Here is a 72,089-nt window from a genome sequence, read left to right as displayed (position 1 = left end):
ACATTAAGTGTCCATTGTCAGGAAGTGGGTGTATTATAGTATAGCCCTTAGGCAGGGCAGCCAAAAATTGGGAGGCTCCACGTTGTCCCTGGGTAGAGACGTGCATGAGGGCCTCAAAACATTAAGTGTCCATTGTCAGGAAGTGGGTGTATTATAGTATAGCCCTTAGGCAGGGCAGCCAAAAATTGGGAGGCTCCACGTTGTCCCTGGGTGGAGACGTGCATGAGGGCCTCAAAACATTAAGTGTCCATTGTCAGGAAGTGGGTGTATTATAGTATAGCCCTTAGGCAGGGCAGCCAAAAATTGGGAGGCTCCACGTTGTCCCTGGGTAGAGACGTGCATGAGGGCCTCAAAACATTGTTCCCATTGCAAAGGAGCGGGTCTCCTGTCGTTGTAATGTCCATTCTGCAAAGAATGGACAAAAAAATTTACCACTGGGGGTATACCTGAAACAAAGGCCTAAGTATTGCAATTTGTAATGGTCATCATGATGGTGGCGCATGAGGAGAAGGAGGAGCAGTCCAGCGATTATCAAAAGTCCAGAAGTGTGTACCCATGGGTGAGTGGAGGTACATGGCAAACTTTAAATTCCGCTCTCATTTGCTGGTGGTGTGGTGAAGTCTGGCCCAATCCAACCCTTGTTCATCTTGATCAGAGTCAGCCTGTCAGCATTTTCAGTTGACAGGCGGGTGCGTTTATCTGTAATGATTCCACCTGCGGCACTAAAAACACGCTCTGACAAAACGCTAGCAGCAGGGCAGGCCAGGACTTCCAAGGCGTAGAGAGCCAATTCATGCCACGTGTCCAGCTTGGATACCCAATAATTGTAAGGCACAGAGGAATGTCGGAGTACAGTTGTTCGATCTGCAAGGTACTCCTTCAGCATCTGGGCAAACTTAGGATTTCTTGTGGCACTACCCCGCACCTCAGGGGCTGTAGTACGTGAGGGGCTGAGAAAACTGTCCCACATCTTAAAGACTGTTCCCCTACCTCTGGCGGATTGGACTTGTGCCTCTCTCGGCTGTACGCCTCGGTTGTCCACTGATTCATGACCTATGCCGCTAGCGTTTTGTGAGGGGAATGCTTTGCCTACTTCCGTGACTATGGCCTTCCGGAACTGCTGCATTTTGGTTGACCTCTCCTCCACGGGAATAAGAGACAAAAAGTTCTCCTTGTAGCGTGGGTCTAACAGTGTTACCAACCAGTAATGATTGTCGGCCAAGATGTTCTTAACGCGAGGGTCACGAGACAGGCAGCTTACCATAAAGTCAGCCATGTGCGCCAGACTCTTAACAGCCAGGACTTCAGTAGCCTGACCAACAAGATGACTGAACATGCTGTCCTCCTCCTCCTCCTCCTCCTCATCTACCCTGTCCTCTGGCCAGCCACGCTGAACCGAGGATATGACTGGTGTGCATGTCATATCCTCAATTTGGCCGGAGAGTTGCTCCATGTCTTCATCCTCCGCCTCGTCATAGTCCTCCACTGCACGTTGTGATGAGACGAGGCTGGGCTGTGTGTTATCATCACCCACACCCACTACTGTTTCTTGCTGCAACTCATCGCGCTCCGCCTGCAATGCATCATGTTTGTTTTTCAGCAGAGACCGTTTTAGAAGGCAGAGTAGCGGTATGGTGACGCTAATAATGGCATCATCACCACTCACCATCTTGGTGGAGTCCTCAAAGTTTTGGAGGATGGTACATAGGTCTGACATCCATCTCCACTCCTCAGGTGTTATGTGTGGAGTTTGACCCATTTCCCGACGGCTTAGGTGATGCAGGTACTCAACAACTGCCCTCTTCTGCTCACATATCCTGACCAACATGTGCAGAGTTGAATTCCAACGCGTGGGGACATCACACACCAGTCTGTGAGCCGGAAGATGCAAACTGCGCTGAAAGCCGGCAAGGCCGGCTGAAGCAGTAGGTGACTTTCGAAAATGTGCAGACAGGCGGCGAACTTTTACCAGCAGATCAGACAGCTCTGGGTATGACTTTAGAAACCGCTGAACCACGAGGTTGAGCACATGGGCCACGCATGGAACATGTGTCAGCTGGCCTCGCCTCAAAGCCGCCACCAGGTTCCGGCCATTGTCACACACGACCTTTCCTGGCTTTAGGTTCAGAGGTGTGAGCCAGTGATCTGCCTGCTGTTTCAGAGCTGTCCACAGCTCTTCTGCATTGTGGGGTTTGTCACCTATGCAGATTAGCTTCAGCACAGCCTGTTGCCGCTTCGCCGAGGCAGTGCTGCAGTGCTTCCAGCTTGTGACTGGTGTGGAGGGTACAGTGGATGAGGATGCGCAGGAGGAGGAGGAGGCTGAAGAGCATGACATTCCGGAGCTGTAGAGTGTTGGTGAAACACTGACTGAGGTAGGGCCTGCAAACCTTGGTGTGGGAAGGACGTGTTCCGTCCCTCGCTCAGACTGGGTCCCAGCTTCCACAATATTAACCCAGTGTGCCGTCAACGAGATGTAGCGGCCTTGCCCACAAGCACTTGTCCACGTGTCTGTGGTTAGGTGGACCTTGGGTGAAACAGCGTTGTTCAGGGCACGTGTGATGTTTTGTGACACGTGGTTATGCAACGCGGGGACGGCACACCGGGAGAAATAGTGGCGGCTGGGGACCGAGTAACGTGGGACAGCTTCCGCCATCAGGTCACGGAATGCTTCTGTCTCCACCAGCCTAAAAGGCAACATTTCCAGCGCAAGCAGTCGCGAAATGTTAGCATTTAGAACTGTGGCATGTGGGGTGTTGGCAGTGTATTTGCGCCTGCGTTCAAAGGTTTGCTGAATGGATAACTGAACGCTGCACTGGGACAAGGACGTGCTTGATGATGGTGTTCTTTCTGCGTAGGCAACTGCAGGTGCAGGAGTGGAGGAGGCTTGTTCGCAGGCAGCATGGACAGGGGATTGGCTCGCATGCACAACCAGCGAAGACGTAGCAGTGACATCAGCAAGCACTGCTCCTCGACTCTGTTGTACTTCCCACAAAGTCGGGTGCTTGGCTGACATGTGCCTGATCATGCTGGTGGTGGTCAGGCTGCTAGTTTTGGTACCCCTGCTGATGCTGGCACGGCAGGTGTTGCAAATGGCCTTTTTTGAATCATCTGGATCCAACTTAAAAAACTGCCAGACTCGGGAAGACCTAACATTTGTACAGGCACCTTGTGTCGTCGTGTTGTTCCGGGGAACGGTTGCCTGACTTCTGCCTGGGGCCACCACCCTGCTTCTTACTGCCTGTTGTGATGCTACGCCTCCCTCCCCCTGTGCACTGCTGTCCTCGCTCTGCATATCCTCCTGCCAGGTTGGGTCAGTTACTGGATCATCCACCACGTCGTCTTCCTCTTCCGCACCCTGCTCCTCCTCCTGACTTCCTGACAATTGTGTCTCATCATCGTCCACCACTTGTTGAGACACGTTGCCAACTTCGTGAGAACGTGGCTGCTCAAATATTTGGCCATCTGTACAGACGATCTCCTCATGACCCACTTCAATATGAGCTGGCGAGAGGCCAGAATGTGTGAATGGAAATGTGAACAGCTCTTCCGAGTGTCCAAGTGTGGGATCATTAATGTCCGAGGAGGACGTGTACTCAGCCTGGTGGTAGGAAGGAGGATCAGGTTCAGAAATGTGCGGTGCAGTATCACGGCTACTGACACTTGACCGTGTGGAAGACAGAGTGTTTGTGGTGGTGCCAATCTGACTGGAAGCATTATCTGCTATCCAACTAACAACCTGTTGACACTGGTCTTGGTTCAAGAGCGGTGTACTGCTGCGGTCCCCAAGAATTTGGGACAGGACGTGCGAGCGACTAGATGTGGCCCTTTGTTGTGGCGAAATTAGAGCTTGCCCACGACCTCGGCCTCTGCCTGCACCACCATCACGTCCACTTCCTTGTTCCTTGCCAATGCCCTTGCGCATTTTGCAATGCTGTGCACTGCTGACGTGTATATTCACTACTTGTGCGTTATATCAAAGTTTGTGGAAATTGCACACAAGTGCACCTGTACGCTGCCACCAACAGGCACACACGTGCGGTTTTAAAAACCAAGCACGGACGCAATAAGAACCTAACAGGTTTTTTTGGGGAGCGACAATTACAGACAAGTCAGACACTATCTGGACTGTTTTACACTGTGTACACCAGCCCCAGATATGATGAAGGCTGGTATACGGTCACCACTACCCTGCCTGCCTGCCTGCCTGTATACTGGTACAATAGTCCTGACAAGGACTCTTCTGGTCACTAGCCTGTATTCAGACCTGGCTATACCCTGCCTGTATATAGCAACAATAGTCCTGAGAAGGACTCTGCTACTGTACTCCGACCTGGCTATACCCTGCCTGCCTGTATACAACTAGAATAGTCCTGAGAAGGACTTTTGGTCACACTGTTTGCAGCCCTGCAACTGAAAAAGCTATAAAGGGCCGCAAAGCTTTCCCTGAATCAGCGACACTCTCCCTGCACTGACTGTCTGGATAGCTGTGAGCAGAGCACAGCGCGCCGGCCGGTATAAAGGCTCGGTCACGCTGTGCAGGCCGGCCAATCACTGCAATTCCACAACTAACAGGGCTGTGGCATTGCAGTGGTCTGCCAGCCAATCCCTGCATGAGGGCTGGCTCTCAAAAGAGCGCCAACATGCAGAAATGAAGACCACGAGTACAGCACGAGTATCGCGAGATTACTCGGTCCCCGCCGAGCAGCCCGAGTACAGCGATACTCGTGCGAGTACCGAGTAGTTACAAGCATGCTCGCTCATCACTATTTGCTAGTATAATGGCTGAGTTTAAAAAAGTTTGAGTGTGCAATGCAGGCAGACGTGCTGCAAATATCGTTCCAATAGTGTGAATAGACAAAAGTACAATAGACACGTTTAGGATGCCACTAGGTACACTGACTGTTTGCTAGTATAATGGCTTAGTTAAAAAGAGTTGGAGTCTGCAATGCAGGCAGACGTGCTATGCAAATGTCTTTGCACTAGTGGGACTATAGCAAAGTCCAATAGCCACGTATAGGATGCCACTAGGTACACTGAGTGTTTGCTAGTATAATGGCTTAGTTATAATGAGTTGGAGTGTGCAATGCAGGCAGACGTGCTCTGCAAATGTCTTTGCACTAGTGGGACTATAGCAAAGTCCAATAGCCACGTATAGGATGCCACTAGGTACACTGAGTTTTTGCTAGTAAAATTGCTTAGTTTAAAAAAGTTGGAGTGTGCAATGCAGGCAGACGTGCTCTGCAAATGTCTTTGCACTAGTGGGACTATAGCAAAGTCCAATAGCCACGTTTAGGATGCCACTAGGTACACTGAGTGTTTGCTAGTAAAATTGCTTAGTTTAAAAAATTTGGAGTGTGCAATGCAGGCAGACGCGCTCTGCAAATGTCTTTGCACTAGTGGGACTATAGCAAAGTCCAATAGCCACGTATAGGATGCCACTAGGTACACTGAGTGTTTGCTATTAAAATTGCTTCGTTTAAAAAAGTTGTAGTGTGCAATGCAGGCAGACGTGCTCTGCAAATGTCTTTGCACTAGTGGGACTATAGCAAAGTCCAATAGCCACGTTTAGGATGCCACTAGGTACACTGAGTGTTTGCTAGTTAAATTGCTTAGTTTAAAAAAGTTGGAGTGTGCAATGCAGGCAGACGTGCTCTGCAAATGTCTTTGCACTAGTGGGACTATAGCAAAGTCCAATAGCCACGTTTAGGATGCCACTAGGTACACTGAGTGTTTGCTAGTATAATGGCTTAGTTATAATGAGTTGGAGTGTGCAGAGGACAAGAGGGTACAGTGGCAGGATTGTGGTGCTCTGGGTAGAGGAATGGAAGCCTGCCTTTCTATTCCCTCCTAATGGTGAAATGCAGGGAGGAAATCCCTGACCTTGGCTACACAGACGCTGTTGCTGTTTGCAGGACCTGTCACCTATGGCTCTCTGACCCTGCCGGTTTGAGCCCTTAAAAGGACTGCTATAAAGTGCTCTCCCTAAGCTGTCTAACGCTGTGTATGCAGCGCATACAGCTGTATCGGCGATAGGACTCAGGAGGAGGACGGAGCTGCGACAGTGATGTCTGACACCAAAGACGCAGAAGGCAGATAATGGCGTCCTGGAAGAAAATGTCCGTTTTTATAATGCAGGGACATGTGACATGGACATCCTATCACACATGCCGTTGCTTCTCTGGCTCAAAGTCCACTTAGCTGTGTGTGTGTCTGGGATTGGCTGACATGCTGGCCCGCCCCACAAGACGCGCGCGCTTAGGGAAGGAAGACAAGAAAAAAAAAAAAAAATGGCGATCGCCATTATAGAAACAGCAGTGATCTGAAGGCGCTGTTCACGCACACTATACACTGAAATGTCATAATAGTGTGATTCACAGAGTGACTTACACTATTACAGCAGAAACCAAGCTATGATTTAGCTGTTTTTTTGCTGCTAGAACCGTTCTCGAACGTTTCTAGAACTATCGAGCTTTTGCAAAAAGCTCGAGTTCTAGTTCGATCTAGAACAGGCCCCAAAATCACTCGAGCCTAGAACTGGAGAACCACAAACCACGAACCGCGCTCAACTCTAGTTATGAGAAACGCATCCAGTTCTTTATTAAATAATGTTAAAGTCTCTGCCATCACTACCTCTTGTGGTAGGGCATTCCACAGTCTGACTGCTCTAACTGTAAAAAAGATATTCCTATTCAGTTGACGGAGTAGCATTTTCTCCACACATAATAAAACTTCCCTGGTCCTTAGTATAGTCTTTGGAAGGAATAAGTCATGTGCCAGTCCTTTATATTAGCCACACATGTATTTATTCATATAAATGTCATCTCCTATGAGTAGAGATGAGCGAACCGGTCCCGGTTCGGCTCGAGGCGGTTCGCCGAACGGGGGGTCTGGCTCGAGTTCGGCTCGTCGAACGTTCGACGAACCGAACTCGAGCCCATAGGAAACAATGGCAGGCAATCACAAACACAGTAAAACACCTAGAAAACACCCTGAAAGGTGTCCAAAAGGTGACAAACAACTCACAACATAACACAAACACATGGGAAAGTGACAAGGACATATACTCATGTGAAAACAAAACAGCTGGACAAGGAAAAAGAGGGAGACACACAGATATATGAGTATATGCAAAGAAACATCGATTCCATTATTGTGCAACTTGAGCCCTGCTCATTTTAGGCTTCCAATCTGGATAAATTGCCTGAGCTCGCCACGTACGCCTTGAGGATCTTGTCGTGTCCTGCAGCCAGCGTTCTCTCGGAACCTGTCTTCAGTGCTGCTGGGGGTCTGCTGGCAGATAAGCACACGTGTCTGTCCACTGACAATGTGGACCTGGCTCTCAGAGGACTTTTCTTCCCCTGGGTCAGCCAGGGGAGGCGAAAGGCACGCGTATTTTTGAGAGTGCTTCATGCAAAGCATCTTTTTCTTTGTCAAAAGGGGGGCTCAACCGATGCCAGTCAAGTGGGGTGTGTGTGGCCCAGTTAGTGGCAACGAGGGAGACTGTGGTTGGAGTCCCCTCGCTGTGTCTCTAAAAGAACCAAGATGAACAAGTCATGGCTCTCAGAGGACTTTTCTTCCCCTGGGTCAGCCAGGGGACGGGAAAGGCACGCGTATTTTTGAGAGTGCTTCATGCAAAGCATCTTTTTCTTTTTCAAAAGGGGGCTCAACCGATGCCAGTCAAGTGGGGTGTGTGTGGCCCAGTTAGTGGCAACGAGGGAGACTGTGGTTGGAGTCCCCTCGCTGTGTCTCTAAAAGAACCAAGATGAACAAGTCATGGCTCTCAGAGGACTTTTCTTCCCCTGGGTCAGCCAGGGGACGGGAAAGGCACGCGTATTTTTGAGAGTGCTTCATGCAAAGCATCTTTTTCTTTTTCAAAAGGGGGCTCAACCGATGCCAGTCAAGTGGGGTGTGTGTGGCCCAGTTAGTGGCAACGAGGGAGACTGTGGTTGGAGTCCCCTCGCTGTGTCTCTAAAAGAACCAAGATGAACAAGTCATGGCTCTCAGAGGACTTTTCTTCCCCTGGGTCAGCCAGGGGACGGGAAAGGCACGCGTATTTTTGAGAGTGCTTCATGAAAAGCATCTTTTTCTTTGTCAAAAGGGGGGGTCAACCGATGCCAGTCAAGTGGGGTGTGTGTGGCCCAGTTAGTGGCAACGAGGGAGACTGTGGTTGGAGTCCCCTCGCTGTGTCTCTAAAAGAACCAAGATGAACAAGTCATGGCTCTCAGAGGACTTTTCTTCCCCTGGGTCAGCCAGGGGACGGGAAAGGCACGCGTATTTTTGAGAGTGCTTCATGCAAAGCATCTTTTTCTTTGTCAAAAGGGGGGGTCAACCGATGCCAGTCAAGTGGGGTGTGTGTGGCCCAGTTAGTGGCAACGAGGGAGACTGTGGTTGGAGTCCCCTCGCTGTGTCTCTAAAAGAACCAAGATGAACAAGTCATGGCTCTCAGAGGACTTTTCTTCCCCTGGGTCAGCCAGGGGACGGGAAAGGCACGCGTATTTTTGAGAGTGCTTCATGCAAAGCATCTTTTTCTTTTTCAAAAGGGGGCTCAACCGATGCCAGTCAAGTGGGGTGTGTGTGGCCCAGTTAGTGGCAACGAGGGAGACTGTGGTTGGAGTCCCCTCGCTGTGTCTCTAAAAGAACCAAGATGAACAAGTCATGGCTCTCAGAGGACTTTTCTTCCCCTGGGTCAGCCAGGGGACGGGAAAGGCACGCGTATTTTTGAGAGTGCTTCATGCAAAGCATCTTTTTCTTTGTCAAAAGGGGGGGTCAACCGATGCCAGTCAAGTGGGGTGTGTGTGGCCCAGTTAGTGGCAACGAGGGAGACTGTGGTTGGAGTCCCCTCGCTGTGTCTCTAAAAGAACCAAGATGAACAAGTCATGGCTCTCAGAGGACTTTTCTTCCCCTGGGTCAGCCAGGGGACGGGAAAGGCACGCGTATTTTTGAGAGTGCTTCATGCAAAGCATCTTTTTCTTTGTCAAAAGGGGGGGTCAACCGATGCCAGTCAAGTGGGGTGTGTGTGGCCCAGTTAGTGTCAACGAGGGAGACTGTGGTTGGAGTCCCCTCGCTGTGTCTCTAAAAGAACCAAGATGAACAAGTCATGGCTCTCAGAGGACTTTTCTTCCCCTGGGTCAGCCAGGGGACGGGAAAGGCACGCGTATTTTTGAGAGTGCTTCATGCAAAGCATCTTTTTCTTTTTCAAAAGGGGGCTCAACCGATGCCAGTCAAGTGGGGTGTGTGTGTGGCCCAGTTAGTGGCAACGAGGGAGACTGTGGTTGGAGTCCCCTCGCTGTGTCTCTAAAAGAACCAAGATGAACAAGTCATGGCTCTCAGAGGACTTTTCTTCCCCTGGGTCAGCCAGGGGACGGGAAAGGCACGCGTATTTTTGAGAGTGCTTCATGCAAAGCATCTTTTTCTTTTTCAAAAGGGGGCTCAACCGATGCCAGTCAAGTGGGGTGTGTGTGGCCCAGTTAGTGGCAACGAGGGAGACTGTGGTTGGAGTCCCCTCGCTGTGTCTCTAAAAGAACCAAGATGAACAAGTCATGGCTCTCAGAGGACTTTTCTTCCCCTGGGTCAGCCAGGGGACGGGAAAGGCACGCGTATTTTTGAGAGTGCTTCATGCAAAGCATCTTTTTCTTTGTCAAAAGGGGGGGTCAACCGATGCCAGTCAAGTGGGGTGTGTGTGACCCAGTTAGTGGCAACGAGGGAGACTGTGGTTGGAGTCCCCTCGCTGTGTCTCTAAAAGAACCAAGATGAACAAGTCATGGCTCTCAGAGGACTTTTCTTCCCCTGGGTCAGCCAGGGGACGGGAAAGGCACGCGTATTTTTGAGAGTGCTTCATGCAAAGCATCTTTTTCTTTTTCAAAAGGGGGCTCAACCGATGCCAGTCAAGTGGGGTGTGTGTGGCCCAGTTAGTGGCAACGAGGGAGACTGTGGTTGGAGTCCCCTCGCTGTGTCTCTAAAAGAACCAAGATGAACAAGTCATGGCTCTCAGAGGACTTTTCTTCCCCTGGGTCAGCCAGGGGACGGGAAAGGCACGCGTATTTTTGAGAGTGCTTCATGCAAAGCATCTTTTTCTTTTTCAAAAGGGGGCTCAACCGATGCCAGTCAAGTGGGGTGTGTGTGGCCCAGTTAGTGGCAACGAGGGAGACTGTGGTTGGAGTCCCCTCGCTGTGTTTTACATGCTTTTAGAAGGGCATGAAATGGCTTGGAGGTTGACTTTCATCATATGCAAACTGTTGGCTACCAAAATGCTGCCTTTCCAACAACTGTGGTTATAGGCAATGAGGAACATACTGATGAAGATGAGACGCAGATACCCGATTGGGATGACAACTTAAATATTCGGTCAGGGCAAGAAGAAACTCGGTCTGAGGGGTAGGGGAGTGCAAACACAACAATTGATGATTAAGTTCTAGATCACACCTACTGTCAACCCACAGTCAGACACTCGAGGAGGTCAACAGAGGCGGTGGAGGAGGATGCAACCGACGTCGAAGTAACCTGGCGCCTTCCTGGACACAGTCGGAGCACTGGTAGCACGTCTACAACTGCATCCTCAGCCACCACTCTGCCTCTGAGCATTATTCGGGGTGGATCAACAGGTCGCATGGCCTCTAAGCCTTGCCTAGCCAGGTCCTTTTTTGACATAGAAAAAGATCGCCCAAATTATGTGATCTGTAAAATTTGTCATGGTTCTCTTAGTAGAGGTCAAAACCTCAGCAGTTTGACAACTTCTTCCATGAATCGTCACATGAATAAATATCATATGGCCCGATGGGAAGCTCACCGTGCTGCAATGCGGCCTAGCGGAGCGAACCATCCACCGCCTGCCCCTTCCAGTGCATCCGCGCGCTCGTCATCTTCTAGGACTGTGGGGACAGCTGTCACACCTGTTTTTCCACCCACAACTTCCACCACTGTAACCGCAACAGGCAGTTTGCTTGGTAGGTCGTCAGTTGGTTTGGAAGGGGAAACAAGTGAGTGTGTACAGCTCTCTCAGACATCGATAGCACCAACTTTGGATGAAGGCAACATCATGTCTCCGCCTGCACTTTCCTCACAAAGCTGCATTTTTCCAGGGACACCCGACTCAACACCGTCTACACACAGCAGCCAGATCTCTGTCCCTCAGATGTGGTCAAATAAAAGGCCACTTCCTGCGACCCATGACAAAGCGAAGAGGTTGACTCTATCCCTCTGTAAGCTGTTGACTACAGAAATGCTGCCTTTCCGCCTAGTGGACACACAGGATTTTAGAGACCTTATGTCTGTCGCTGTGCCCCAGTACCAGATGCCTAGTCGCCACTACTTCTCTAAGAAAGGTGTGCCCGCGCTACACCAGCATGTCGCACACAACATCACCGCTTCCTTGAGAAACTCTGTGTGTGAACGGGTGCATTTCACCACCGATACTTGGACCAGTAAGCATGGACAGGGACGTTACATGTCGCTGACTGGCCACTGGGTAACTATGGTGATAGATGGTGAAGGGTCTGCTGCACAAGTCTTGCCGTCCCCACGACTTGTGTGTCAATCCTCTGTCTGTCCAAGTTCCGCCACTGCTTCTGCATCCTCCACCTCATCTGGGTCCTCCACCTCCGCCCCAAGCCTGCCTGGTCAGGCCACCAGCGTTCTCACTGCGCAGAAGGAATCACGCACCCCTCATTACTATGCTGGTAGCAGAGCGCAACGGCATCAGGCGGTCTTTAGCTTGACATGTCTTTGAAATAGGAGTCACACAGCGACTGAGTTGTGGGCAGCTCTGGAGACTGATTTTGATAAATGGTTGTCTCCACTCAACCTGCAGCCTGGTAAGGCCGTGTGCGACAATGCTGCAAACCTGGGTGCGGCCCTTCGCCTGGGCAAGGTGACACACGTGCCTTGTATGGCTCACGTGTTTAACCTTGTTGTCCAGCAATTTTTAACACACTATCCCGGCCTAGATGGCCTTCTGACCAGGGCACGGAAACTGTCTGCAGTGCTCACTTCCGCCGTTCAACCGCCGCACCTGAGCGACTTGCATCGCTCCAGAAGTCTTTCGGCCTGCCGGTTCATCGCCTGAAATGCGATGTGGCGACACGCTGGAATTCAACTCTCCACATGTTACAGCGACTGTGGCAGCACCGGCGAGCCCTGGTGCAATACGTCATGATGTATAGCCTGGGCCAACGAGATGCAGAAGTGGGGCAGATCACCCTGATGGAGTGATCTCAGATCAAGGACCTATGCACCCTTCTGCACAGTTTCGACATGGCGACGAATATGTTTAGCGCTGACAATGCCATTATCAGCATGACGATTACAGTCATTTACATGCTGGAGCACACGCTAAACACTATTCGTAGTCAGGGGGTGGGACAACAGGAAGGGGAGGAACTACAGGAGGATTCATATGCGCAAGACACAACAACATCACCAAGGTCCAGACGTTCATCATCACCAACGCGGCAGGCATGGGACCATGGGGGACAGGGATCAACAAGGGCGCATGGTAGCAGGTGAGATGTTGAGGAAGGTGCAGGAGGACATGAAGATATGGAGGACGAACTGTCCATGGACATGGAAGACTCAGCAGATGAGGGGGACCTTGGTCAAATTTCAGTTGAAAGAGGTTGGGGGGAGATGACAGAGGAAGAAAGAACGGTTAGCACCTCTATGCCACAAACACAGCGTGGACTTGGTGCGCATGGCTGCGCAAGACACATGAGTGCCTTCTTGTTGCACTACCTCCAACATGACCCTCGTATTGTCAAAATTAGAAGTGATGATGACTACTGGCTTGCCACACTATTAGATCCCCGGGACAAGTCCAAATTTTGTGACATAATTCCACCCATAGAAAGGGACGCACGTATGCAGGAGTATCAGCAGAAGCTGTTACTCGATCTTAGCTCGGCTTTTCCACCAAACAACCGTGCAGGTGAAGGGAGTGATTCTCCCAGTTGTAACTTGACAAACATGGGACGGCCTCGTCATCTTCAACAGTCTACCCGTACCAGTAGGACCGTATCTGGTGCTGGTAACAGCAATTTTATGGAATCTTTTCATAATTTTTTTAGACCCTCCTTTGCAAGGCCACCAGAGACAACAAGTCTGACACATAGTCAACGGATGGAGAGGATGATACAGGAGTATCTCCAAATGAACATCGATGCAATGACTTTGCAAATGGAGCCTTGCTCCTTTTGTGCTTCAAATCTAGAAAAATGTCAAGAGCTCTCCAGTTACGCCTCGAAGATTTTGTCGTGTCCAGCTGCCAGCGTTGTCTCTGAACGTGTCTTCAGTGCTGCTGGGTGTGTGCTGACAGATAAGCGCACGCGTCTGTCCAGTGACAATGTGGACAGACTGACGTTCATCAAAATGAACAAGTCATGGATCCAGAAGGAATTTACTACCCCTGTGTCATCCTGGGGAGAGTAAATGCTTGTGGATTTGGAATGTGCTTGATGCAAATCAAAACATCCTGTTTGCAACTAGGGCACAAGTGCTGCCACTGATAAGGTGTCTGTGTGGGGCCCAATTTTTGGAAAAAAAGGGAGACTCCGCTTGGAGTAACCCTTGCTTGCTGTGTTTTTTAAAAATGATACAAGATGAACAGATCTGAAGGCAAGATGAAGCCAACATCATGTCTCCGCCTGCACTTTTCTCACAAACCTGCATTTTTCCAGGGACACCCTACTCAACACCGTCTACAGACAGCAGCCAGATCTCTGTCCCTCAGATGTGGTCAAATAAAAGGCCACTTACTGCGACCCATGACAAAGCTAAGTGGTTGACTCTATCCCTCTGTAAGCTGTTGGCTACCGAAATGCTGCCTTTACGCGTAGTGGACACACAGGATTTTACAGACCTTATGTCTGTCGCTGTGCCCCAGTACCAGATGCCCAATCACCACTGCTTCTCCAAGAAAAGCATGCCCGCGCTACACCGGCATGTCGCACACAACATCACCACTTCCTTGAGAAAATCTGTGTGCGACAGGGTGCATTTCAACACAGATACTTGGACCAGTAAGCATAGACAGGGTCATTACATGTCACTGACTGGGCACTGGCAAACTATGGTGAGAGATGGAGAAGGGTCTGCTGTACAAGTCTTGCCGTCCCCACGAGTTGTTTCAATCCTTGTTCTGTATGTAGAAGTTAATACACTGCTTCTGCCTCTTCAACCTCGTGTGGGTCCTCTACCTTTGCGCAAACCCTGTGTGGTCAGGCCACCCTTCCTTGCAACTGCGCACAAGGACTACCACACACCTCCTTACTATGCTGGCAGCAGAGCTCAATGCCATCAGGCGGTCAAAGTTTTACTTTGAAATGTATGGGAAATGTGAGTCACACCGCTATTACAGAGAATAGTAGTCAGGCAGGGTCAAAACATTAATTGAGGAACAGGAACAGAATGGGACGGCCAGGACTTAATCAGAAAACAAGCAGAGGTGAAATGCGTATCGGCCAACAAGGTACATAAACAGCAAGCAGGAAAAGTAGTCAGGTAACAAGCACACAAAATCATAAAACTGAACTGGGGGTAAAATTAACCAGAGGTTCATAGCTATGTCTGGCAGTGGTCTGCAGACAGGATGGGCATAAAAAAGGGTGTGGTGTCTTCCCATTGGTTGTAGCTGAATGATGGTATTTCATCTGTGAGATACCCACCAGCTACATTCAGCCAGAGATTCTGCATCTGTCAAGGTAATGCAGCCCAGTGGGTGAGCATAACCTGCGTCCACCTGCGCCGCTGGCATCGACTACTCTCCCATCATCAGCACTATTCATGAAAGGAACACGTTGTCACCTGGCGACCGGAGTACAAATTGACGGAGCGGACTCCGTTGGTGACTTAACAGCCGTGTGCGGCAATGATGCAAACCTGGCTGCGGGCCATCCTCAGGGCAATGTGACACACGTGCCTTTTATGGCTCACGTGTTGATCCGAATTCTCCAGCAATTTTTAAAACACCATCACGGCCTACATGGCCTTGTGCAGCGGGCACGCTCGCTATGTGCTCACTTCCATCGTGCGCACACAGCAGCTCAACAACTTTCATCACTCCGGAAGTCTTAGGGTCTGGCAGTTAAACGCCGGAAATGCGATGTTCCGACACGCAGGAATTGGAATCTGCACATGTTGCAGCGTGTGTGGCAGCACCGCAGAGCCCTGCTGAAATACGGTAAGACATATAGCCTGGGATAAGTTGATCCAGAGGTGGTGCAGATCACGCTGCTGGAGTGGTGTCAGATCAAGGACCTATGCACCCTGCTACACAGTTTTGAAATGTCGACGAAGATGTTTAGCACTGGCAATGTCATTCTCAGCGTGACAATTCTGGTCATCTACATGATGGAGCACACTGTAATTATTATTCGGAGTCAGGTGTTGGGACAAGAGGAAGGGGAGGAAGTACAGGAGGAGTCATATGCGGAAGGGATAACAAGATCTACGAGGTCCAGATGGTCAGCGGCACCTATGCGGCAGTCATGGTGAGGGAGAGGGATTAACAAGGGCGCATAGTATCAGCAAAAAGTGTTGATGAAAGTGCAGGAGCCCATGAAGAAATGGAGGACGAACTGGCGATGGGCATGGAAGACTCAGCAGATGAGTGAGAGCTTGCTCACATTTCGGTTGTGCGAGGTTGTGGGTAGAGGGCAGAGGAAGGATGCACGATTCTCACCTCTCTGCCACCAACACACCAAGGACTTGGTCCTCCTGGATGCACAAGACACATGAGCGCCTTCTTGCTGCACTACCTACATGACCCTCGGATTGTATGAATTTGAAGTAATCCTGAATACTGGGTTGCCACACTGTTAGATCCCCGGTACAAGACAAAATTTGGCGAACTAATTCCTGCCATAGAAATAGACGCACGTATACAGGAGTATCTGCAGAATGTGGTACGCAATCTTAGATCTACTTTTCCACTAAACACCAGTGCTGCACAGAGTGAATCTCAACACTTTGTCATGGATAGGAGGAAATGGTCTTTTACTTGTCCACATCGGAGGGACCGAGGGATGGCTGCTGTGCTGAGATGGCGTTGAGTACGGTGTCCCTGCACAGTTGCACTTTTGGTCATATCCCAAAATGAGTTGAAAAAGGACAGATGCTGTTGGAAAGGGGAACAGGTGTGTTGGAAAGGGGAAAAAAATTTTGGTCCGTGGATTTGGTGGTTAAACAACTGTAACATTTGCTGAAGAAACAACATCTGTTACAGTGGGACTGGCAGATTTGGATAAAGTGGTATATAATCTGTGACCGCTATATAACAAAAATTAATAAGAAAAGAAAGAGAAAGGTATATATCACCTTCAGCAGTCAGTGTCCACCGTGCTCCCAGTTGGAAAAGGAGAGGTTGGCAACTTGAAGGTTTGGTGGAGGATACAGAGCTGTGTGGCTATGAAACTAATAGTAGCCTGAACCGAGTTAGACGCCATTCGGATCTGGAGACTGTGAGCCCTGTTAGCGTCACAGGGTCCACATGCCCACCCAGCCCAGGAACTCCCTGTTAACAACACAGGGGCCATTGAGTACGCTGACCGTGTGCGTAGGGGCCACACCTGTGGACAGCAGGCGCATCAGCAGCAGCAGGCCTGTTAATGCCACTGGGCTGCACAAGCAGGACTGTTAGGACAGGAGCTGGTCTTAACCGTTCTGCGTTACCAACTGTGGTGGTGGCCTGCATCCACCACCCTATCCCTGCCTACCTCTGGCCTAAAGCCGCAATGGGTTCAACACATGGAGGTGTGCTCTTTCGGAGCATAATAGAAGACTGCGCACCTCCTTGTTGGCTCCAGCCCCTTTTATAACCTGGGTCCGCCCCAAACCAGGGTGAACCACAATGCACCTCCTGGAGACAAAAGCAGAGTGACACGTCATGAGTGGCATAACTAGCGTCCTATTTGGAAACGCAACTTCAATGATGACCTCATGGCTGCCATGACCCAAACACCTCACCAGTCATCGTCTGACCATCAATAATGCGGTGACAAGTCATAGGTGTGGGCCTCTGCAAGCCATTTGGGAGGACACCTGATGCCCTGTGGTCTATATGGGACCCCCACATCAGGGCCAGGGCCAAAGAGTTCATTACCGGACCTAGTCTCTGATGCAGGAAGTGCCTGAGCATGCTCAGTAGCATGAAATACAGTCTCTGAAAAAAGACTATCAGCTTTAGCATGGTGTCTAGGCACAAAACAGGACTTAGACCCGGCACAGAATGCAAGCACCTGTGCAAAGAGGCTTTTCACACTTAGTGTGGGAGCATGCGCTGTATCCCGAAATGAAGACTTAGCGTCAGGAATGGCACAGTCAGGGTGAGCATACTCACTAGGCGAAACACTGTAATTATGCTGCAGCTGGGGTACATCGGCACACGCATGCGCACTAGCTGCCTCTCCACACTTAGACGTGGAGGGGAAATTTGTCTTGGAGATGCTGTCTATGAACAGAAGGAAAAGCTAAAGGAAGCCTGACTTTCTATCCCTCCGAATTATGAAATGCAGCAATGAATTCCATGAGTTTGCTATAACATTAGCGTAGCTAAATGTGCATGAGGGTGTGATGTAGAGGTGCTAGAAATAGCTTGTCACCAGTGGGGCACTAATGGAATACAACAGCCAGTTCTATGATGCCACAAAATGGCAGTATTTTGTGCTATCATTATAGCTTATTAAAAACAGAGCACGAGGTTGTCATGCAGAGGTGCTGCACATAGATTTGCAGTAGTGTGAATAGACAAAAGTACAATAGCCACGTTTAGGATACAACTAGGTACAGTGAGTGTTTGCTAGTATAATGGCTGAGTTTAAAAAAGTTTGAGTGTGCAATGCAGGCAGACGTGCTGCAAATAACGTTCCAATACTGTGAATTGACAAAAGTACAATAGCCACGTTTAGGATACAACTAGGTACACTGAGTGTTTGCTAGTATAAATGGCTGAGTTTAAAAAAGTTAGAGTGTGCAATGCAGGCAGACGTGCTGCAAATAACGTTCCAATACTGTGAATTGACAAAAGTACAATAGCCACGTTTAGGATACAACTAGGTACAGTGAGTGTTTGCTAGTATAATGGCTGAGTTTAAAAAAGTTAGAGTGTGCAATGCAGGCAGACGTGCTGCAAATATCGTTCCAATACTGTGAATAGACAAAAGTAAAATAGCCACGTTTAGGATACAACTAGGTACACTGAGTGTTTGCTAGTATAATGGCTGAGTTTAAAAAAGTTAGAGTGTGCAATGCAGGCAGACGTGCTGCAAATAACGTTCCAATACTGTGAATAGACAAAAGTACAATAGCCACGTTTAGGATACAACTAGGTACACTGAGTGTTTGCTACTATAAATGGCTGAGTTTAAAAAAGTTTGAGTGTGCAATGCAGGCAGACGTGCTGCAAATAACGTTCCAATACTGTGAATAGACAAAAGTACAATAGCCACGTTTAGGATACAACTAGGTACACTGAGTGTTTGCTACTATAAATGGCTGAGTTTAAAAAAGTTTGAGTGTGCAATGCAGGCAGACGTGCTGCAAATAACGTTCCAATACTGTGAATTGACAAAAGTACAATAGCCACGTTTAGGATACAACTAGGTACACTGAGTGTTTGCTAGTATAATGGCTGAGTTTAAAAAAGTTAGAGTGTGCAATGCAGGCAGACGTGCTGCAAATAACGTTCCAATACTGTGAATAGACAAAAGTACAATAGCCACGTTTAGGATACAACTAGGTACACTGAGTGTTTGCTACTATAAATGGCTGAGTTTAAAAAAGTTTGAGTGTGCAATGCAGGCAGACGTGCTGCAAATAACGTTCCAATACTGTGAATTGACAAAAGTACAATAGCCACGTTTAGGATACAACTAGGTACAGTGAGTGTTTGCTAGTATAATGGCTGAGTTTAAAAAAGTTTGAGTGTGCAATGCAGGCAGACGTGCTGCAAATAACGTTCCAATACTGTGAATTGACAAAAGTACAATAGCCACGTTTAGGATACAACTAGGTACAGTGAGTGTTTGCTAGTATAATGGCTGAGTTTAAAAAAGTTTGAGTGTGCAATGCAGGCAGACGTGCTGCAAATAACGTTCCAATACTGTGAATTGACAAAAGTACAATAGCCACGTTTAGGATACAACTAGGTACAGTGAGTGTTTGCTAGTATAATGGCTGAGTTTAAAAAAGTTAGAGTGTGCAATGCAGGCAGACGTGCTGCAAATATCGTTCCAATACTGTGAATAGACAAAAGTAAAATAGCCACGTTTAGGATACAACTAGGTACACTGAGTGTTTGCTAGTATAATGGCTGAGTTTAAAAAAGTTAGAGTGTGCAATGCAGGCAGACGTGCTGCAAATAACGTTCCAATACTGTGAATAGACAAAAGTACAATAGCCACGTTTAGGATACAACTAGGTACACTGAGTGTTTGCTACTATAAATGGCTGAGTTTAAAAAAGTTTGAGTGTGCAATGCAGGCAGACGTGCTGCAAATAACGTTCCAATACTGTGAATTGACAAAAGTACAATAGCCACGTTTAGGATACAACTAGGTACACTGAGTGTTTGCTACTATAAATGGCTGAGTTTAAAAAAGTTTGAGTGTGCAATGCAGGCAGACGTGCTGCAAATAACGTTCCAATACTGTGAATTGACAAAAGTACAATAGCCACGTTTAGGATACAACTAGGTACACTGAGTGTTTGCTAGTATAATGGCTGAGTTTAAAAAAGTTAGAGTGTGCAATGCAGGCAGACGTGCTGCAAATATCGTTCCAATACTGTGAATAGACAAAAGTACAATAGCCACGTTTAGGATACAACTAGGTACACTGAGTGTTTGCTACTATAAATGGCTGAGTTTAAAAAAGTTAGAGTGTGCAATGCAGGCAGACGTGCTGCAAATATCGTTCCAATACTGTGAATAGACAAAAGTACAATAGCCACGTTTAGGATACAACTAGGTACACTGAGTGTTTGCTAGTATAATGGCTTAGTAACAATGAGTTGTAGTGTGCAATGCAGGCAGACGTGCTCTGCAAATGTCTTTGCACTAGTGGGACTATAGCAAAGTCCAATAGCCACGTTTAGGATGCCACTAGGTACACTGAGTGTTTGCTAGTAAAATTGCTTAGTTTAAAAAAGTTGGAGTGTGCAATGCAGGCAGATGTGCTCTGCTAATATCTTTGCACTAGTGGGACTATAGCAAAGTCCAATAGCCACGTATAGGATGCCACTAGGTACACTGAGTGTTTGCTAGTATAATGGCTTAGTTAAAATGAGTTTGAGTGTGCAATGCAGGCAGACGCGCTATACAAATGTCTTTGCACTAGTGGGACTATAGCAAAGTCCAATAGCCACGTATAGGATGCCACTAGGTACACTGAGTGTTTGCTAGTATAATGGCTTGGTTTTAATGAGTTGGAGTGTGCAATGCAGGCAGACGCGCTCTGCAAATGTCTTTGCACTAGTGGGACTATAGCAAAGTCCAATAGCCACGTATAGGATGCCACTAGGTACACTGAGTGTTTGCTAGTATAATGGCTTGGTTACAATGAGTTGTAGTGTGCAATGCAGGCAGATGTGCTCTGCTAATGTCTTTGCACTAGTGGGACTATAGCAAAGTCCAATAGCCACGTATAGGATGCCACTAGGTACACTGAGTGTTTGCTAGTATAATGGCTGAGTTTAAAAAAGTTAGAGTGTGCAATGCAGGCAGACGTGCTGCAAATATCGTTCCAATACTGTGAATAGACAAAAGTACAATAGCCACGTTTAGGATACAACTAGGTACACTGAGTGTTTGCTACTATAAATGGCTGAGTTTAAAAAAGTTTGAGTGTGCAATGCAGGCAGACGTGCTGCAAATAACGTTCCAATACTGTGAATTGACAAAAGTACAATAGCCACGTTTAGGATACAACTAGGTACACTGAGTGTTTGCTACTATAAATGGCTGAGTTTAAAAAAGTTAGAGTGTGCAATGCAGGCAGACGTGCTGCAAATATCGTTCCAATACTGTGAATAGACAAAAGTACAATAGCCACGTTTAGGATACAACTAGGTACACTGAGTGTTTGCTAGTATAATGGCTTAGTAACAATGAGTTGTAGTGTGCAATGCAGGCAGACGTGCTCTGCAAATGTCTTTGCACTAGTGGGACTATAGCAAAGTCCAATAGCCACGTTTAGGATGCCACTAGGTACACTGAGTGTTTGCTAGTAAAATTGCTTAGTTTAAAAAAGTTGGAGTGTGCAATGCAGGCAGATGTGCTCTGCTAATATCTTTGCACTAGTGGGACTATAGCAAAGTCCAATAGCCACGTATAGGATGCCACTAGGTACACTGAGTGTTTGCTAGTATAATGGCTTAGTTAAAATGAGTTTGAGTGTGCAATGCAGGCAGACGCGCTATGCAAATGTCTTTGCACTAGTGGGACTATAGCAAAGTCCAATAGCCACGTATAGGATGCCACTAGGTACACTGAGTGTTTGCTAGTATAATGGCTTGGTTTTAATGAGTTGGAGTGTGCAATGCAGGCAGACGCGCTCTGCAAATGTCTTTGCACTAGTGGGACTATAGCAAAGTCCAATAGCCACGTATAGGATGCCACTAGGTACACTGAGTGTTTGCTAGTATAATGGCTTGGTTAGAATGAGTTGTAGTGTGCAATGCAGGCAGATGTGCTCTGCTAATGTCTTTGCACTAGTGGGACTATAGCAAAGTCCAATAGCCACGTATAGGATGCCACTAGGTACACTGAGTGTTTGCTAGTATAATGGCTTAGTTAAAATGAGTTTGAGTGTGCAATGCAGGCAGACGCGCTATGCAAATGTCTTTGCACTAGTGGGACTATAGCAAAGTCCAATAGCCACGTATAGGATGCCACTAGGTACACTGAGTGTTTGCTAGTATAATGGCTTGGTTAGAATGAGTTGTAGTGTGCAATGCAGGCAGATGTGCTCTGCTAATGTCTTTGCACTAGTGGGACTATAGCAAAGTCCAATAGCCACGTATAGGATGCCACTAGGTACACTGAGTGTTTGCTAGTATAATGGCTTGGTTAGAATGAGTTGTAGTGTGCAATGCAGGCAGATGTGCTCTGCAAATGTCTTTGCACTAGTGGGACTATAGCAAAGTCCAATAGCCACGTTTAGGATGCCACTAGGTACACTGAGTGTTTGCTAGTAAAATTGCTTAGTTTAAAAAAGTTGGAGTGTGCAATGCAGGCAGATGTGCTCTGCTAATATCTTTGCACTAGTGGGACTATAGCAAAGTCCAATAGCCACGTATAGGATGCCACTAGGTACACTGAGTGTTTGCTAGTATAATGGCTTAGTTAAAATGAGTTTGAGTGTGCAATGCAGGCAGACGCGCTATGCAAATGTCTTTGCACTAGTGGGACTATAGCAAAGTCCAATAGCCACGTATAGGATGCCACTAGGTACACTGAGTGTTTGCTAGTATAATGGCTTGGTTTTAATGAGTTGGAGTGTGCAATGCAGGCAGACGCGCTCTGCAAATGTCTTTGCACTAGTGGGACTATAGCAAAGTCCAATAGCCACGTATAGGATGCCACTAGGTACACTGAGTGTTTGCTAGTATAATGGCTTGGTTAGAATGAGTTGTAGTGTGCAATGCAGGCAGATGTGCTCTGCTAATGTCTTTGCACTAGTGGGACTATAGCAAAGTCCAATAGCCACGTATAGGATGCCACTAGGTACACTGAGTGTTTGCTAGTATAATGGCTTAGTTAAAATGAGTTTGAGTGTGCAATGCAGGCAGACGCGCTATGCAAATGTCTTTGCACTAGTGGGACTATAGCAAAGTCCAATAGCCACGTATAGGATGCCACTAGGTACACTGAGTGTTTGCTAGTATAATGGCTTGGTTAGAATGAGTTGTAGTGTGCAATGCAGGCAGATGTGCTCTGCTAATGTCTTTGCACTAGTGGGACTATAGCAAAGTCCAATAGCCACGTATAGGATGCCACTAGGTACACTGAGTGTTTGCTAGTATAATGGCTTAGTTAAAATGAGTTTGAGTGTGCAATGCCGGCAGACGCGCTATGCAAATGTCTTTGCACTAGTGGGACTATAGCAAAGTCCAATAGCCACGTATAGGATGCCACTAGGTACACTGAGTGTTTGCTAGTATAATGGCTTGGTTTTAATGAGTTGGAGTGTGCAATGCAGGCAGACGCGCTCTGCAAATGTCTTTGCACTAGTGGGACTATAGCAAAGTCCAATAGCCACGTATAGGATGCCACTAGGTACACTGAGTGTTTGCTAGTATAATGGCTTGGTTAGAATGAGTTGTAGTGTGCAATGCAGGCAGACGCGCTCTGCAAATGTCTTTGCACTAGTGGGACTATAGCAAAGTCCAATAGCCACGTATAGGATGCCACTAGGTACACTGAGTGTTTGCTAGTATAATGGCTTGGTTAGAATGAGTTGTAGTGTGCAATGCAGGCAGACGCGCTCTGCAAATGTCTTTGCAGTAGTGGGACTATAGCAAAGTCCAATAGCCACGTATAGGATGCCACTAGGTACACTGAGTGTTTGCTAGTATAATGGCTTAGTTATCAGTTGGAGTGTGCAGAGGACAAGAGGGTACAGTGGCAGGATTGTGGTGCTCTGGGTAGAGGAATGGAAGCCTGCCTTTCTATTCCCTCCTAATGGTGAAATGCAGGTAGGAAATCCCTGACCTGGGCTACACAGACGCTGTTGCTGTTTGCAGGACCTGTCACCTATGGCTCTCTGACCCTGCCGGTTGGAGCCCTTAAAAGGACTGCTATAAAGTGCTCTCCCTAAGCTGTCTAACGCTGTGTATGCAGCGCATACAGCTGTATCGGCTATAGGACTCAGGAAGACGGAGCTGCGACAGTGATGTCTGACACCAAAGACGCAGAAGGCAGATAATGGCGTCCGTGAAGAAAATGTCCGGTTTTATAATGCAGGGACATGTGACATGCAGATCCTATCACACATGCCGTTGCTTCTCTGGCTCAAAGTCCACTTAGCTGTGTGTGTGTCTGGGATTGGCTGACATGCTGGCCCGCCCCACAAGACGCGCGCGCTTAGGGAAGGAAGACAAGAAAAAAAAAAAAAAAAAATGGCGATCGCCATTATAGAAACAGCAGTGATCTGAAGGCGCTGTTCACGCACACTATACACTGAAATGTGATAATAGTTTGATTCACAGAGTGACTTACACTATTACAGCAGAAACCAAGCTATGATTTAGCTGTTTTTTGGCTGCTAGAACCATTCTCGAACGTTTCTAGAACTACCGAGCTTTTGCAAAAAGCTCGAGTTCTAGTTCGATCTAGAACATGCCCCAAAATCACTCGAGCCGCGAACTGGAGAACCACGAACCACGAACCGCGCTCAACTCTACCTATGAGGCGGTTTTTCTAAGGTAAACAAGCCCAACTTTTCTAATCTACCATTATATTAAAGGCCTACTGTCCCAAGTAATAATTTAGTCTCTCAACTTTGAACTGACTACAGCTTCCAAATATCCTTTGTAAGGCCTCCTTCACACATGTCTCTAGTAATGTATGTGTAGCGTCTGTTTTCACACGTACTGAAGACACGTTCACATATAGATCCATTAAAATCAATGGGCTTGCACACACATTCGTGTTTTGACACGAATGGGTCTGTGTGCTCCACACTACAACATGTCCATTTTCTGCCAGCAGCATGGATATCACACAGACCACACTCTGATGTGATCCATGTGATATTAGTCTGACACGTACTGGAGGAAACAGACGTCACTGAGAAATAAATGTATTTTTATACTTATCGGTGTCCGGCGCTGATGTCTCCAGCACTGCTATCACACTTGCTTCTGGGACCGCTCATTATGCTCATGAATATTCACTGTACTGACCCAGAAGTAAGTGTGAAAGCAGCGCTGAAGACAAGTAAGTATACAAGTTTGTGCTGTCCGTGTGCTATCTGGATGTCACACAGATAGCACATGAACAGCACACAGAACACACACATATGGACCCTTACAGACCTGCAGGGCGGTGTGATCCATATAAAAATAGATGACAGTCGGTGGGTAATCTACTAAGAAATATTGTTAACCTTAACCACTGTCGGACAACCTTAGTGAGCTTAGCTATACTGATTCTTTGTATTAATTATGATGATATAGGGTGATATATGAAGAGAATCATGTATGTCAATCATCTGCACTATGCTATGCACTTAAAATATATATATGTATATAAATATATGAATTTTTATGCAATTGACCACTAAAGTTATTACATGTGAAAAATAAAATGAAAATCTTGCATATGATTGCCTAACATTGTATATAACAGCTGTATATGGATCACGCTACCCTGTGTCGGTGTTTCCCTTGAATTGTTTTATATAGTAATTTTTAAAAACTTACACTCTTTTTCACTTTGTGACACCCATTTATATTTATTTTTAATAAAAGCAATTTAGTAATTATATTGCCTACGTAGAATGACTATTTTTGAAAAATGTATGACTACAGATCTTATCCAGATTGTTTTTTTAATATTGTACTCTCAAGTTCAGTTTTTATTATCCTACATAGTTTGGTGTCATCAGTAAAGGCTGACACTTTTACTCTCAATCACATCTACAAGATCATTAATAAGAAGAGTAAAAAGAGTTGGTCCTTCCACAGATCCCTGCAGCAACACACTACTAAATATAGCCCAATTAGAGAATTTACCATGTCAGCCATCTTCCAATTGTTTGGCACAGACCCTGTTAAAAGAGCATCTAAGAAGATAAGATACAACTGTCTATCAATTACTTAGCTCATTTCCCTCAATATCTGTAAATGAACACTTTCTATTTAATATATTCAGATGGAACTGTACTTTTTTGTATTAAATTAGTTATATTGGGTGATGAACTTTGATTTGTGTCTGTCTGAATTATCCCTGGAACAGTAAGTAACAGTAAGTTCATTGTTGAATTAAGATGGAAAGTGCATTTTTAACATTTCAGCCTTCTCTTTGTCCTATATAATTCAGTTTTTCTATTTTGGCATTATTGTATTTCTGCAAATTTTTGGAAATTATTTTAATGTAATTGGCGATTTGTTTTTCTGTAACTAGCTTCTTTTTTAAATTCACAATTCTGACCAGTGTCAATTTATGTGGTAATAACTCTGGAACGTTTAAACAGATCTCAGTCATTCTGAGAATGTTTGTTTGTGACACATTGTACTTCATGTTTGTAGTAAATTTTGTTCGATATGATTTGCACTTATTTATGAAAATATTTAAAATTTTACAAACATTTTGAAAATTTTTAAATGTTCAAAGTTTTAATTTTTATATACCTAAACCAGATAGTTATATCAAACAAAATCTTTAATAAATGATAATTGCCACATGTCCACTTTACATCTGCATTAGAGATGAGCGGAACCGAGAAAGTTCAGTTCAGCAGGTGCAGTCAAACTTTAAATTAAGATCAGTTTGGGACCAGAACTTGACCTGAACCCCAATGGAAGTCACTAATTGGGCAGTTCGGCTTTCCGCCCACATGAAACCAGCCATAAACAGATCAGTTCCGGGGACGGGTGAGCTGGGTTTTTCCATTTTTTGGGGGCTGCACACTACATTCGATCATGCTGTTGTTGACTTTGAGTGGCCTATTTGACAAAGGATACCCAAAGTGACACCATTTTAAGCCCCCCCATTAAAGTGCTTAAAATCACGTTAAATATGTTTATTAACCCTTTTGGTTTTTTACAGGAATTAAAGCAATGTGGAATTAAAAAAAATAAAATTTTACTTTTTAACACAAAAATATTGCTTTAGCCTCATATTTTGCATTTTCACAATGGTAGGAGAAAATGGATCATATAATTTGTAGAAAACTTGATAGAACGAAAGGCACTCACCGTTGGTCCAACGTGCTTTGTGTGCCCCCCTCCCCTACTGCTTTCACATGTGACCCCACGAGGGAATAAAGAATTTTTGACACAGTTATTCCGGTGAGTGCCTTTTGTTCTATCAACATTGCTACAGGATGGACATTTTTGCTTTGAAATGAGCACCACGGATAACTCCATCATGATAGCCAGGCAGCAATTAAGCTGATGGATAATGCTGAACAGAGATTATAGTGCGGTGTGCATGAATTGTTCTAGTGTGAATAGTGCCCAGCTTTCCTTCTGTGGTTTTCAATTAATTGTGTCATACAATTCGTTGTACAATTTCTCCTCAGTATGCCAATACCCCACAGGTGGTGGAAAACTACTGTTTTTGGAATTTATTTTAATGTCATTGACAGTTTGTTTTAGTGTAGCTAGATTCATTTACATTTCCAATTGATATCTTTCTACTCCTAAAATGCTATTTCTCATCTCAGCCTTTTAAGGTTTTAAATGCCTTTTGATTTTGTATTATTATACTTTTTACTGTCCTATTTATCCATGATGTTTTCTTTTTATTCCTGTACATCTTACTCCCAAAAGGTATAAGCTTTCTACAGGATTCTAGTAGAATATCTTTAAACACGCCCCATTTATGTTCAGTATCCCCATTTTCCAGGACATAATCCCAGTCTACAAGATGAAGCTCTTCTATTAATTGAAAACAAAAGCCAAAAAAGAGACTTCAGAAAAAATAAAATAAAACAATTTTCTTTATTCAATAACAAATACATACAGGTTCAGCATAAAAACCAATGGAGAAAGGGAGGAGATACTGTACAAAAAACACCAGGGCAGACAATGTCATTATCCGCAAGTCACTGAAGTAAGGTGATTACATCATAGATATAATATACACGTAGTAAATATAAGGAAAAATCTCTATAGAGTTAGTATAGGTAGATTATATGACATATATCAGGTTGCTCTCCTGATGCTTGTATATGAAATATTCCTGATGAAATTGACATTTTCTCAAATTAATCTGAAAACATTATAAAGTACATGTGCAAATGTATAAATTTCATATAAGATTATCTCAAATGTCATACATATACATAATTGGAGACATATATAACCATTATCTCAAAAAATGCATACCCTAGTTTTAATTCAAGACAAGTGATTGACTTTAAACCAGTGTGGTACCTTCAACAAGTTGTTACAATACTATAAAATGCAACAATTCTATACCAAATAATATGAACATACAATAAGCACAACCATTAGTTGACCAGGACACAACCACCAAAAAAAAAAAAAAGATAAAATTCAGATGAATATACTCTATAATAATAATATTATTATTATTATTATTAATTATATTACTAAAATTATATGGAAAATAGGAAAAGGTTTAAAAAAAATACTTCAGCTTTTTTTTTTATTTTTTTATTAATGATGTGTCCCAGGAAACTAAAGGCTGAAATATGCAATCAGTTAGTATTATGAATAAGAAGATCCACACAAGGTGCACCCACATGTAATCAGACCATACTATCCCCATTCAGTTTAAACCCAGGATCATACAAAGTAAACCCAGTTTCCTAGGAATTCCTAAGTCAATTTACTAAGTGTAACCCTATACCACAATGTGTACCAATAGATTAAATCCAAGTGAAAATTAACTCCATTTATCGCCTGGACAAAGTTCAGAGGGAAACATAGTATGAGCAAATTAACCCTGAGCAGTAGTGGGCAAAATATAGTGAATCCAGGGAAATCCCATTCAATTCAAAAAGCTGTGTCACCCCCCATCAAGTCTCGGACATCAATGAATGAGTAACTTGCAGCTAAACATAGATAAGAATAATACATTACCAGTGTGAGTCCCTGCCGCTGGTAACACTCTGACGTACATTTCGTAAAAGCACTTCTTCAGAAGGGGTAATAGCTGAACGGAACATTAGCTATTTAAAGGTAAGCTGTCCAATGATGGAACATACCCTGATTGCGACGGCTGTGCAGCACTTCGGACCATATATCAATGAGTCCAGAAAATATCATCTCAACATCCCTCAGTCCATGCACGCACCCCCCACGAGCCATCACAGCAGGGAACACGTCCAAAGACAGTGTGTGGATGCATCGTCTGGCAGATCCGGAGTTATGACAAATGAACCAGCACATGCGCCGTTATAAAGATCTCGCAGATGAACTCACAGCGATCAGCATTGTTAGGCTAGGTTCACATTTCCATTGTTTTAAATCCGTCAGGTCCGTCATTGCGAGTGAGTGACAGATCCGTAGTTTTTTAGATGTCAACTGACGCAACGGATGTGTTATTTCACAGGATTCCGTTCACAGGAATCCTGTTAAAAAACTGATCCGTCGCGTCCGTTACATCCACTGTGCGTCCTTTTTTTGACGGATCCGTCATGATCCGTTTGTGTTTGGGACAGCCCAGTGGGTGTTCCAGCGAGCCACCCAGCTTCAGGGCAGCTGGAAGAGTTGGATACAGTGCCAGATGATGGCACTTCTATGAAAGCGCCATTTTCTGGGGTGGCTGCGGACTGCAATTCGCAGCAGAGGGGCCCAGAAAGCTCGGGCTAACCTGTTCTGCGGATTCCAATCCCCAGCTGCCTAGTTGTACCTGACTGGACACAAAAATGGGGCAAAGCTCATGTCGATTTTTTTTTTTAATTATTTCATGAAATTCATGAAATAATTAAAAAAGGGCTTCCCTATTTTTTTAGTTCCCAGCCGGGTACAAATAGACAGCAGTTATTTCCCATTGTGTGTAGTTACTAAATGAAACAAAATCTGTATGAAATTTGAATATTTATTGTAAAAGTATCATGAAATAATTGTATTAAGACGCATTCATCCAATGCACCATGTGTGTTGTACAACTGTAACATTACATTTTTAAGGACATTTTTTTGTGTGTGTATATATATATATATATATATATATATATATGTTTTTTCACTTTTTTCCACTAAATTATAATAAAATTTGATATTTTAATATGAATATGTGGAATTGCTCCCAGTCTTTTTGCAATATATGAGACTGAGAGAGAGACTGAGAGACTGAGAGAGACTGAGAGAGAAATAGAGAAGAGAGAGAAAAGAGAGAGGGGAGAGAGAAGAGAGAGGAGAGAGGAGAGAGAGAGAGAGGGAAAAAGAGAAAATGAGAGACTGAGAAAAAGGGAGAGAGAGAAAAAGAGAGAGAGAGAAAGAGAAAGAGAGAGACTGAGACTGAGAGAGACTGAGAGAGAGAGAGAGAGAGAGACTGAGAGAGAGACTGAGAGATTGAGAGAGAGAGAGACTGAGAGACTGAGAGAGACAGAGAGAAAGAGAGAGAGAGAGAGGAGAGAGAGGGAAGAGAGAGAGAAGAGAGAGAGAGAGGGAAAAAGAGAGACTGAGAAAAAGAGAGAGAGAAAAAGAGAGAGAGAGAAAAAAAGAGAGAGAGACTAAGAGACACTGAGACTGAGAGACTGAGTGAGACAAAGAGAGAGAGAGAGAGAGCAATGCAGCCTCATTCCGTGAACTGCTCCAATATTAGAGGTGTGGCTCACAGCTGATGTCCGGCTCCTCCCCTCAGTGCATAATTAAATTAAATTAAATTATAATTATAAATAAATAATTTTAATTTCAAATTAAAGATAAATTACATTTTTTACCAGGACTAGAACTCGTGAACTAATGCTTCCGAGTTGAGTGCTCTAATTAAGTGCTCTAATCATTGTGCTACTGGCTCTAATGAAAAACATATGAGACACCCCATTACTAATCCTGTAAATGAAAAGAAATAAAATACAAACACTGAATAAATCTTTTATTTGAAATAAAATATACACATCCTCTTTCAACCCTTTATTAACCCCCAAAACACCTTTGGAGATCCGACGTAATGCATACAAAGTTCCACGGCAATCCTCAGCTCTGCTACATCTGGACCCTGCAGACGGAAAAAACATGTCCACTTGCCCCAGGCTATAGCAATCACTGACAGCAGTGGGGGGAACAAGCTATGAGCTGGTGACATCATTCAGTTCAGTGGTGGTCACAACTGTTCTCCCCTGCTGCTCTCAGTGAAAGTGTTACTGGATTATTGGATTACAGGTCATGGCTGAGACAGTCCAGTTTTATAAAAAAAATGGGGGGCCCCATGGTTTTTTTCCCTCTATTTTGATATCCAGCCATGGTAAAACTTACAGGTGGGGGCTGTAGCTGTTGTATTACCCTCGCTGGCTATCAAAATATGGCGGGACCCTATGAAATTTATGTACTTTTTTTAAATCATTAATTTATTTCTTTTTACACTACTATACAGTAAACTAACTGCAACCAGTCACAGATGCGAACTCAGGGTGGGGTGTGTATAGCAGTTGGCAAGTAATTACAGACATTGTCAGAGATGGTGGGTGGAGAAAACAGAGAATATTGATGAACCTTAATTACCAGGCCTGGAGTAGAGTCTGACTTCAATGTGATCCTCGGAGAAACACTGGGAAACACGCTATGTATAACTATCCTGCTCTTACTACCATTTATCTTACTTTTGTAGCCCATATCACTTTTTTTACATTGATTTCTTTGGCCAATTATAGCCATGCTAATAGTTAGAATGCCTAAAAGCTTGCTGATTGGCTGCTGTGCAACCTTTAACAAGCTTTAGTCCGGTGACAACCCCAAACAGGAACCGGACGTACAGTCAAAAGTCTGTATTTGGTGTTCAGCCCCAAACACAAGGTGTTAAGTACTAACCCCAAACTTTTAAGTTTTGGTTCGCTCATCCTTAATTATGATCTTTTCTATATATCACTAAATGATCCTTATTAATATTATAATGTCATTCTCTGCTGAGCATATGGTATGCTACAGATAATACCACTTATCTGTATCTACAGTTGTGCTAAAACGTTTACATACCCCAGCATATTTTTTTAATATATTCCTTCTTTTTCCAGAGAATATGAATGATAACACAATTTTTTTTTTCTCATGGTTAGTGGTTGGGTGAAACCATTTATTGCCAAACTACTTTGTTTTCTCTTTTTAAATTATAATGACAACCTAAAACATCCAAATGATCCTGATCAAAAGTTCAAATACCCTGGTGATTTTGGCCTGAGAACATGCACAGAATTGGACACAAATGGGTTTGAATGGCTAATAAAGGCAATAATAATATAAATTAATTAATTGCCATGGTTAAAAAGGTTTTTTACCCCGGGATTCTTCCACCTCCCTATTGCTAATATTAACAGCTGTACTTATAGAGCTCATATTTATCTGCAATTTGCAAATATGTTATTAGCTCCATCCTCTGTTACACCGCCCATCTTTTCTGCTGTGTTGATTTTAAACCATCATTGTCTGTGTATGTCCTTTATGTGTCACGCAAAATAATAAATACTTTTTGTATTTTCTCAAAAACTGTGTGCATTTCAGCCTTTATTAATAATTTATAAATCCCTGACTAAGTCAGATCTTTTTCAATAATGTACTATATGGTGATCTTAGTCACTTTGTAAATCCTCATGATGTATATTATGAATTCCTGTATTCTACTATATCTAATATATCTACCATTACTAGTCTAGACCAGCTGCCATTTGTTGACAAATCACAACTGTCATTAACCCTTCATATTAACCTGATTGCTATCAAACCACGGCAATCAGGATGAGCTGACACATATAAAATTATGTGCCAATTCTGGGCAGCTGTGTATTTGTTTTTTTAAGCTTTGGGGGGCCAATATCCATGGCTCCTCCTGTTCTGATAATACCAGTCCCCCACCTGTCTACTTTACTAGGGGGAACCCTATGCATCTTTGTCTACCTTTATTTTGATATCCAGCCACAGTAAAGCTCACTGGATTCCTGCAGCTTGCAGCTGTTGTTTTACCTGTCAAAAATATGGTGGGAGCCTACATCATTTTTTAAAATTATTTCTTTTTAATAATAATAATAATAATAATCTTTATTTCTATAGCGCCAACATATTCCGCGGCGCTTTACAATTCAGGAGGATCATATACAAACAAGTAACAGTTATAGAAATACAATATTTAGAGGAAAAAAAAGAAAAAACACAACCCTGCTCGTGATAGCTTACAATCTACAATGAGATGGGGGGGGAGAGGCAAGGTTCAAGTGTTTATTTACAATGACAATCCAGCCATCTCACGGACATGGGGGACAGATAATGGTTTCTTCGACCAGTGGGCCAGAGCCTTGAGATGCCTTTGGGTGCCATGGAGTTTGATGTGGAGTTATGTTGTGAGAAGTTGTAGAGGGACTATGTGAATCGAATCTGATTAGGGAGTGTGATGGGCCGCCCTAAAAAGATGCGTCTTTAGGGTGCGTCTGAAGCTGAGTAAGTTGGGAATTGTCCAAACTTCTTGGGGTAGAGCGTTTCAGAGGGTTGGTGCAGCTGGGAAGAAGTCTTGGATCCGGGAGTGGGAGGTTCGAATTAGTGTGGATATTAGTCGAAAGTCGCTTGCCGAGCATAGAGAACGGGTGGGGTGATAGACAGAGAGTAGGGTGGAGATGTAGGGGGGTGCCGCACTGTGGAGAGCTTTGTGGGTGAGAACAAGCAGTTTGAATTGGATCCTGTGATATATGGGCAGCCAGTGCAATGACTGGCACAGAGCAGAGGCATCCAAGTAGCGGTTAGCCAGATAGGTGACCCTGGCTGCTGCATTAAGGATGGACTGTAGAGGAGAGAGTCTAGTTAGGGGGAGACCAATTAATAGGGAGTTACAGTAGTCAAGGCAAGAGTGGATCAGGGCCACGGTGAGGGTTTTTGTCGTTTCCATTGTGAGAAAGGGGCGGATTCTAGAGATGTTCTTGAGGTGCAAGCGGCAGGAGCGGGCAAGAGATTGTATGTGGGAGGTGAAGGAGAGATCAGTGTCAAGTATAACCCCCAGACAGCGGGCCTGCTGCCTAGGACTTATCGTTGTGCCACACACAGAGAGGGAGATGTCAGGTTTAGGAAGGTTGGAGGATGGAGGGAAAAGCAAAAGTTCAGTTTTGGAACTGTTAAGTTTCAGATAGAGAGCAGACATGACATTGCAAACTGCAGTCAGGCAGTCACTTGTGTTCTTTAGTACAGCGGGGGTGAGCTCAGGGGATGAGGTGTATAGCTGTGTGTCATCAGCATAAAGATGGTTCTGAAAGCCAAATCTGCTGATGGTCTGTCCAATTGGGGCAGTGTAGAGGGAGAAAAGAAGAGGGCCAAGGACTGAACCTTGAGGGACCCCAACAGTGAGAGGGAGAGGAGAAGATGTGGAGCCAGCAAATGATACACTGAATGAGCGGCCAGAAAGATAGGAAGAGAACTAGGAGAGCACAGTGTCCTTTAGGCCGATAGAATGGAGCATAGAGAGAAGGAGACTGTGGTCAACAGTGTCGAAGGCAGCAGAAAGGTCAAGAAGAATAAGCAGAGAGTGGTCACCGTTACATTTTGCTGTCAATAGGTCATTGGTCACTTTGACAAGGGCAGTTTCTGTTGAGTGTAAGGGACGGAAGCCAGACTGTAAAGGATCTAGAAGAGAGTGAGTGGAGAGGTAGTGGGTGAGGCGAGAGTAGACCAGGCGCTCCAAGAGTTTAGAGCTGAAGGGGAGATTGGAGACTGGTCTGTAATTGCTTGTGCAGGACGGATCGAGAGAAGGCTTTTTTAATAATGGAGAAATGATAGAGTGTTTGAGGGAGCAGGGGAAAATACCCGAAGAGAAAGAGAGATTGAAGATTTTAGTTAGATGAGTGGTGACAACCGGAGAGAGTGTCTGGAGTAGAGGTGTGGGGAAGGGATCAGTAGGGCAAGTGGTAGGACGAGAAGAAGAGAGGAGCCTGGAGACTTCCTCCTCAGTGACTGGGTCAAATGTGGAAAGTGAGCTGGATGGGATATGGGGAGGGATGGGATTCACAACGCTTGGTGGCTGGGAGCTGATCTCTTGGCGGATGTTTTCTATTTTCTCTCTAAAATACGAGGCCAGGTCATCAGCATGAAGGGCTGTGACAGGGGTCTGTGCTTTGGGACTGAGGAGGGAGTGAAAGGTGACAAAGAGCTTTTTTGGATTGTTGGATAGTGAAGAAATAAGGGTGGTGAAGTAGGTCTGTTTGGTGAGGTGAAGGGAATAGTTGTAGGTCCTTAACATGAACTTGTAGTGGATGAAGTTTTCTGATGTGCGGTTTTTCCTCCATAGGCGTTCGGCACTCCTAGAGCATCGCTGGATAAATCGAGTTTGTGATGTGAGCCAAGGCTGTTTTACTCTGTGTTTGGTCTTTCTGAAGGTGAGGGGCGCTACTTGGTCTAGTGTAGTCCTGAGTGTGTCATTGTAGTGCTTTACAGCCATATCAGGACAGGAAAGTGAGGAGATAGGGGACAGTGATGCGTGTAAAGAGTCTGAAAGTGTTTGAGAATCGATGGCCTGTAGGTTTCTGAATGTGTGATAGGTGGGAGTGTGCTGGGGCGGACGAGGATTTGTGAGCTTGAAGGAGAGGATGCTGTGGTCAGAGAGGGGAAGAGGTGAGTTGTCAAAGTCAGAGATTGAGCAGAGGCGGATAAAGACCAGGTCAAGGGTGTTACCATCTTTATGTGTCTCAGAGGATGAGAGTTGAGAGAGGCCAAGAGAGGTGGTGAGTGAGATATAGAAGCTGGGATGCAGATGGGGAGGAGGGGCTGTTTATGGGGATGTCAAAGTCTCCTAGGATAAGGGTTGGTAACTCTGAGGACATGAAGTGCGGCAGCCAGGTTGAAAAGTGGTCAAGAAACTGGGTGGGTGAGCCTGGTGGACGGTATATGACAGCTACTCTGAGGGGAAGTGGATGGAAGAGCCTGATGGTGTGGACCTCGAAGGATGGGAATGAGAGTGATGGAGCTGGGGGGATGACCTGGGAAGTGCATTGTGGAGACAGGAGTAAACCAACTCCACCACCATGTCTGTTTCCAGGTCTTGGTGAGTGGGAAAAGTGTAAACCACCGTGAGAAATGGCGGCAGGGGAAGTGGTGTCAGAATCCGGAAACCAGGTCTCAGTGTGGGCTAGCAGATTAAGAGAGTTATTGAGAAAGAGGTTGTGGATGTAAGGAAGCTTGTTACATACGGACCGTGGATTCCAGAGAGCACAATTAAAAGAGGGGAGTGAGGGTGTACAACTAATGTTAATAAGGTTAGCAGGGTTTCTATGGGAGGTGGGGGAGGGGTTAGGTTAGCATGGGGTGTAACGGGGTTAGGTGAGATATCACCTGAGAGAAGTAGGAGTAGAAGGAGAAAGATCAGATGATTTTTGGACTTGTGGCATGGCTTTTTGTGTAAAGCTGGTGTCACACTAAGCGACAGCGACAACGACGTCGCTGTTACGTCACCATTTTCGGTGACGTAACAGCGACCTTGTAAGTCGCTGTTATGATCGCTGCTTAGCTGTCAAACACAGCAGAAGCAGCGATCATAACGTCGCTGTGATACATGTGCAGAGAGCAGGGAGCCGCGCTTAGCGCTGGCTCCTTGCTCTCCTAGGTACAGTACACATCGGGTTAATTAACCCGATGTGTACTGCAGCTACATGTCACAGTGCAGAGAGCAAGGAGCCGCGCGCACTGCTTAGCGCTGGCTCCTTGCTCTCCTTGCTACAGTATACATCGGGTTAATTACCCGATGCGTACTGCAGCCACATGTCACAGTGCAGGAGCCGGCACTGGCAGCAAGAGCGGAGGCTGGTAACCAGCGTAAACATCGGGTAACTAGGGAAAGGTCTTCCCTTGGTTACCCGATGTTTACGCTGGTTACAGCTTACCGCAGCTGCCAGTGCCGGCTCCTGATCGCTTCATTTCGTCGCTCTCTCGCTGTCACACACAGCGATGTGTGTGTCACAGCGGGAGAGTGACGACCAAAAAATGAAGCTGGACATTCAGCAACGACCGGCGACCTCACAGCAGGGGCCAGGTCGTTGCTAGAAGTCACACACAGCGACAGCGACGGGACGTCGCTGCAATGTCACAGAAAATGGTGACGTAGCAGCGACGTCGTTGTCGTCGTCGTTATGTGTGACACCAGCTTAAGTCCCTGGAGCTTGATTGAATGAGATTATTCAGATAGGTGAAAAGAGCCTGGGAGCTGTGCATAGGAGAGGGGAGGAGAGAGGGCCTGATGTGGAAGAGTGGTGATGGAGGGGGAACAGGGCGGTGAAAGTGGACAGTAAAGGCATATAGAATGATAGAGATAGAAATAATAGTCATGGTTAAAACAGACGGTGTCAAAGAGTAGTTTACCTGACTCCTGCCCTGACTAACTGCCATTGAATTAACTGCCCAGCACTTCGCAATGATGGCACTTAGCAAGAGATGGCATGCATGCAACACCCCGCATGGCATTTTTACACTACTATACTTTTACAACCAATCCCAGATGTGGACACAGGGTGGGGGGCATGTATAGCAGTTTGCACCCAATCACAGACACTGGCACAGAGGGTGGGTGGTTGAAGCAGTGAATATTGGTGACCATTAATTATCGTTCCCGGAAGAGAGTCTGACTGCAGCGTGATCTTCCATAAAACACACTATGAATAACTATCCTGCTCTTACTACCATTTAACTTCCATTTGCAGCCCCCTAGCACTTACTACAGCTATTTTACAGCCCCAAAAGTCTCGTTCCCATTGACTTGAATGGGGTTTGTTGTTCAGGGTCATCTTCAGCGTCAAGTTCGCTTGCAGAATCTGATTTTTTTTCTCTGTGCTGGTTCTGCGAACCCGAATATCCACGGGTTTGCTCATCACTAATCATAAAGAATATGTGAGAATAATCTCCTTTATCAGATATTCATAGAAAAACTTTTGGCTTTATTTATATTGCACGTAAGATCCATTACAAGAAAACACTAGCTTGTGCTCTGAGCATCAGTGGGTAAGCTGGACAGTTTCAGTTTAATTTCTAAAAATGGCAGACTGATTTAACTGATCAGGATAATAATGTGTAAGCAATATTCCTAGAAGTCGGTTCAGAATTCCGTAATGCAGAATGAACATTGCACCATTGCACACAGCTGTAGAGCTTCTTTGCACGAGCCTCTTTGTTAGGTAATGATCTCCAAATTGAACATTTTCTTTTTGGGTTTTTTTTCTCAGTTAGTAATGTGTTGTGAGCTCAGTATTTTACTATTGCTTTGTATTCTAATCCATTTTCTAAATAAAATAATGTTTAAAACATTACATCTGGTTATGTAAAATGGCTCCCCCTGTAGAGTTTTCTCAATGAGTTTACAAATGAATATGAAAAGATTGCAGCTGTGCCAATCATAATGAACTTCCGAGCACATAATTCCCCCATGTAACAAATTAAATTTGGATGTGCTGTGCCATATCAAAGCTTTCATATACCCCTTATTAATTTGCTTTGTTTTTGTCTGTTTATACTATTCATAATAAAAAAGTTATTGGGTAAGCATCATTTCCATGCCAACGTATTAGGCTTACATTGCAGGACACACTGTATTGTTCTGGTGCAGCTTATTAGCAAATCTCCTGTGATGATCATAGTACTATGTGAATTAGTGTTATATTACCACAATTGTGCCATAGTTCCCTCTAGATTACCAAATAGAACGCGTTGAAAATTACTTGCCATTTTATCTAGACTTCACAGGTCAAACATGTAGGTTGTACAGGAATTACAGTCATATGAAAAAGTTTGGGCACCCCTATTAATGTTAACCTTTTTTGTTTATAACAATTTGGGTTTTTGCAACAGCTATTTCAGTTTCATATATCTAATAACTGATGGACTGAGTAATATTTCTGGATTGAAATGACATTTATTGTACTAACAGAAAATGTGCAATCCGCACTTAAACAAAATTTGACCGGTGCAAAAGTATGGGCACCTCAACATAAAAGTGACATTAATATTTTGTAGATTCACCTTTTGCAAAAATAACAGGCTCTAGTCGCTTCCTGTAGCTTTTAATGAGTTCCTGGATCCTGGATGAAGGTATATTTGACTATTCCTGTTTACAAAACAATTCCAGTTCAGTTAAGTTTGATGGTCGCCGAGCATGGACAGCACGCTTCAAATCATCCCACAGATTTTCAATGATATTCAGGTCTGGGGACTGGGATGGCCATTCCAGAACATTGTAATTGTTCCTCTGCATGAATGCCTGAGTAGATTTGGAGCGGTATTTTGGATCATTGTCTTGCTGAAATATCCATCCTCTGCGTAACTTCAACTTCGTCACTGATTCTTGCACATTATTGTCAAAAATCTGCTGATACTGAGTTGAATCCATGCGACCCTTAACTTTAACAAGATTCCCGGTGCCGGCATTGGCCACATAGCCCCAAAGCATGATGGAAGCTCCACCAAATTTTACTGTAGGTAGCAAGTGCTTTTCTTGGAATGCCGTGTTTTTTTGCCTCCATGCATAACGCCTTTTTTATGACCAAACAACTCAATCTTTGTTTCATCAGTCCAAAATGTAACTGGCTTGTCCAAATGTGCTTTTGCATACCTCAGGCAACTCTGTTTGTGGCGTGCTTGCAGAAACGGCTTCTTTCGCATCACTCTCCCATACAGCTTCTCCTTGTGCAACGTGCGCTGTTTTTAATCGTATGAACGTATATCTTACCATCATATAAAAATAAACACCAGACAATAGACAGTGATTGAAAAATATCAAAAGGATAAAAATCAAATTTGAATATCAAGATTTTCTATATATGCAATAGCGTTATCATTTGCAATATTGAAATCCTTCTTGTCACCATGGTAGGATCTCAGGGGGCACTCCTCAACAATGTGCTGGATAGTTTGACGATCTGCTCCACAGTCACAGGTCGGAGAGTCATATTTTCCCCACTTATACATAAAATCTGCACAGACGCCAAAGTTTGTTCTGATACGATTTAGAGTAACCCATGTTTTCCTTGGTAGATTGAAGCCTGGTGGAGGGTTTTGTAAATTAGGGAACATTTGGGGATCACCTTCTACTACATTGACCCAAAGTTCTCGCCATTTCTCCTCTAAATTGAAGTTTTGTTCATGCAAGGTGATTGCAGTTCGGATGGGTGGATGTCTTGATTTCAATCGTTGTATTGTAACATCTCTGATATTTTGTTATAACGTGCGCTGTATTGTTGACCGATGCACATTGACTCCCAACAGGCAAGACTTCCTGTCCCCAACAGGAGGATGACTGCCTATCTTCTCCTGCTCTTCCCTCTCCTCCTCCTCTTTAGCCTATCTATCCTGAACAGACAAGATGAAGCAGGTGTCGGTAATATCCTCTGTAGCGCAGGCAACCTTCTCCTGTTCCTCATCCTCCTCAACCTCCTCTCCATTATCACTAAATAAGCACTGAGAAGATTAGGTGAGGCCAGCTTGAGTAGTACCACCCTTTGTACTTCTGCCTCCATCCCCAACTTGTCCTCAAGCAAAACCTTCTCTTTAATTGTGAGCAGTATGTATCTGAGTAGACACAGAGGTGAGTCAACAGAACCCAGTCACTAGGTGCGTTCGGGTCACACTGCACTGCATGAGACCCAACTCCTCTGATGAGTGGTAATGTTACTGATGCCACTGCTGTTCACACAGCGCAGCATAACCTAGGATTGCCTGTAAGCAAAGTCTATGGAGTGTCAGAACGATGATCCATAGACTTTGCTCTTCAGACTATGTTGGATCAGCTGGGATTTTTTTTTTCCTTTTGAATAAAGTTGTAAACAAGGGTAAGTTTCTTGTTTTCTTTCTCTGTGTTTGTATGTATGTTCGTGGGATTTTTTTCAGATAACCTTTATGGACTACGATGGATTTCCTGGACTATGGTGGGGCTGCATGGGTTTGTTTGTTTTAATCAAATGGAAAATAAGGGAAAGTTTTGGGGAGTGGTTTTTTTAATCAAATTTTTTTTTTGTCTTTTTTTTGATTATTAGTTTAGCAATTGGGGTGTTTGATAGATACCCCTTCATTACTAACACCAGAGCTTGATGTCAGTTGACACTACACTGGTGATATCAACCCCATAAACCATTACTCCAATTTCAAACCACCAAAGCAATTGGGAAAAGGTGAAGTGCTAGAATTAGTGCATCTAGTTTGATGCACCACTTCTGGGGTGGTTTCGGGCTGGTAATTTTATGCTGAGAAGGGCCTAATAGCAATGGACCTTCTCAGCCTGACAAGATTAGCCCGCAGCTGTCTGTTTTACCTTGGCTGATTATCAAAAATAAGGGGGAACCCATGTCAAATTTTTCTTTTAATTGTTTACAAATTGGTTAATTACTGTAAAATCTATCTGTCATCTATCTATCTCTCTCACTCTATCATCTTTGCACATCTTAATACTTAAAAGTCAGTAATTCTTTGGATACAGTTAATTCTGGTCCGTGTCAAATAAACAGCAGACAGATGTCACACAAATGTCATCCATATGCTGTGCGTATTTTTGATGGACCCATAGACTTCTATTGACCCTATACATTATCTGTATATATTTGTATCCTGTTGAAAAGTTGAAAATAATTATGCAAAGCTCCCAGTTATTTCACAGAATACTTTTGATATGTTTTCTTCCACCAGCAGCAGTTCTAACTAATGTTACTAAGCAGCTCCTACTTTTAAAACACATACTGCTTTATTTTGGGTTTTTTTTTGATTCATGAGTTTCCATAAAGGAGACTAATGTTGACACACTTTTTATCATACCTTCAGTGATAGTAACAAAATATAAATTGCTATTTGATTGCACTAAGCTACATCTGAATGTCATGTAAAATGGTTTAAGTGAGTGATAAAATACTCCACATTCCGCTGCAGTAGGAGAGAAGGAGCCGCTAGTTACTGTGAAAGGGTCAACACATTCTATCTGGCTTGGAATGCATTAAATTAAGATAAGCAGTGATACCTGATGCATTGTGGTACTTAAAATGTCTAGGTCACACCCGTAATAATTTCCTAATCACTAAACAGTTGGGAACCTTACTCAGGGAAGCAATATATTTAGCTTCTGTTTCTTCACAGATCTTGACAGCTATGCCTACAGTTTTCTTCCTTTTTAAGTTTTCACAACCACCAATAAATAAATGCGGGTTATAGGCTTGCAGATTTGTTAATTCAGCAAATTTCTGTTGCTAGTGAAAAAAACTCAGCATATTTTATTAAGTGGGGTGTGAACACGTTTATTTTTAAATAGTATATATTTATTTTACTTAAGAGAAACACATATTTCTGTATTACAGCTCTGTGTGACATGGATGCATCATAGTTGAAAACAGATGGTACAATACTATATTGCTTGCATGCTTCTGATGATGCATTTTTTTTAGATCCATGGAAAATCTGTAGGAAAAGTATTGTGACAATCTCGTTAGCATATTATGAGATTTTCTGCTAATTATTATTGATATCGATTGTATAAAAGACACACTTTAGGGCAGCATTTGTCGTCTGAAGAAATATTTTGTTTGGGCTACATTCTTATCATTTAGAAATGAATCAATTTAAATTATCCTTTTGAATCTTTAAAATTATATTGTAAACTAAAATATGAAAATACATGTTAAAATGTGTGTGAATATTTTTAGTTTTTAGTTCAAATAGATATAAGATGGACTAAAGTTGTAGGAGGCATGCCTATTGATAAATAGACAGTCTTCGCAACTGTCACCGAGCAGCACCCTGGGTCACTGAGAAAACCCTATAGATGCCCTGACTAGTGAGAGGTGGGTGAGATTCACTAAATCCTCCGCTACACTTAAGAGACAAGAGGGTAGGAGAGACAAACAGGAAGTAAAGAACCAAAATGTAGAGGATATAACTTCTGGAAGATCCACAGCAGCTTCCTTCCACCAAAGTGGTTTTCATACTAATGGTTTGTATAATCAGCAAATTTTGCTGGGAGACCTAGATACTTAAACACAAAGGGGTGTATCTAAAAAGCAGGTACAGCTGACCTTAACTGCAGGAGAGCTGCTGGCAGAAAACTGACAGTTAACTATTTCCATACCAAAGGAAATGAAACAATGTTTAAATGCAGAGTCCTAGAGAGACATAAAGGGCTCCAGTCCTCCTGTTGCGACTAGTCTCCAAAAACAGGGAGACGAGCATGACAGTACCCCCCCTTAACGGGAGGCCTCCAGACTCTAATGACTGGTAACAATGTCCTCTTTAAATGTGAGCAGGTCTCTCCTGTTACCAGTGGGAGGCAACACACATTTCCAGAGCAAGTACCTGTGGACTACGTTTTAAGTGCCTTTTTTATTTAAGTGGTTTTAAGTGCTGGGGGAAGCTCCAGCCATACAGCCATAGGATTATGTTAGTCACCCTAAAGGGACCAGCAAACTTTGAGCCTAGAGCCCCAAACACACACTTCCACCTGGTGTTCTTGGTGGATACCCACACGTAGTCATTCTTGCATAGGTCTGGATCTTGACGTTTATTACCGTACAAACACCTGGTAATAGAGGGAAAACTCCTGACCAAATCAACTACTGAGGAGTAAGTACTGCAGATATGGTGGTACACAGGCACTTTGTTTCACAGAAACTGCCCAACTGACTACTTCCCCAGACTGCCAGTCAATCACCGGGTTATGCCTTTTCAACCAGGGAAGGCCCAATACGATGGGAGTGGGCAGACCCTTCAAAATATAACAGGACAGATGTGCACTATGCACCGAGCCCACTCGCAAGTTAATATTTGGCACGGTATGGGTGAACTCTTTCTGACTGAGCAGAGCTGAGTCAATAGCCTGAATGGAAATGGATCTTGTCAGTGCACTACGCATCAGACCCCGAGTCTGAGCAAAGCAAGAATCCACCAAATTGGCACTGGCTCCACTGTCTACCAGTACAGAGATTATGTCAGTTTTTCCACCAATAACCACCACTGCTGTAATGGTAAAATGGGATGTGTAGATAGAGGAGATGTACATGCCCTGGTAGTTTCCTTCCATCTGACCAGGAGGATGTGACTTTTTGCCAGATGGAGTTGGCTTAGGTCTTATTGTATGATGTAATGCACCTTGTACCCACAGTAGAAGCAGGACCCAGACCCACAACGAACTGCAAGTGACTCAGACTGAGGGCAGGCTCCCCTGAACTGCATGGTTCATTGGCTTGCACAAATGGAAGCTCCTCCCTGTAGAAAATGACAGGGGACAGAGTTCTAGAGGGTCTCTCCCTGAGGAATTGATCCACTCTAATGATAATGTCCATGGTGGCCTCCAGGAACTCTGGGGTGGAGTATTGCACCAGAGAGTCCCTTAGCCTAGCTGACAACCCCTGACAGAAATGACTCCTAAGTGCTGGGTCATTTCACTGGGTGTCAGTGGCCCATCTGTGGAACTCAATATAATCCCATAGATTGTAAGCTTTCGAGCAGGGCCTTCATTCCTACTGTAGCTGTTGAATTATGTACTATTTTGTTTGTATTTGTCTATACAACCCCCCACCAGATTGTAAAGTGCTGCGGAATATGTTGGCGCTATATAAATAAACTTTGTTATTATTATTATTATTATACTCCTCCACTGGCTGCGCTCCCTGCTGGAGCCTTCGGAGTGTAGACTCTGCGAATGTATACAAAAGGCCAAAGCAACAGAGAGAAAACAATCCCCGCTCACTGTTCCTCACTCCTCGAAGAATGAGGGCAGAGCCAGAAATACAACTCTCAGGCTTCCCTGAAGGGGGTAAACTTGTTCCTCCCATTAGACAACTTATCCGGGAGGGATATCTTAGGTTCTGGCTGTGCCTAGGCATGCACCGAGACCAGAAACCCAGAAATATGTTGCAGCTGCTGCACAACTTCAGAGTGCATGTCCGAAAGCTCCTGAAAGATGTACTGCATAAGCTGTTCAAGGGCTGCAGCCTTAGCCAATGTGACACAGGAAAATATGGGCTAACTATAATGTCACGCAACGAGCATAGCGAGTGCGTTACGACCAACCAAGGTCTGATGCACAATGAAAAACACACCTAAAAAACACCACAGACAAGGTGGAACACTGGTGAAACAATAACAATGGTGGGCCCTGGCACTAGTGAGAGGGTAGGGGGGACACCTCCTAACCACACCTGCAGCTGTCCCTACTCTCCTAGCCAGTCCCTATACAGTCTCCACAACTGTTGCCGAGCAGCAGCCTGGATCCCTGCATAAACTCTATAGATGCCCTGACTAGTGAGAGGCAGGTAAGGTTCACTAGAAGCACCACTGCACTAAAGAGACAAGAGGGTAGGAGAGACAAACAGGGAATAAAGAACCAAAATTGAGAGGATATGACTTCTGGAAGATCCACAGCAGCTTCCTTCCACCAAGGCGGCTTTCATACAAATGGTTTGTATAGTCAGCAAAGCTTGCTGGGATACCTAGCTACTTAAACACAAAGGGGTGTGTCTAAAAAGCAGGTGCAGCTGACCTTAACAGCAGGAGAACTGTTGGCAGGAAACTGACATTTAACTACTTCCATGCCAAAGGAAATTAAACAATATTTAAATTCAGAGTCCAAGAGAAGGATAAGGGGCTCCAGTCCTCCTGTTGCCACTAGTCTCCATAAACAGGGAGTTGACTGTTACGCAAACAAATAGCAAAAAATCAAATACTCTAATAAAGTACAATGACAGAATTACCCACCTAATTGCACATAATAAATGTGATACTGCCCACTCTATGCCATAATGTGACAAGTCATTTACCACACTGCCTTTTCTTGTTTTTAATTTTTTTTTATTTTCAGATGTGCGGGGAATTCAATTTAATGAGTAAAATGTATATATTTGTATATTTTTTTGGTTATTTTTTTTCAAGTTCTATTTTGGGAGTCCTATATAGGTATGTATGTTTTTGTTGGAACTCCAGTAGAATATGACACTTATCAACATTAAGTGTTTCCATGTCCAATATCATTTTTTTTTATCCTGAAGAAGTCGGATGACTTCAGAACATGTAGATTCATAAATTACTTTGTTTTTAAGACTTGTTCATCCTGCATTCTTCACAGTGAATATACAGTTAGGTCCAGAAATATTTGGACAGTGACACAATTTTCGCGAGTTGGGCTCTGCATGCCACCACATTGGATTTGAAATGAGATCTCTACAACAGAATTCAAGTGCAGATTGTAACGTTTAATTTGAAGGTTTGAACAAAAATATCTGATAGAAATTGTAGAAATTGTACACATTTCTTTACAAACACTCCACATTTTAGGAGGTCAAAAGTAATTGGACAAATAAACCAAACCCAAACAAAATATTTTTATTTTCAATATTTTGTTGCGAATCCTTTGGAGGCAATCACTGCCTTAAGTCTGGAACCCATGGACATCACCAAACGCTGGGTTTCCTCCTTCTTAATGCTTTGCCAGGCCTTTACAGCCGCAGCCTTCAGGTCTTGCTTGTTTGTGGGTCTTTCCGTCTTAAGTCTGGATTTGAGCAAGTGAAATGCATGCTCAATTGGGTTAAGATCTGGTGATTGACTTGGCCATTGCAGAATGTTCCACTTTTTTGCACTCATGAACTCCTGGGTAGCTTTGGCTGTATGCTTGGGGTCATTGTCCATCTGTACTATGAAGCGCCGTCCGATCAACTTTGCGGCATTTGGCTGAATCTGGGCTGAAAGTATATCCCGGTACACTTCAGAATTCATCCGGCTACTCTTGTCTGCTGTTATGTCATCAATAAACACAAGTGACCCAGTGCCATTGAAAGTCATGCATGCCCATGCCATCACGTTGCCTCCACCATGTTTTACAGAGGATGTGGTGTGCCTTGGATCATGTGCCGTTCCCTTTCTTCTCCAAACTTTTTTCTTCCCATCATTCTGGTACAGGTTGATCTTTGTCTCATCTGTCCATAGAATACTTTTCCAGAACTGAGCTGGCTTCATGAGGTGTTTTTCAGCAAATTTAACTCTGGCCTGTCTATTTTTGGAATTGATCAATGGTTTGCATCTAGATGTGAACCCTTTGTATTTACTTTCATGGAGTCTTCTCTTTACTGTTGACTTAGAGACAGATACACCTACTTCACTGAGAGTGTTCTGGACTTCAGTTGATGTTGTGAACGGGTTCTTCTTCACCAAAGAAAGTATGCAGCGATTATCCACCACTGTTGTCATCCGTGGACGCCCAGGCCTTTTTGAGTTCTCAAGCTCACCAGTCAATTCCTTTTTTCTCAGAATGTACCCGACTGTTGATTTTGCTACTCCAAGCATGTCTGCTATCTCTCTGATGGATTTTTTCCTTTTTTCCAGCCTCAGGATGTTCTGCTTCACCTCAATTGAGAGTTCCTTAGACCGCATGTTGTCTGGTCACAGCAACAGCTTCCAAATGCAAAACCACACACCTGTAATCAACCCCAGACCTTTTAACTACTTCATTGATTACAGGTTAACGAGGGAGACGACTTCAGAGTTAATTGCAGCCCTTAGAGTCCCTTGTCCAATTACTTTTGGTCCCTTGAAAAAGAGGAGGCTATGCATTACAGAGCTATGATTCCTAAACCCTTTCTCCGATTTGGATGTGAAAACTGTCATATTGCAGCTGGGAGTGTGCACTTTCAGCCCATATTATATATATATAATGGTATTTCTGAACATGTTTTTGTAAACAGCTAAAATAACAAAACTTGTGTCACTGTCCAAATATTTCTGGACCGAACTGTATGAACAGCACGGAAAACCACGATACTTCCATTTTCTACATAAAGTATAATATAAGACATTAATAACTTTTCTGTAAATTGAACTTCCCACGAAAAATGTCATGGAGAGGCGGATACAAATTTGTCATGATTCATGCATGGCTCTGCCATTTCTGGGCTGGTGCATGTGCCCAACCTCCCGGGTTTCGGTCTCCTGTTCGTTCTGGCCTTGCTCCGGGGGTCACGCTGCCATATCTTGGTGCTGTTGCCTCCGAAATGCCGAAAGTGATATTGCCGGCTCTGCTGTGTGCTCCGTTCCTCTGAGAAGTTCTCTGTTTATTCTCCTGCTACCCAGTATTGTCTATCCTGACTAGAGTTGAGCGCGGTTCGCGGTTCGAGGTTCTCCAGACAAGCTAATTACTAGCTGGCTTTCCGCTGTAATAGTGTAAGTCACTCTGTGACTCACACTATTATGAAATTTCAGTGTATAGTGTGCGGTAACAGCGCATTCAGATCACTGCTGTATGGATAATGGCGATAGCAATTTTTTTTTTTTCCTTGTCTTCCATCCCTAAGCGCGCGCGTGTAGTGGGGCGGGCCAGCATGTCAGCCAATCCCAGACACACACACACAGCTAAGTGGACTTTTAGCCAGAGAAGCAACGGCATGTGTGATAGGATGTCCATGTCACATGTCCCTGCATTATAAAAACGGACATTTTCCTCCAGCATGCCATTATCTGCCTTCTGCGTCTTGGTGTCAGTCACCGCTGGCGTAGCTTCTGTCTCCGATACTGCTGTGTACGCTCTATACACAGCGCTATACAGAATAGGGATAGAAGTTTCTGTTAGTCCTTTTAAGGGCTAATACCGGCAGGGTCAGAGCCATAGGTGACAGTCAGGTCCGTGAAAACAGATTTTAACAGCTACACAAGATGACAGCGTCTGTGTAGCTAGGGTCAGGGATTTCCTCGCTGCATTTCCCCATTAGGAGGGATAGAAAGGGAGGCTTCCTTTCCTCTACCCAGACCCACAACCATGCCACTGTACCCTCCTGCCCTTTGCACACTCAAGCTCATTGTTACTAAGCCATTATACTAGCAAAACTGAGTAAACTTAGTGGCATCCTAAAAGTGGCTGTTGGACTTCCATTAGTGTCCCACTGGTGCAAATCTATGTGCATCACCTCTGCATTGCACACTCAAACTCATTGTTACTAAGCCATTATACTAGCAAATAACAGAGAACAGTAGAAAATAGGTGATAATGCCGCGCCACAGATCACTTCAGGGGCAGTAAGATTAACGTATCTTTATTGGCATAGGTCTACGCGTTTCAGGAGCCACGCTCCCTTCCTCAGGACCGTAAGGAACCAAGAGACATCAAATCTCTTCTGGACATTATACTAGCAAACACTGAGTAAACTTAGTGGCATCCTAAAAGTGGCTGTTGGACTTCCATTAGTGTCCCACTGGTGCAAATCTATGTGCATCACCTCTGCATTGCACACTCAAACTCATTGTTACTAAGCCATTATACTAGCAAACACTGAGTAAACTCAGTGGCATCCTAAAAGTGGCTGTTGGACTTCCATTAGTGTCCCACTGGTGCAAATCTATGTGCATCACCTCTGCATTGCACACTCAAACTCATTGTTACTAAGCCATTATACTAGCAAACACTGAGTAAACTTAGTGGCATCCTAAAAGTGGCTGTTGGACTTCCATTAGTGTCCCACTGGTGCAAATCTATGTGCAGCACCTCTGCATTGCACACTCAAACTCATTGTTACAAAGCCATTATACTAGCAAACACTGAGTAAACTTAGTGGCATCCTAAAAGTGGCTGTTGGACTTCCATTAGTGTCCCACTGGTGCAAATCTATGTGCAGCACCTCTGCATTGCACACTCAAACTCATTATTACAAAGCCATTATACTAGCAAACACTGAGTAAACTTAGTGGCATCCTAAAAGTGGCTGTTGGACTTCCATTAGTGTCCCACTGGTGCAAATCTATGTGCAGCACCTCTGCATTGCACACTCAAACTCATTGTTACCAAGCCATTATACTAGCAAACTATGCTGCCAGTTTAAGGGCCGTAGTTGCATTGTCAGGGATAGTTATTGTTGTTTATTCTGCTGTTAATAAAGATAGACCACCGCTGCAATCTACACCACCTCTCAATTTTTACTACCACATTTTAAGTGCACAATCTTGTCGCAATCAAAATGAGTGGCAAAATGACAGATGCTGGTGGAAAGGGGAAGAGGCGTGTTGGAAAAGGAAAAAAAGGGTTTGTCCGTGGGGAAGGTGGCAAAGCTCCATTAAACTCTGCTGAAGATAGACCATCTTCCAGCAAAAGTAAGATGTCTACTACTTACCGTGGACAATCCGATGTGCTCCCTTTTTTATGGACACGAACAACTGGAACAAAGGTAGATGATGGCCAAAAAAGGAAAATGCTTGAATGGATCTCAAGTGGTCCAACAAGTGCCCTCTCCGCCACTTCAACTACCGCATCCAAAAAACACCAGTCCTCTGAGTTGTCATCCCAATCAAACTTGCTTTCTCCCAGCTCTGAAGTCTCCATCCGCCCTGCACAGTATGGTGTAACTGAGATGGCTGAGTCTGCAGAGCTGTTCAGTCACACTATAGCCTGGGAATCAGAGGTTCGCTCCCAAGCTACAGTGAGTACAGACCAGGAAATGGTCTGCAGTGATGCCCAGAACCTTTGTGACTCAGATTCAGGCCGTTATGACCAAGTTTCTGAGCATAATGTTGACCCTTTTTCACAAACTGAAACACCTGTTGTAATAGACAATGAGAAACATACTGATGACGATGAGACGAACATACCAGTTTGGGATGACAACTTAAATATTCGGTCAGGGCAAGAAGAGGCTCGGTCTGAGGGTGAGGGGAGTGCAAACACAACAATTGATGAGGAAGTTCTAGATCCCACCTACTGTCAACCCACAGTCAGGCCCTCGAGGAGGTCAATAGAGACGGTGGAGGAAGATGCAACTGACGACGAAGTTACCTTGCGCCTTCCTGGACAGAGTCGGAGTACTGGTAGCACGTCTAAAACTGCATCCTCAGCCACCACTGTGCCTCTGAGCACTAGTCAGGTTGGATCAGCAGGTCGCATGCCCTCTAAGCCTTGCCTAGCCTGGTCCTTTTTTGACATAGCAAAAGATCGCCCAAATTATGTGATCTGTAAAATTTGTCGTGATTCTGTTAGTAGAGGGAAAAACCTCAGCAGTTTGACAACTTCTTCCATGAATCGTCACATGAATAAATATCATATGTCCCAGTTGGAAGCTCACCGTGCTGCAATGCGGCCTAGCAGAGCGAACCATCCACCGCCTGCCCCTTCCAGTGCATCCGCGCACTCTTCATCTTCTAGGACTGTGGGGACAGCTGTCACACCTGGTTTTCCACGCACAACTTCCACCACTGTAACCGCAACAGGAAGTTTGCTTGGTAGGTCGTCAGTTGGTTTGGAAGGGGAAACAAGTGCGTGTGTACAGCTCTCTCAGACATCGATAGCACCAACATTGGATGAAGGCAACATCATGTCTATGCCTGCACTTTTCTCACAAAGCTGCATTTTTCCAGGGACACCCTACTCAACACCGTCTACACACAGCAGCCAGATCTCTGTCCCTCAGATGTGGACAAATAAAAGGCCATTTCCTGCGACCCATGACAAAGCTAAGAGGTTGACTTTATCCCTCTGTAAGCTCTTGGCTACCGAAATGCTGCCTTTCCATCTGGTGGACACACAGGATTTTAGAGACCTTATGTCTGTCGCTGTGCCCCAGTACCAGATGCCCAGTCCCCACTACTTTTCCAAGAATGGTGTGCCCGCGCTACACCAGCATGTCGCACACAACATCACCGCTTCCTTGAGAAACTTCTTGTTCTTGTTCTTGTTGCTTGTGTGAACGGGTGCATTTCACCACCGATACTTGGACCACTAAGCATGGACAGGGACGTTACATGTCGCTGACTGGGCACTGGGTAACTATGGTGATAGATGGTGAAGGGTCTGCTGCACAAGTCTTGCCGTCCCCACAACTTGTGTGTCAATCCTCTGTCTGTCCAAGTTCCGCCACTGCTTCTGCCTCCTCCACCTCATCTGGGTCCTCCACCTCCGCCCCAAGCCTGCCTGGTCAGGCCACTAGCATTCTCACTGCGCAGAAGGAATCAAGCACCCCTCATTACTATGCTGGCAGCAGAGCGCAACGGCATCAGGCGGTCTTTAGCTTGACATGTCTTGGAAATAAGAGTCACACAGCGGCTGAGTTGTGGGTAGCTTTGGAGACTGAGTTTAATAAATGGTTGTCTCCACTCAACCTGCAGCCTGGTAAGGCCGTTTGCGACAATGCTGCAAACCTGGGTGCGGCCCTTCGCCTGGGCAAGGTGACACACGTGCCTTGTATGGCTCACGTGTTGAACCTTGTTGTCCAGCAATTTTTAACACACTATCCCGGCCTAGATGGCCTTCTGACCAGGGCACGAAAACTGTCTGCTCACTTCCGCCGTTCAACCGCCGCAGCTGAGCGACTTGCATCGCTCCAGAAGTCTTTCGGCCTGCCGGTTCATCGCCTGAAATGCGATGTGGCGACACGCTGGAATTCGACTCTCCACATGTTACAGCGACTGTGGCAGCACCGCCGAGCCCTGATGCAATACGTCATGATGTATAGCCTGGGCCAACGAGATGCAGAGGTGGGGAAGATCACCCTGATGGAGTGGTCTCAGATCAAGGACCTATGCACCCTTCTGCACAGTTTCGACATGGCGACGAATATGTTTAGCGCTGACAATGCCGTTATCAGCATGACAATTCCAGTCATTTACATGCTGGAGCACACGCTAAACACTATTCGGAGTCAGGGGGTGGGACAACAGGAAGGGGAGGAACTACAGGAGGATTCATATGCGCAAGACACAACAACATCACCAAGGTCCAGACGTTCATCATCACCAACGCGGCAGGCATGGGACCATGGGGGACAGGGATCAACAAGGGCGCATGGTAGCAGGCGAAATGTTGAGGAAGGTGCAGGAGAACATGAAGAAATGGAGGACGAACTGTCCATGGACATTGAAGACTCAGCGGATGAGGGAGACCTTGGTCAAATTTCAGTTGAAAGAGGTTGGGGGGAGATGTCAGAGGAAGAAAGAACGGTTAGCACCTCTATGCCACAAACACTGCGTGAACTTGGTCCGCATGGCTGCGCAAGACACATGAGTGCCTTCTTGCTGCACTACCTCCAACATGACCCTCGTATTGTCAAAATTAGAAGTGATGATGACTACTGGCTTGCCACACTATTAGATTCCCGGTACAAGTCCAAATTTTGTGACATAATTCCAGCCATAGAAAGGGACGCACGTATGCAGGAGTATCAGCAGAAGCTGTTACTCAATCTTAGCTCGGCTTCTCCACCAAACAACCGTGCAGGTGCAGGGAGTGAATCTCCCAGTTGTAACTTGACAACCATGGGACGGTCTCGTCATCTTCAACAGTCTACCCGTACCAGTAGCATCATATCTGGTGCTGGTAACAGCAATTTTATGGAATCTTTTCATAATTTTTTTAGACCCTCCTTTGCAAGGCCACCAGAGACAACAAGTCTAACACATAGTCAACGGCTGGAGAGGATGATACAGGAGTATCTCCAAATGAAGATCGATGCCATGACTTTGCAAATGGAGCCTTGCTCATTTTGGGCTTCAAATCTTGAAAAATGGCCAGAGCTCTCCACTTACGCCTTGGAGATTTTGTCGTGTCCAGCTGCCAGCATTGTCGCTGAACGTGTCTTCAGTGCTGCTGGGTGTGTGCTGACAGATAAGCGCACGCATCTGTCCAGTGACAATGTGGACAGACTAACGTTCATCAAAATGAACAAGTCATGGATCCACAAGGAATTTACTACCCCTGTGTCATCCTGGGGAGAGTAAATGCTTGTGTATTTTGAATGTGCTTGATGCAAATCTAGCTGTGAAGTGTACAACTGGGGCACAAGTGCTACCACTGAAGGGGTGGGTGTGTGTGTGGCCCAATTTTTGGAATAAAGGGAGACTCCGCTTGGAGTAACCCTTGCTTACATTGTTTTTAAAAATGATCCAAGATGCACAGAGCTGGGATCAGGAAAGACTTTGCTACCTACCCCGGTGTCATCCTGGGGATGGTTAAGTATGGCGTATTTTTGAATGTGCTTGATGCAAATCTAGCTGTGAAGTGTACAACTGGGGCACAAGTGCTACCACTGAAGGGGTGGGTGTGTGTGTGGCCCAATTTTTGGAAAAAAGGGAGACTCCGCTTGGAGTAACCCTTGCTTACATTGTTTTTAAAAATGATCCAAGATGCACAGAGCTGGGATCAGGAAAGACTTTGCTACCTACCCCGGTGTCATCCTGGGGACAGTTAAGTATGGCGTATTTTTGAATGTGCTTGATGCAAATCTAGCTGTGAAGTGTACAACTGGGGCACAAGTGCAGCCACTGAAGGGGTGGTTGTGTGTGGGGCCCAATTTTTGGAAAAAAGGGAGACTCCGCTTGGAGTAACCCTTGATTACATTGTTTTTAAAAATGATCCAAGATGCACACAGCTGGGATCAGGGAAGACTTTGCTACCTACCCCGGTGTCATCCTGGGGACGGTTAGGTATGGCGTATTTTTGAATGTGCTTGATGCAAATCTAGCTGTGAAGTGTACAACTGGGGCACAAGTGCTGCCACTGATGGGATGTGTGTGTGGCCCAATTTTTGGAAAAAAGGGAGACTCCGCTTGGAGTCACCTTGCTGTGTTTTACATGATTTTAGAAGGGCGTGCCATGCCTATATCTGTGTCTCCTCCTCTTTTTCCTTGTCCAGCTCTTTTGTTTTCGCATGAGTATATGTCCTTGTCACTTTCCCATGTGTTTGTGTTGTGTTGTGAGTTGTTTGTCACCTTTTGGACACCTTTGAGGGTGTTTTCTAGGTGTTTTTATGTGTATGTGATTGCCTGCCATTGTTTCTTATGTGGTTCGAGTTCGGTTCGTCGAACGTTCACCGAACTGAACTCGAATGAGACGCCCGTTCGCCGAACCGAACTCGAGCCGAACCGCGACCGGTTCGCTCATCTCTAATCCTGACCTCTGTTCCCCTTGCACAACCTAACTTCCGTCCCTCTTGCCCGACCTGACCTGACCTCCAACCCCGTGACCTGACCTAATCTTCATTTCCCCGGCCTGTCCTGACCTCCGTTCCTCCTGCCTGTCCATACCTCCATCCCTCCTACCCAACCTTTCCTCCATACTTCCCTTTTCTTTGATCTCCTGTCCTGTCCCGTGTTCCCATCGTTCTCCCCTGTACTTACTTGTTCTCCCAGTATCCGACCTCAGCTCTGTTCTTTGACTTTAGATAGTTTTCTCTTGAGTACAGGCATGATATGCTGGCATAGACCCTGATTGATCGACTATCCTTGCTCTTGTTTTAGTGACCTCTAGTGGGCTTCTGTCTAGCCACACTCAGGAGTTTTTTCCTACCTGAGTCCCTGCACCCTCTAGTGGTAGCTTTACCGAATAATACCTGATCCTTTCATTTTTCCTATGGCCATTATTTTATTAAATTGATAAAACTGTATTTCCTTAAGGGTCGACTCTACGTAGTACGTCAGCTAAATCTCATCCAAGTGGAAACGTGAGACCTAAGGTACTTGCATACTTGCCCTTTAGTGGTTTTCTTCTCAAGATAGGCTATTAATATTTTATCCTAGTCACTTTTAATTTTCCAGTGGTTCAAGTATGTAATTTGGTGCATCACATGCATCACACTGAATAATATGAAATCTACATACAGTCAGTACCAATATACCTCCATGGATCCAAATCTCCCATTGACAACGTTAAATGTAATATTGACATACTGAGCAATATCTTTCCCCAGTAAACTAGAGTATGTATTTAAAGATAGGATACTAATTTCACAAAAACGCTATTTGAACAGCAAGCCAACAATTTTTGCAGCTTCATAAATAAACCTTTTCTATCTAGTTAATGATATTACAAACCTAGAAGCTATAAACGTCTGTATTAGAAGGAGAAAAAAGGCAATTACCGACTTAACAATGAGCAGAAAATCTGCTCAGCAGGAGAGGGGTTAAATCCTACTGTGTAAAATATGTTAGAAGCCTTAAAAACAGCAGGAAATTAATTGAAATATTAACTCACAAAATTTAAGGGTTTGTGGTAGCTAAACAGTTGCAGGTCTATTCAATAGTTGAGCTGATAGAAATAAGTTAGTGAACAGATATAGAAACCATATCTTATATCCTGCTCAGGTGGCGGACAGTTTATATATTAAGTCATTTTGTAATGTTCTGTGTTTTCAGCAGGAGAGGCATTTAAGGAGTGTCTACAAGGAAAGGGTGCAGCATGTTGCTCACATTTTATGTTTTCTTAGTACATGTTAATGTTATTATTTTTCTAGCAAACATCGCTCAGTTGTTTTTATTAAGGACATTGGTCTTTGAAGTGTGTTCTAAAGTAAAACTTTGGCTAAGTCAGGGTTTTTTTCTATTGTTTGATCTTACATGAGGTACATTTTTACATTGGGCTGAATCAAGCTGTAATATAGCTTAGAAGAAAGAAAATTCTGCACGCACATGTATTATTGTAATAGTTACTCCTTTAAAAAGTAGTTATTTACTTTAAGAAATATGATGGGGAAATTATTTTGTGGCAGATTCTCCTCCTTTGGAGCCTTCTTCATAGACTGGACAAAGCTCGTTTTCAAAATTAAAAGCTGAGGGCAAAGAGCACAAATAGGGTCTTACCAGATATTAAAGTAGTGGTGTGTAACAGTATACATTCACCTTATAAGGTTGTGAGGGTCACAACTGTAGCACCCAGAGTAGGGGGTACTCGGTCCCGGGTGGTAACAAATGGAGAGCCCTCACTGTGCAGGTAATTGCCAGGCCATATGACACTGACTTCCTGACCTTGGACCCTGTGCCCCGCGCGTGCTCAGATTTCAGTGGGGCTCCTTCGTACCGTCCCTGGGGTCTTGACTCCAGCCCAGCCCACTCATTTGCTCTCTGCTGGCAACCTGACTTCTGTGCCTCCGGGTCACCATTACACAGACCCAGCTTGAGGAATGTCTGCTCCCTTCACTACATTTCTGCAGACTGCTCCCTATTCTTCCTGTTCCCTCCCAACAGGCAGGCTAATCCAGGGACTCATTCCCATGGCGACCATCCCCTTACATGGTTAACCCTCTATGCCCTGGTGTGAGTGGCTACTGGGAATTTAGGTGTGTGTTGCTGTTGCTGGCACTGGTGTTACAGGACCGAGGGGGTAGGTCCTGCATCCTCGGGGATTTTCCTAACCAAACTTTCTTTACTTGCAGTTAACACCTACGTGGCCGACATAGTACTCAGCATCCTCTCTTCCTGACCGCTCTGACATAAGTCTACTTTAAGATCATTCCTTCTTCCCACTCCTTGTCTGTTTGATCCCTGATGGCTCTTCCTAGTTTGCCAAATGAGCCCTAGGGTCTTGTCCTCCAGAGGTGGCCTCAGGATTCATGAATGGCTCTCGCACCTAGGCCTACATCCTTTTCCCCTTGCTGGAATCCTCTCTGTCCCTTGGCCCTGAAACATGGCTGCTCTACTGCCTTTTCTCCTCCTCCAACTACCATTAACCCTATCTTATCTAAAATCGTAGCTAAAGCTCTATCCTAAAATAGCCGTTAGATGGCAATATTTCTATATTCATGCTATAACTAATAATAATAATAATATTTATTCATTTATATAGCGCTATTAATTCCACAGCGCTATACATACAATGGCAACACTGTCCCCATTGGGGTTCACAATCTAAGTTCCCTATCAGTATGTTTTTGAATGTGGGAGGAAAACGGGGACCTTGGAGGAAACCCACACAAACACGGGGAGAACATATAAACTCCTTACAGATGGTGTCCTTGGTGGGATTTGAACCCAGGACCCCAGTGCTGCAACACTTCAGTGCTAACACTATATCATTTATAAATCAACATATACATAAAATACAAGACACTCATCAATATGTACATTGCTGGGGGGGGAGGTTGACCACCTCCTACAGACGTTATCTAATGAGCTAACTTATAACTATTCTGGTATTACTTGCAGGTTTTAGTTCCGATTGTGGATTTTTATAGCTATAGAGAAGCACAATTAAACACAAGTTGGGTGCTTCATAAAGTAGGAGAACCTGTAATGCTTTTGTATGAAGAAGTGCCACTAAATTATATCCTCACTAAATTTGTTATAATAAATTGTTAATATCATTATTTATATATAAGTAATCTGTGTACTTCTTCATGTTCAAATGCCACTGCCTGGTGTTTCCCTACAGCACCCCTGTACGTAGATATTCTCCACTAGAAGCAAATCTTCCTGAATGGAAAGGTGCTGCATAAGTCAAAGTCTGCTTACTAAACTTTAGTAGGCACTATACATGGCTGTGTCTACCAGTCCTACAGAGATGAAATTAAGGAAACGATATCACTGGAGATGAGAAGATTGATCCATAAGGATCAAAGTTCAAGTCAAATTTATTAAATTCATAGTTCGACGTACATTATAACCTTATAGCGCACAGTGATCCCAAGGTTTGGCCGTGGCTGGAAGTCCCACTATAATGAAGAAGAGGCACATGCACAACAGTGAAGGCTTGAGAACCGGAGACTGGACAGTGAGCGGCAGGAGAGGTGAGTGGTGAGGGATTCTTTTTTTTTTTCATATCTCACATTTATGCTTTCGGGTCTGGCGCTTTGGTGCTGTAAACAAATTTTCCAGGAAAATCCAAGCAAAGTGGCAAATTCAAGTTTCATTGACTAAAATAGATAAAAACTACCACACTATCTGATAGGGAAAGGGTTTGGATGGACCTAAATATTTTGTGGATGTTAATAAAGGAAGTCAGAACTAGATTTATGTAGTAAAAATTATATACATTTTATTTAGTATATAAAATTAATATTCTTAAAAAATTCAGAAGGTAGCATCAAGATCCAGGTATCCAGGCATGGATAACGATGAAGAGTGGTACGTATATGACTGCAGGAAGTTCTTATCAGTCCGGAAACACTGACAAATGGACCCGGAAGTTTTCACTTGCATGCTTCTCTGATCTGTTGTCAAACATTTGGGGACCCACTTTGCAGATAGCTTCCTCATGTCCAAATGTTCATGGATAATGACACAAACACGTTTACGGGAAAACCCCATGATGTCTGCTATTTCTTTGGCTGAAATTCATTGATTCTCCAGTATGAGGTTGTGCACAGCATCGTCGATCTCTGGAACAACCACTCTCGGTCGTCCAGGACGTTCCTCATCATTGGTGTTGAAGTGGCCTATTTTAAATTTGGCAACCCAGTTCTTAACTGTGGAATATAAAGGGCATTGATCCCCCAATGTCTGTGACATATCACCATGAATATCCTTTGCGGACTTTCCTTGCAGAAACAAGAATTTTATCGCTCCTCTCAGTTGTTGTGAATATTGCATTAGACTCTGACATTTTATTTTCCCGCGTGCACACAACACTGTTGCCATAAGCAACAAACACAACATTTTGAAAACATATATTAGACACATAAGGCTTTCATGTGATGTAATATTTGTTACCAGAGAAACAAAAAAAGATCACAAAGCTAAACACTTATCAGCAGCCCCTCGTATTTCTATCTTCTTCACATCCTAGAAAACTGGATAACACTCTGATCACATTCTGACCAAACTTAGTGTCTGATCAGAGTGTTATTAGCATATCCAGACTATTTTTACGGATGAGAGAATAACAGTCGTGTGACCGTAGCCTTACTGAAAGTGATAATACTTCTTTCAATTGGCTAAGGCCTCCTTTACAGGTGCTTGTAAAACATATTTGTGATAACTGGTATCAATGTCATCAGTGTTATCCATCAGTGTGTCATTCATGTGTCATACATGCTTATCCGGTATGGCTAAATAAATAAAGGTATTCTCCTATACTTTCAGTCTTAAACATGTACAGTACACTGATGGCACGCTCATGCCATCCATGTGCTGTACGTGTTTTTCACGGACACGTAGCTTTCCAAGTGAGAAAAAGGACATGTGAAGATCACTATAGGTTATAATGGTACGTGTCATATCCCTGAAATAAATGGATGCCACACGTACCAGAGACATGGATATGTGAACGAGGCCTTACCCAGAACCAAACCTTTTTCTCTTTTAACAAATGAAACATAGCTGGAAGAGAGATTTTGGTTTAATATTTTCTATATCTAGCAATAATATAATTTGTTGAAGATTTCAATTAAAGACCATATCAGGTTACTCTTTGGAGAAACGGAGGAATAGTTTCCTGAAACATGTAGCACTCCTATGACCCTCAACTTTAATCTATTATGAACCTTTATAGATGAGAATGATGATATAGAATCTGTTGTCTGACAAATTGCTGTTCCACCTACGATGTATTCATGTTCAACTGACTTCACAGGAGAGGTCAGATTCTTAATAAGAAACAGAAGCGAAGAAAAAAAATGTCATGACAGAACGCTTTCATTACCGAACTTCTGATTACAAGTTATGTTACTGTGCAGTTACATTTTGGAGTGACAGAACAAACAGAGAACAGGTCCTATAATATGAAGACATTTAGAAAACAATTCATCTGTAGCATTCATGAAATGTGAAATGTATTACATGCAGCTGAACACTTGGATCGTGATGGAAGCGGATACGCTGTTTATTTAGTGTGAACTATTATTAGCCACGAATACATGAATAATGTTTTAGGAGAAAATCATGTATAAATATTTAAGTGGAGTCACACAATAGTTTCTCTGGTAAGATACATGAATCACCCTTCCTACTGTTATGTCCTCACGTTAAGAGTCTTGAACAGTAGCAGTTTTCTGTGCACATACTGTATTTGTACTTATTGATGTGAAATTACATTTTGATTCAGACATTGTATAAGTGGAGGAAAAGTTAACTAAAATCTATCACACTCATACATATAGTCAATTTGTTTTCACATTTTTTATGTGATCTTAAGGGGCTATCATATAGCTCTTCGAGGAAACATCAGAAAACCAAGTAAAATGTGTCCTAACGCATTTTGTCAGTGTTATTTGTTATTTGTTACAATGAATACTTGGTTCATCTTAAAAGGGCATTTTAGAATCAATCAATTACCAAAGCCATCAGGATCCCCAGAAGTCAACTGCTTCAATATAGAGCAAAAGAAGAAACAAAGTGTGTATCTCTGCTAGTGACCCACAGCCCACATCCAGTGGTACTTACACATTATATCCTACACAATATTCAAAGACGCTCTTTGCTTTAATATTAAAGACAACCTCCAAATTCAAAGAGGAGCTCTACTAGATTTTTAAATGTAAACTAGCTGAGTGCCTCTTGAAATTGCAGCTGTTTCACTGTTTTGGAAGCAGTATATTTTTGCCCCTCTAATACAAATGTATTGGAAGCAGTATAATTTTGCCCCTCTAATACAAATGTATGCCCTCCACTATTAAAGAACCATCTTTTCTCTTCAATCCACTAACATATAACACAGAGCTTCTGTTGAAACACCAGGAGAGAAAATCTATGGTATACACCTAGATAATTGAAGGGAAAATGTGTAAACTTTTAACAGGAAGCTTACAGAAGAAAAACAAAAAACTAAAGGGGGCTTTACATGCAGCGACATTGCTAGCAATGTCACTCGTGAAAGCACCCACCCCCGACGTTTGTGCGTCACAGGCAAATCGCTGCCCGTGGTGCACAATATCGCTAGTACCAGTCATACCAACTTACCTTCTCAGCGACATCGCTGTGGGCGGCAAACAGCCTCTTTTCTAAGGGGGCAGTTCGTGTGGCATCACAGTGACATCACACGGCAAGCATCCAATAGAAGCTGAGGGGCGGAGAGCAGCCGTATGAAAGTGACGCCCATCTCGACGCAGATACGGTGTTGTTCGTCGTTCCTGGGGTGTCACACGTAGCAATGTGTGCTGCCTCAGGAACGATGAACAACCTGCGTCCTAAACGAGCAACAACATTTGGGAAATGGATGACGTGTCAACAATCCACGATTTGGTAAGTATTTTGCATCGTTAGCGGACGCTTGTACGTGTCACACGCAACGCCGTCGCTAACAAGGACAGATGCTCGTCACAAATTCCGTGACCCCAACGACATCTCGTTAGCGATGTCGTTGCGTGTAATGGGGCCTTAAGAGTAGGTACTAACTCATCTCAATCCAATTTAGTGAGAAAATTTTCTGAGAAAGTTATCAAGCTGGCGCATTATTTGTATAGTTAAACTTGATAACATCTATACCTGTTTCAATATTAAAAAAATAGTGAAACGTCTTCCTTAACCCCTTAATGACAGAAACAATTTTGTCCTCAATAGCATGAAAATTAAATTGAGTCAAATCCTCATTGTGAAGACTAAAGAAATGTTTGGAAATGTTAGAGGGATTTGAAGCATTAGCATCAGAGACATCTCTAATGTGCTCTCTGATCCTCCGCTTCAATTTACTAGTGGTACAACCCACATATGCCAAATTGCATGCATTGCATTTTATTAAGTAAACAACATATTTGGTGTTACAATTCATAAGTTGTTTTAGCTTGTACATGCAGTTACTATGGGATTATACATTTCTGGGATAAGAAATCCGTTAGATGTTAAAATTCCAGCACTTTACTCATTCTGACTGCCCTGGAGCGGTGGCAGTTGCGTAATATAAGGCTTTAATGACAGCCGTAATTTGTCAAAAAAATCAAAGCTCTCATCAAGCCTGGGGTAACTAATAGTGAAGTGTCTATGAGACCCCCCCATTACTAACTCTGTAAGTAAAAAGAAATAAACACAAACACGCAAAAAAAATATTTGAAATAAAAAAAACAATCTCACCAATTTAATAACCCCCCAAATATCCCTGCAGGCCTGACGTAATCCACAAGAGATCCCACGACGATCCCAGCTCTCCTACATCTGAGGTCACAGTGCATGGCCACATTAGAAAACATGACCTCTCACTGCAATCGTCAGGGACACACTGACTGACCCACAGCTGTGAACAGTGATGTCACTGAGTTTACCTGATGTCAAAGCTGTTAGTTCCCATTGTAACCCAGCTGTGACTGCAGGTGAGTTGACCTGAAGTGAACTCATTGAACTCAGTGACTTCAACTCAGGTGAAGTCATTGAACTCAATGCCAGATTACCAGATTTGGCAATGTGTGCACATTAAGTATTTGGTTGCAGACATATCTGCACCAAATCTGCAAATCCTGATAAAAAAAACATGCATCAAAACGGCTTGCATTTTTTATGTAGTTTCAGTGAATTTTTCTGACAGGATATGCAGATATGGTTCAGAAATGTCTGCAACTAAATACTCAATATGCAACCATAGTAAAATCCAGTAATCTGGTATTGAATTAAATGACTTCACCTGAGGTCACAGTTGGGGTTCCCACGGTACCCCAGCTGTGACCTTAGGTGAACTGATCTGAGGTGAAATCAATGAACTCAGCAACCTCACTTCTTGTGAACTTATTGAACTCAGTGGCCACACCTCAGGTAAATTCATGGAACTCAGTGCCAGATTATTGGAATTGGCAATGTGTGGTTGCAGATATTTCTGCACTAAATCTGCATCTCCTGGCAGAAAAACTACACCAAAATCATGATGTGATTGGGTTTGATGCTTTTTTACGCTTTTTTTTGCTAAGAAATTCAGATTTGTTGCAACATTTCTGCACCAAATCTACATCTTCTGGCAGAAAAACGTACCAAAACCACATAAAGTAATGCATTCGGTTTCAGTGCGTGTTTTTGCTAGAAGATGCAGATTTGATGCAAAAATGTCTGCATCCAAATACTCAGTGTGCACACATTGTCCAATCTAGTAATCCAGTTTTGAGTTCAATGACTTCCCCTGAGGTCACAGCTGGGGTTCACACAGATTGCGAGACACGGCAGCACAGCATTCCAACAGTTCATTAGCTGTTAGGCCTGAAAACCTAGAAGGAACTTTTAAGGGAGCCTTTAAGTTTCTTTGAGTTCCCACCTGGAGGCTGAGAACTCTTTGGCCAGTTCCACAGCTTCCAGATGTTCTAGCAGTTGGGAACTCAAAGTTACCAGGTTTACTCCGGCCGTGAGACCCAATGGCTGTGAGCTCGGGTAACTTAAAAGGTTACCGGAGCTCATAGCCAGCAGGTCTCCTAGCAGTTGTGAGGCCAAGGAACCTTAAAGGAGCCTTTAAAAGCGCTTTTAATTTTCCTTAAGTTCCCAGCTGATAGGACATCTGGACATTGTGAACTGTTTCCAGAGTTCACAGCCTCGAGGTGTCCCAACAGCTGGAACTCCAAGAAACTTAAAGGCTCTCTTAAAGCCTCTTTTAAGGTTTCCGGGCCTCACAGCTGCTTGATTGCCAGACTGTTGGGTTGCAAGACATGGCAGTCTGGCAATCTGGCAGTAAAGTAACCGGAGTTCACACTCAGGGCTCCTCGCAGCTCACCATGAAAGTTGAACCCACTGCTCTTTGTAAAAGTGGAACTTGCTGCTGTATTGTTGTGTGGCCACTTTCACTGAGAGCAGTGAGTTCAGCTTTCACTGAGGGCAGCGGGGAACTCCAAATATGAACAAAAAAAAGGCTGCATGGGGTCACTCGTATTTTGATACAACAGTCAAAATAACATGCACAGCTGGAGGCTGCAGCCTGTAACCATCTGCTTTACCTGTACTGGGTATCAAAATACAGGGGACCCTACATAATTTTTTTAAATTATTTATTTATTTTTACACTCCAACAATCACAGACATGTGCAGAGAGAGTGGGCGGGAGAAGTAGTGCATATTCATAAGGGTTAATGAGTGGACCAGGATGTATTGTGACAGGGAAACACATTAAGTATAATTCTCCTGCTTTAGTGACCAGAAGTCACTTTTTCTTTCATTGTGCCTCCCTGTCTCAGTAATGCCAGTAGAAAAGATGTCAATGGAATTCCTTTGATTAGCAATCAATCCCAGCAGGTTTATTGGCTGAAAATCAGGCGCCAAACATGCTGGGAGGGGTCTCGAATCTCTCAAATACCTAAACACTCAAAGAGTAATGGATATCGCGAATACCTTAATATTTGTGTGAGTAACGAACAGTATCGAGTATATTTGTCATCACTAAATATTTAATACATGTTTAGTGTCATGTAATTGAGAATAGTCTGTACTTTTATGAAGCCTTATTAACTCATCCTGAACCAAATCTGAAATTTATCCATAGCGCTTGACCTGTTTTGTTTTGAATCCGGTAAAAGAAAGGCTTTTTAGTGGAAAATTGCTGAGACATTTATTGCCCATTCTGATCTCTTATTCTCACAATTAAGCACCACCAAGTCCCTGCCGGTAACTTGATCATGAAAATTAACCAGATGATCAGAAGGACAAGCATGACAGCAAGCAACCACTTCATCCACAATCATATACACTGTAAGTGTTTAACTGCAAAGTCTTTATACTGTAACGTCCCGGAGGTGAATTCATGGGACCGTGCACTGGACTCCCCCAGAGAGGTAACCAAGAGCTAACCCCTATACAAGGACTGTCTGCTCACCCCACCAGAGGGCTTAAATGCATGGCAGCCGGAACACAGGGAGTACAGGGTACGGGTCCTTCAGAGATCGGCACGGGAGATGACTAATAGTCCAATGGGAACCGGAGGCAGGACATATGATGGGAACCGGGTACAGGGCCGCGTAGTCACAGCCGACGGGGTCCGGATCCAGCGGGACAAGCAGGCTGGAGCTTCCAGGTAAAGTTCAGGTGACGTGTTCAGACTGACGGGAGATGGCAGGATCCTCAGCAAACAGTCACCGGGACACCTTCTGGGTAATCGGCACTCTGGAACCAGGTCAGGAGGGCAGTCGGGCTCTGCGGAAGAGACAGGGTTAATCTGGGTACAAGACACAGAGGGACCTGAACACCTAGCTATGGGAACACGTTGGTCAGGCACCGCCCACATGGAAAGAAAGTCCTAATATACCCTGTACCTGTAATTGACCATATCCTGTTTCTGGGACGCTGGCCCTTTAAGAAGAGGTGAGTGAATGCGCGTGCACTCTAATGCACATGTGTGAGGCTCGTGTGCCGGAGACCAGAGCAGGAAGTGGTGCAGGAGATGCAGAGGGACCAGACAGAGTGTCCTGGGTCGCAGGAAGACGCCGGGACCGGCGGGCAGGAGGCACGGAGGATGCAGAGGAGGGAGAGTGAGAGGGGCAGCCGAGGGCAGAAGGACTGGGAACCGGAGCGGTGAGAGACAGACGGCTACGGGGCCAGGGGAGCGTGACATATACCCTGGTAAGGGAAACAGGAGGTGAGACTCCGTATGCAAGCTGAATATAGACATCAATAAATGTACAAACACCTGGTTACCAAACCAAGATCAGCATTCTGGACCAGAGACCGATTCCAGTGGGACAAAAATCAGCAGAAACAATTTACCCAACCAGGAACTTCTGGAAGCACTAGAGGGTGTAAATGACTGGGTGTAGTAAGGAGCTGTCCCTGGACCAGCACGCCAATTAACAATCTTAGCAGAATATTTAATTTCCCACCCTTCCCTCACACATATAAGCAACACAGGAAGTACCCCGGGGTTAAACACTTGCTAGCAGAACTACACAACGAGTCAGTGTGCACACTTGTCCACAAAAACAAAAAGGTATAGGCCAGGCCTGAGCTCAGGACTCACTGTTAGACCATATTTATCCAGGAAGGTCTCCAAGCAAAGGGGTGTTCGCTCTGTGTCTGGCTCTGCAACATTTCTCTATGACACCAGCGATCACGGGGACAGAACACTTCAGGGCTTTGCTCCGTAGCAGTTCTCTCTGGCACCGACAATCACAGGGACAGTACTCCTCAGGCTCAAGTCACAGTCTCATAGAAAGGCCTCAGATGCAGATCAGCTACAATCACAGTTTTTTCTCTCTCTGGCAATAGTCTATGAACATAGAATAGATACTTAGCTGTGTGGCCTCTCTTTGTTCAGAAAACAGCAGGCTGTCTCCAGCAGTCCAGGGATTCAAACCATTGCAGGTAGATGCAGCCACCACATTTCAGAGTCTCTCTCAATCTGCCTCCTTCTCTCCTTCCTACTTCCTGAGACCTTCTCCTCACATAATCCTCCTGTAAGACTGAGCAGACATCTCTGACACCCCTCTAGTGGACAAGACAGTCCAGAGTGGAGAAGACACTGCAGTATCTGCACTCAAACATTAGCACTGAATAAGCAAGTAAAAAAGTGGAGAAACACAGTTAAGATAGAAAAGTATGATCTGACACACTATGAGGATTTTACTTTGGATTTGCTTTGAATTATCATTTTTTAACAGTTTGCAAGCAAAGATAATAGCTAGGCTAACAGTGAAATTTAGAGAAATATATAGAATTTGGTTACATTCTGTGGCTCCTACAGCTGTAACCCGCATTATTTTGACTTAATTTCAATTTCAAAACCAAGAGAAAAACAGAAAATGAGCATATACTCTCTAGTCATTAAATCAGTAAGTAGTAGTAGTAGTAGTATATTTAAATACCATAGGATATTTGATTAACACTGTTTGATCAAAACGTGTAAAAGCCATTCCACTGCAACAAGGTGTACCCAGTCAGGACGGTCCTACTCTTGTTCTAATAGCTTACCTTGTGTCAGTGACATTAATGTGAATAAGGGCAGAGAAGGACAGGACCACAACTTAAGCCATGGGTCCATGGAAAGCTATATAGATGAAATGCCTAGAGAGACCATGCCCCTATTTGTATAAAGTCCAAAAAATAGTGGAAACCATAATATGAGCCAGAACATGTGCTGCTATATATATACTGTACAATTGTAAGAGAACCTTCTCATTTGCCATTTCACAAACAAAACCCAAGTGAAAAACATAAAATGAGAATATATGCTACAGTAAGTAAATAGTAGTAATACATGTAAATAAAATAGGGTACTTGGTTAGCAGTATTTGATCAAAAAGGATGAAAGCCATCAAACCGCAACAAGGTGGACCCATTCGTGACAGTCCTACTCAAATACTAAAACCTATCTTGTGTCAGTGATATCAATGTGAATAAGTGCAGAGAAGGACAGGATCCCAACTTCAGCAATTGATCCATGGGAAGCTACATGAATTAAATGCCTAGAACAGAAAGAGAGAACATGTTCCTATTTGTACAAAGTCCAATATGAGTAGAGTTGAGCGCGGTTCGTGGTTCGAGGTTCTCCAGTTCGGGGCTCGAGTGATTTTGGGGGCTGTTCTAGATTGAACTAGAACTCGAGCTTTTTGCTAAAGCTCGATAGTTCTATATACGTTCGAGAACGGTTCTAGCAGCAAAAAGCAGGGCTTTTTACAGCTACAGTGTGCAGGAGCCATCGCTGGCAGCCTGCCAGAAGCTGGTAACCAAGATAAACATCGGGTATCCAAGCAAATCGCTTTGGTTAGTAACCCGATGTTTATCCTAGTTACGTGCAGGAAGCCCACACTTCCCCGCTCAGCTCACTCCACCCCCTCCTGCACGCGGCATGTACACACACACACACACTCACACTCACACTCACCTGTCCCCAGCCAAGCAGTCCACGACACTGACGTCCTCAGCGCCACCCACTTCGCACTCCGCCGCCAGCACACATGGCTCCGCCCACCTGCACTCTGCACACATGTTCCCGCTCGGCTTACCTGCGGTGATGAAGTCCCGACCTCAGCGCTGTCACTGTCCTCCATGGACGCCACTTGTCACATCACCTTCTCTCGCTTCCGACCCGAGACTGACTAGCGGTGACGTCACGGGCCGCTCGCGATACTTGGCTGTGAAGGCGGCGGTCATTGAACTCAGTGACAGGTGCTGTCAGCAGTGCAGGAGATCAGCGCAGGTAATGTACCTCGCTGACAGCAGCACTTGTCATCTCCTGCAGTGACCTGGGCTGACCCATTGATGTTAGCTCAGGTCACTGCACTGCTCTCCCAGCCAATGGGGAACATCCTGCTCTTCATTGACTGGGACAGTGTGGATCGTCATGGCAACCCCTTGGATTACCCCAGACCTGGATTTGTTTTTCTTTCTAATAAATTGGTTGAAGAGGGAATGTATTGGGGAGTGTTTTTTCAAATAAAAATGTGTTTGTTGTCTATTTTTTAATTATTACTGACTGGGTTGGTGATGTTGGGTATCTGATAGACGCCTGACCTCACCAACCCCAGGGCTTGATGCCAGGTGACATTACACATCTGGTATTAACCCCATATATTACCCCGTTTGCCACCGCACCAGGGCGCGGGATGAGCTGGGGCGAAGCACCAGGATTGGCACATCTAATGGATGCGCCACTTCTGGGGCGGCTGCGGCCTGCTATTTTTAGGCTGGGGAGAGTCCAATAACCATGGAACTCCCTAGTCTGAGAATATCAGACCCCAGCTGTCTGCTTTACCTTGACTGGTGATCCAATTTTGGGGGGACCCCTACGTGTTTTGGATTACCAGCCAAGGTGAGGTTGCCAGCTGTGGTCATCAGGCTGCAGCCGTCTGCTTTACCCTAGCTGGCTACAAAAATAGGGGGAACCCTACGTCATTTTTTTTTTCATTTTTTTGGCTAAATACAAAGCTAAGCACCCCTTAGTGCCACATGAAAGGCACCAAAGGGTGCAAAATTACAAAATGCAGGAGAGTGGGACATTATGTGTCTTTCTGCCATTATAATGACAGAAAAGACTGATATGAAGTGCACAAGCACAGGAAAATCACCAGAGCGCTCTACGCTGTGAAAAGCAGTAGAAAATGGCACTGGAGTGAACATGTGACCGCCTCATGTAGGATGAAGCTATGGATCCTGGGTAAATTTATGTATTTACCCTCCTTCAGTTTTTTTGCAGTACACAAAAAAAACGGAAGGCACACGGATGACAAACAGATGACATACTAACCGTCTACGGAACGGAAACGAATGCCACACGGATGCACCCGTGAAAAAAACGGACTGTTTTTTGCAGACCGCAAAAATGGATCGGTCGTGTTAATGTAGCCTTATTCTGATCTGCCGTTTATAAACAACAGGCAGAAATAAGTGATTAACGCCCTCCAGCGTCAGAAAATCTCCGGGGTTTCAAGGCTAGCTGAGACCCTGGAGATCATGATTCAGGACGTTTTTTCCGGTCCCCACTCACGTGATCACAGGTATACACCGTACACCGATGATTATGTTACAGTAAATGACAGCGCCGGTAAAAAATTATTAATCTCCTATCTGGCATGAACAAACATGATAAATCTCCTCCCCGGTCCCCCGGTGTCGCCAAAGTGCCCCCCCTGATGCTCTCCCAGAAATCCAAGATGGCCGCGTGCACAGCAGCGCGCAGGCCGCATTCACCCTACTCCTCTGATTTCTGTCGCATGTGCCATGACACATGTGACAGAAAACTCCTCCCTAGGCGCTGCCAGGTCACCCCCTATAACCCCACCGGTGTTCCCCAGTGTCCCATGGTACCTGTGCAGCGTTGATCCCCCCATGGCCCTCTCCTTCACAATAGATACTGCCGCATGCACAGAGCGGCTGTCAGCTCAGCTTCCTGTGTTCAGACACAGTGAGTGGTGGTTATGCATCTGTAAGCTAAATGGGCGGCACGGTGGCTCAGTGGTTAGCGCTGCAGTCTTACAGTGCTGAGGTCCTGGGTTCAATTCTCACCAATGACACCATCTGCAAGGAGTTTGTATATTCTCCCCAAGTTTGCGTGGGTTTCCTCCAGGTACTACGGTTTCCTCCCACACTCCAAAGACATACAGCGCTATGGAATTAATAACGCTATATAAATGAATAAAATATTATTATTACTGCAATGCCCTGCTCATGAGGTAAGGAACATAATTGATCAGGAGAGCTATATACTACATTTCCAAATGGAGGGATTTGCTTTTATAGTTTCCCTGCTGAATGACTACCAAACATGAGAGTCCGTTATACGCCACAAGAAAACACATCTAAATAGCGAGCTCTGTTGTTAAGTATTCATTCAGCTGGATAACTGGACTTAAAGGGGTATTCCATCTCCAAGATCCTATCCCCAATATTTGGAAATGTAGAATAGTTCTCCTGATTAGGCATGCCCTTACCTCATGAGCAGGGCATTGCAGCTTTGGTAGCAACCATTACAACATGGACTCTGCTGCTGTGGATCCGGGGACAGTGAGTGCAGATTCATTGCACCCACACTCCTCACATGAAGGGTCTGTGTGACGCCCTGGGCAAGTCAGGGGTCACAGGTTACAACACCACCACACCCTACACCCCAGATAGGTACACCAAAGCTAACCAAAAATCCTTGTTGCCTTCCTCCAGGGGCTGATGTCCACACCAGGGGGTGGGCCAGGCGGTTTGCTCCGCCCACCGAGGAGTTCACAGCCCTGGAAGCGGGAGAACCAGGCAGTTCAGATGAGTTTAGGAGTTGAAGTGAGGTGGTAGAGGAGCAAGTGAGAGGAGTAAAAGTGGTAGAGACAGTAACAGTTAAGAAAGCCTGAAGTTGGTCCGGGTGTGTGCCCCGGACTGAGACAGCAAGGTCAGCAGACGGCGGTGACTGTCTGCAGGAGAGGCTGCTTGGAGGTTGCCGGAAGGACCGTGGATGGGTGGTGGCCCGGCAGTACCGGAGCGGTATACGAAGAGCAGTCAGCACCATTGGCAGGGGCCTTTCGGATCCCGGCAAGGCTAGGAGTCACCGTGAATTTGCCAAATCCATCAGTGAAGGGGACCTCTGGGTCTCCCAACAGCCAAGTCCCAATTAAAGGCAACAGTCCGACCGTTAGAGAGAGACACCGCCACCGCCAGGGCACCAGTTTCTCAGGGCCAGCGCCTGCGGGCAAAGTATGGCTCCTCCGGCCCATAACCAAGTCGGGGAGCGGGTTACCGGTGGGAACCCATCGCTACCATCATCATCTCAGGTGCAGGAAAAGGGACCGTCAACTACTGGGGAAAAGCAACTGCAGCCATCCGTGGGAACCGTCTTTCCAGCCGTGTGTTTTACCGAGAACTGTGTCACCATCTCAGGCTGAGTGAGTACCACAGTGCCGTGAGGCACAGCGCTGCCCCCGCGTCCCTGCACCCCACCAAGCCCTGCACCGGCCCTGCCATCCAGCATCCCCCACCTCATCACTGGGCCCCGGGACACCACCCCCTACCGACGGAGGGGAGAACAAACAACTTTGCTGCTCCCTGTTACCGCTCCCGGGATCCCCATACAGAGCAGCGGTGGTGTCCATACAATCACCACAACCGTGGGTGGCGTCACGGACAATAAACGATCCCAAAACCAAACCCCTTTCACTCACAGGTGAGGAGCGCCGCTCGAGTCCCCGGGATCCGGCCCATCGCTCGAGCCACCGAGCAGCAGCAGGCTGCAGCAGCCGCGGCAGCTGGACCCGAGCAGTGGGAGAGTGCGGCGTCCCCTCCTCCGCCCGCGACATC

Source organism: Anomaloglossus baeobatrachus, chromosome 6 (assembly GCF_048569485.1).
Source record: "Anomaloglossus baeobatrachus isolate aAnoBae1 chromosome 6, aAnoBae1.hap1, whole genome shotgun sequence".
Classification (NCBI taxonomy): Eukaryota; Metazoa; Chordata; class Amphibia; order Anura; family Aromobatidae; genus Anomaloglossus; species Anomaloglossus baeobatrachus.
The sequence above is the reverse complement of the archived record's forward strand: the minus strand, read 5'-3'. Positions refer to the sequence as shown.